This window comes from Cryptomeria japonica, chromosome 9 (genome assembly GCF_030272615.1).
Source record: "Cryptomeria japonica chromosome 9, Sugi_1.0, whole genome shotgun sequence".
In the NCBI taxonomy this organism is placed as follows: domain Eukaryota; kingdom Viridiplantae; phylum Streptophyta; class Pinopsida; order Cupressales; family Cupressaceae; genus Cryptomeria; species Cryptomeria japonica.
In genome coordinates this window covers 433,241,279-433,313,367 of record NC_081413.1, presented here as the reverse complement: position 1 = coordinate 433,313,367, position 72,089 = coordinate 433,241,279, and the positions used below count along the sequence as shown (strand labels likewise).

The 72,089-nt window shown below is 36.0% G+C and overlaps 1 pseudogene; it reads right to left on the bottom strand.

Moving 5' to 3' along the window:
* Positions 1–28,779: 28,779 nt before the first annotated feature.
* LOC131077836 (clathrin heavy chain 2-like) lies at positions 28,780–69,021 on the bottom strand (annotated as a pseudogene).
* Between the last annotated feature and the right edge of the window lie 3,068 nt (positions 69,022–72,089).

The window sequence follows — 72,089 nt, the reverse complement described above, 5'->3', positions numbered from 1 at the left end:
ACAAAATTACATCACACGATACATAAATTCATAACCAGACTAGTACAATGTTGTCAAGGACATAGCATGGACCCAAATCAAATCCTCAAACACACAATACCACCAAGAAATTTGCCAAGATCATTGACAACATGCTAGACCATCGAATATGTCGTATAACATGAAGAATACCACCAAACCAATAAAATATTCAATAACATGCACCATGATCAATGCAGACCACCAAAACGCATAGCATATGATTAGAGAACATCAACAAGCAATGTGAATTCCATCACAATCACCGTAACAACCTGGCTAACAAGAATCATCATTATTCCATCACTGGAGCTCAAGAATACCAACTGACAAATTGAAAGATATGCTTGAAAAGTTCCAAATCATTAACCACCCAATTAGAGGACACACAAAAATTTCCCAAACACTCTCCAAAATATGCAACTCAAGATATAATCATTCCGGAGCAATATGGATTATATACCACAAATCTATAACACTGCACCAACAGAAAAACTAGTCCACATACCAGACCTCATAACTCGACCAAATCACCACATAGAATCATTAAACTCATAATGAATCAACTAGAGATAAGTATATCAAAACCCAATAAGCCGCATCAACACATCTATACTAGATCACCCAAACCAACTCTCTGCAACAAACCGTTTCTCTACAACACAAGAATATGTTGACATCAATGACAACAACACATTTCAAAAATTCTAATATCCAAAAAAGTCCCTAGTATTGGTTTCACACCACCCAATCATGTGGTACATATAGGTTCACCCAATCCCAGATGGACATTCAACAAATTAACACCAAAAAAATAAGTAAGGCTTACACAAACCATACAAAATGCATATAAAATAAGAATGATTACATAACAACCAAGGTTCCAACCAATCAAAAACATTACTAAAGATTATTATGATTTAAATTACAACTTTCAATAGTTGTAAGGATGAGGATCCTAGAAGAAGGTAAGAAGCATCCTTGCAATAGCATAGGGGGAGGGCTTTGTGTACCCAAGTATGTATACCTAATGCAAGGGGAATACCAAGGTGACATCCACCTCCCTAACCCAAGTGTATCATGTCCTTGGTAGGTCACATCAAACATGGGAAAATGATATAAGTATGCCAGTGACTAAATTTTAGCTATTTTATAACTCTAGGCCCATTTTATCCTCAAAATCACTTCTAGATTTAAAATAATGTCTAGAGCTACGCCTTCTTTCCCATATACCTCAATCTTAAGTTTCTCATGAGCTCCAAAAATTTATTTTGGCATTACACAAGGAGATAACGAACAACCCACTTGTTCCTCCATTAATGAAAGCTTAAAACTTCACTTCTTCATAACGAATGTTTCCCACAACTACACCTACGCTTTTAGCTCACACATGCACATCAACATTTCATAGTAATGAATTTCACATTCTTGCTTTCTTTGATTTTATCATCTCATAAAATGATCATTTTCAAAATTCCAACAATACAATTTTAATTGAAAACTAATGCAATAAAAATATTCAATAATCGAATGAAGAAGAACAATACCTAGAGCCTTATCAGGCTGAAATTTATTGCAACAATCAAGAAAAATTTAAACACAATCAATTGACATTATAAAAATATTTCAAGCTTTTATTGAATATGACAACCTATTTCTTTAAAATTTCTATGATAAGCTTCAATTCATAATGACCAAATTTCCTTTAGGTTCATCCTTCATTCACAAGCTTGATTCATTTTTCTCTGGTGAATCTATAATTTATCTTTAACTCTTCTTTACATTACACTGCTTGGTTCTTTTCTTATCCTTCGTTGCAAAAAAATTAATTCACCTATTTTGAGTCCTACACAATTGTCAATGTTTGAAATCTTGTTTCTTTTACTCACTTTCCTATGCACTCCTCAACCACAATCTAGTTTTCACTCACAAACCAATCACTATTGTATTCATATCTTCCTACAAAACTATCCTCTATTCCAACCATAGCATCTGCCTAACACACCATAAATTTTGTGGTTCTACATTTCATTTCCCTCTGTGCATTACCAAGTCCAATTAATAAACTTTATCCTTAAACTTACAACCCCTAAATTGTTTGTGGTTATATACGTACACTGTTGCAAATCAAAACCCAAGTCTCTCTTTTACCCTTAGGATCTCCTCCTACGCATTTCCCTCTATCTTATTTTTTACTCTTCTACCTAGCTACTTTTTCCTTTCTACATCGACATGTGTCCCTTTCCCCTTGAATTTAATTCTGGTGCCTATCTATATTCACACAAGCAATTTTGTCCTTAATATTCTTGGTCCTTTCCTATATAACTGTGCATTCTTCTTTATATGAGTTTTATTTATCTAGATAGTAGAGACCTTTAAATTGCAAATGTGAGTAATAACTTTGGCTTTGAAATTAGGACAAAGTTTCCTAACATCCCAACTAATATATGACAACACAAAAATGAGGTAAAAATCAAACCAAAACACTTGGACTTAAACAACTGGAGAGCTCATATAGATTTATTTGGATGGTGCAAATTGCCTTTGTGCTTGAGTGTTTTGGCATCAAACACAATGGGTACAGAGAAATATTCCATGAGTGTTCAACTCATGAACATTTTGACAATCTTGGAACTGAAATCCCAAACTATGCCAAAACTAATGCACTAACCCAAGAAGCCTCATCTATTGCACGATTCTTCCAGTAAACCTAATATTCTTAATATTCCTTTATCCTTTTTTCTTGTCTATTATTGAATCAATGACTTTATCAATTCTTTAAAACTCCTCTAATAATTGGTGTACCCATTCTAGTGTATCTAATAAATCTAAAGGTAAAACAAAAAGAAAATTAATGCTAACTGAAGAAGATCTTAACTAATACAACACTTCCTCCTTTTAAAGAAATTCAGAGGATATGGATAGTTACTTCTTCCAACTAATCCTAAATAGATGTCGCATCTCCCTAACACTGAGGCAACTTATTAATTAAGGAAAAATAGAAATAACTAGATACAAAGTTTTGTTCTGAAATGAACTCCTTTATTCCTTAGTAGCACAGAATTAGGGATGTGGTTCACTACACTAAATCTAATTTAACGAGGCATAACGACCTCCTCATTCTCCAAAATGTTGGAGATCCTCCATGTTTTCTTGAAGAGACATAGTCAACAAAGACTCCAACATGACCACAACTCTGTATCATTTCTTGATTGTTTCCACTCAGACTAACATAATATGTCTCCTTTGGCTATAGGTGGCTTTTGTTTCCCTTTAATCTACATTTTAGTTCTTTACAAGAAATAATAATTCACACAAATTATAACCCATAAAATTGAACATATCAATCATTAAATCACATAAACAATTATATATCAACATGTCATTTATATATTATAATTGGATGACAATATAGCCAGGAGGATGATTAAAACATATAATAAGTTTGATAATGGTCTAATTAAGAAGCAAAAATCAAGTAAAACTAGATAGATTTCTAGGACTCATCACACCCCCCAACTTTACCCTTTGCTTGAACTTAAGCAAACCAATTCTTAATATTATATCCTAGGATGTTTAATATGTAATCTTATGGTTTGGGTTACTCCTAAAATTTGATTTGAATAGAAGCCTCTATCATCAATGACCTTGTCCCAACTTTCCCTTTATCTCTCTACATTAATCATTTGATGTCTTGTCTAGTATGGTACCAGGTAGAGGAATGGAGAATGGAATTTGAGTGACAACCATGCTATCTCTTTATCTTCTATAGCTTTCATATAAATTTTGGTTCATAGTTCTAGGGCAATGAAGTTATATATGGAATGTAGTTCCCTTTTTTTGAGTTCATGGGTTAATTCTATCCATTTGTGTTGACAATGTTCCACAATGATTTCTTTTGCAGTTTCATGCACAAAGGTTTTTAATCTCCACTAATTATGTCTCCCAAGTTCATAGAGTTTTTCTATAAGCAGTGGCTTGTTAGCCATTCTAAACCACTCCACTACAATCTAGTTTGGCTGCTCACACTCAACCCTAATCTTTAGTGGATGTGATTTCTCTTTTTCTTGATAGAATTGGTACAATTCTCCCCATTCTTGCTCATTCCTCAGATAGGATGTGATTATTTGTAACTACCCCACATAAAATAAGGGATTCCATGTAGTATATAGGGGACCGTTAGATTGTGAATATAGAACTCACACATTTGGTCTTGTATGTCCAAAGTAGCCTTAGAATAAGCAATTAAAAATGACCTTGGTGATAAAATAGAAATGAGTGAATTACTCAACAATTGGCTAATTTGGAAACATAAATTTTTTTCTTGCAGCTAAAGAGAATATACTTGAGTAGGAGGATGACAACCGTGAATTTGATTGGCTAAATCAACCATTTTCTGCAAATTGACAGTCAATTTCTTGACTTCTATACTCTTTTCTTATAATTTTTCCTCATAATTTCCCTAAAGTGCTTGTTTTTTTTTCTCCTGCTATTTTTAATGCCATTCAAACTTTAGATGTTGTTTCCATAATTCCATACCAAGAGTAATTGTAGTTAGTGGTACTAATGCATCCTTGCTCTTAATAATGAGATACTCTTTTCTCTATGATTATATGATAGAAAAAATGGATAATCTCTATAGTGTGCCTCCTTATTACTATTGAAAGTTTAGTTGTGTTTGTAATTCTTGCATGTTTACTTTTAAACCTATTTTTGTTTCCTTGTAATCAACCAGCTATTGCTCCAACTCCTTTATCTTATCTAGAGATACTTGCAAATTTTCTTTTTCTCCTCCCTCTAAAATATATTAAGGGCTTATAAATTTCTTAGGACTAATCACGGGTTCATTACTAGGCCTATATTGTTCCATGGGGGGGATTATTGATAAACTTATAAAGAATGAAGAGGGGGGGGGGAGGTGAATCAGTGAGAACAAAAACAATACCACTTTAAACACCGACTGATAAAGATAGTTAACCAGCTTACTAAATACTATGCATGCAATCCAAAATGATATTAAAGCATCCACAACAAGTAAAACATCCACCATAACACAAGAGTTTAAATGTGGAGAACCCAACTAGGAAAAACCACGGTGAGATGGGACTCACAAGTTAACTATCTGTAGTAATAGGTAACTGATCAGTTAAGGTCTAAAAAAGTACTCTGCTAGGAGTGAATCCTGTTAAAGATCCCAAAGCTCTGTCCTATTAGGAGTAACCTCGGTAGAGGATTTCAAACCCAAACTAGTAGATCACCTTGTTAGAGGATTTGTACAATGAAGCTTGTTAGAGCTTACCTGGCTAGGGGATTTGACTGTTGTAGTGATTAGAAAACAACAAGTGGTGTGATCTAGAAGTAGCACAACTTGCTTGAATAGATCCTCTTCTGCTCACTCAAAAATTTATAACCAACATACTCTGCAATGCCTTCATTAAATCGCAACAACTTAACACTTCTATCTCACATCATGAAAAATATTTCATCATAATGTCATTATATAGACATTAGATTTCACATCGGCTCAAGAATCATATCAAATTTCCTAGGTGTAGTGTATTTGGACAGTCTAACATAACACATCACAATTGACACCAAATCTATCGATTAGGGATAACTCATCATGACCGGTGATAACTCATTGCAAAATTAGTGAAATAGATTAGAACACTGATATTGGTTAAGGGTTAACCTCTTCCAACTTATAGATTGATTGTCCTCCATTTGCTTCCTTGCAGATCTTCGCTGAATCTCCAAGTTGGTGCCATGCCATTCTTGCACATACCGATTGTCTACATATACTGATTAGACACCCTCAAAATCGATTGAAGTTCACTATACATATAATACCAGTTTTGGAATACAAAGATAGAAATAATATCAGTTTGTCTTAACTAAGATGACTAAGATAATGTGAACATATGTGTGTGCACATGTGCCATCAATGACAACACATGAAGTCATCCATTGCAGTCATCATCAAGCCAACAATATCCCCCTTTGGCATTGATGGCAATACTTAGAAAATTTTACAACTTTACAACTAAGTGTGCTTTACAAAATTTGTACAAACATATTTACTCCCCTTTAACAATACATACAAAATTTTCACAACACATACATATTTCTACTCCCACTTTGACAACAATGCCAAATTGAAAAGTAAAATACATATATATTTTGGCATTGTGTTGTCATTGATGTCAACCAGTATGGGATGACTATCGATAGAAGAGATGGTTGTGCAACACTGCTATGGAGGAGTACATGATGTGATATCTTTGATATCACCTTGCGATGCAGAACACCGGTATAATAAGAAAGAGTGATAACTGGTGACATCGATACATAAGTTAGTGCCTATCTTGTGTGGATGGAATGGTAAGGTTACATATACTAGTATAGTTTATCCCCGACAAGGAAATTATGTTAACTAGCAAATGGAGTGTTGACATTGAGCAAGGTGTTTGGATGGTGTTTGTGATAAAGATGCAGTCATCATGAGAAGCTATGACTCACAGTGAATGTGTTCACATCAAGTCTCATGTGCCTATTTTAAGAGATACTGCACAAATAGGGAAGCCACTTGAGTACATTGCAGGATGCAAAAGATAAGGTGTCAGTCCACCGGTAAGTGGAGATTATCTCCTATTATACACTGTGTGCATAAGTGTGAAGAGGTAAAAGAAATTACTTGAAGGCTCACATCGGATCCACCAGTGAATTGAGGGAATGCCTTAAGTACATGAGATTGGGACTCATAGAGAAGGCATGTTGAGATACCAGTTTAGAGGAAGTGATAAGTGTTTGTCAGCTTGACAAAGTGGTAGAGGAATGAACAAAATTGATCAGGGAAAAGGTAAGGCTAAGCAGATGTAGTCAGAAATAGATTGACCTGATTAAAGATGGAGTCTTGTGAAGGTTGATGACATGGTGTCATCAAGAGTGGTAACCGACATGTGAGTCCATCGTTAATATGGACAAGGTGTAGATACTTGATGGGAATGTGAATGCAAAGGTTTGTCATGTCTGAAGACCGGTTTGAGGGTTACATCGACAAATTAAGAAATGTCATGACAAGAAGGACAACTGGCAAGGTGTCATATGCCAGTAGGGTTTGTTTATCGGTAGATGGAACTGGTTGTTTGAATGTTTGGTGACTGGGCATGAATCAACAAAATAGTGTGATGAGGTGGATACCGACAATGATGCCATGAGAGGATGGAATGGCAAACGTGCATGAGGTGGTGAGCCTGCATCAGATAAAGATCAAATGTACATCGACGGGGTAGGTGTAGAGTCTGTCGACATTAATAGAAGGTCCCACAAATCACGGGACATGTTGCAGATTGTTGCAAGGGTTTGTGGCTCGAGGTATAGAGGACAACTATGAGCCAGCTAAGAGCGATTGAGGAGATCAAGGCAATGAAGGAAATAACACGATGGATCTTGTGTGTTTTGACCAAGAGATCTATTGTTAGGATAAAAAGTAGATCACCAGAGATGAAAGGCGTGATCCAGGAGGTACGTAAATTGGCAGAGTTGTGCAGATTGGCTATTTGAAAGATAAGATCAGACAAGATCGGATTGGATTTGTTTTTGCCTTGAGGGTGGTGAAGAAACCCTAACCACCTGATTTTTGAAATTATCTTTTGGTGGGAAACCAGTCTATAAAGATGAAGGAAAAAGACATTGTAAGGAGCTGCTGTAGAATAAAAGAAAATCGTGCTACTGTGAAGTGTGATACTTTTGCAAGTAAGAGAAAATCAGCTAAGTGCTCAATGAGCATCTGACAAGTGAGTGCGAGTGAGGGTGAACCTGGTTGAAATGTTCAACCGGTAGGAGAAGGAGAACTGGTAGTGGTTCTACAAGAAGAACAAGAGGAAAGAGAGTTGCAGAGAAGGCAGATCGTGGACCGGTAGAGTTGAGCACTAGTAAAATGCAGAGTAGTGAGGAGGAGATCATGCAAAGAAAGAAGAGTAGAAGAGGTGTACTGGTAGGGCTTACTGGTAGAGAAGCAACATGTGAAGAGCAACATAGAAGTGAGTCGGTGAAGTAGAAAAGGTATCTCACTAACAGAGTAAGATATATGTAATGGTTGAAAGATTCACTTGTAACAAGATAACTACTTCTTGTATTTGATGTTTATATTGTGAACACTGAGTTGTAGCTCGGTACAGAGGTTGTAGCTCCTTGGGTTGGTGCCCTAAAGTCAGAGGTTAGTGCTCCTTTGGTTTGTAGCCCATAAATCAGGTAGGGGTTGGTGCTCCTTGGGTTGGAACCCTAAAGTCAGGGGTTGATGCTCCTTGGGTTGGTGCCCTAAACTTTATATCTATGTTTTCATTGTGAGGCTGGATTGGAGCAGTAGACTCTAGCAGCATTGCTCACCGAGGTTTTTCCCATCTTGGGTTTTCCTTGTATATGCTAGTGTTATGTGATGTGTCCCTTGTGAGTGTTTGCATTTGAGTTTGTCTCCTCACTAACCAGTAAGTCTGCATTGAGTTAGATCTATTAACCAGAATGCTCACATAGGTTTACTAAAGGGAAAATATTTGAGAACCACTTATTCACCCCCTCCCCCTCTTAGTTGTGCATTGTGTCTAACAATTGGTATCAGAGCCTAGGTTCCTAGTTAGATGAGCTTTCTCCAACTTGGGTAGATTTAGGCTTAAGGACACAATAGTTTGTTTAGTGTCAATCTCTACTCTTGTATTTGATGGTTCAAATTTTTCTATTTGGAGTTGCAGAATGGAATTTTTTTAATCCTCTTTAGGGTTTGATGTATGGATGTCAGTAATTGATGGTCTTCGTAGAAAGATCAGTCTTCCTACTAGAATTGTAGAAGAAAGAAGAAACCTATGCAATGAAGAGGCTATGAGGGATATATTCAGTGGACTCTTCCTTGATGTCTCTTCACAAGTGGACAAGTGTAAAACAACAAAGAGCTTATGGGAAAGATTGAAGAATACCTATGGTAATGAACCCTTAATTGTAGAACCAACAATTGAAGGAAATATGAGAAATACATCTCATATTTATCTGGATGATGAAGATAGATCTGCTAGTAGACATAGTAGTGATGAAGAAGGAATCCACCTCTTCATGGCTCAAGGATCAGAAGATGAAAGGCACACTTCTGAAAATGATCATGCAAAACACTCCTACAAACAAGATGTGTTTGGGAGTGATAGTGAAGGTAAAGAAGAAGAAGAAGAAGCTAAGGTTGATCTTGAAGGAGAGCTTGTAAATGCACTTGAAGAACTCAGTATAGTCAGAAGAGAATACACTCTATTCAAGAATGCTGCAATAGTAGAGCAGAACCGGTTGACAAAATGCCTTGAAGAATCTGAGAAATGCATCTTAGAGTTGAAGTCTCAGGAAGAGAACACCAAGCAGTGTTAGTGTGAAGATCTAGCAACTAGGCTATAAGTAAAGAATGAAGAATATCTGCAACTAGTTGGAGAAATGGAGATTCTCCGAATTGACCTTGAGAAGTGTAAGGATGAGCTGAAGGCAAGAACCCAGTTTGACGACAACAATGATGCTTTGAACAAGATGTTGAAGAAGCAGAAGCATGCCAAGAATACTGAAGGGTTAGGAAGTGGTGCCAGTGAATACTCCACCAACAAGAATGTCCCCCACAATGAATTTCGGTTTATCTCCTCAAATGGAGGAAACAAAGGCCAGACCTTCCCAGTTAGAAATGCTCCTCAAAAGAAGGTTGACCTCACCACAACTGGTGAGGACTTGCAAACAAGAGTGAAGACTAGTGCTGCAAAAAGGAAAAATCATGCAGATCCCAAAGGTAAAGGGAAAATGGGAGAAGATAACTTCACCAGAAGCAGGAAGATAAGGAAGCAGCAAAGAAGACCCTCTACAGGCAGAGGACAAAGAAATGCTACCACCCATAGGGGGAATCAAGTGTGGGAGAAAAAGAGATTAGAGCAGAGAGCTACACAAAATGGACAACCAAGGATCCATTCTCAAAGAAGAAGAAATGGAGATGCAAAACTGGTAAGATCTCCTCATGCATGGAAAAATAAATTTGTAAGTCACATGCAATCAGTTACTGGTTACTTCTTTGCATGTAATGCTTATGGCCATAGGGCATGAGAATTTAGAAAGAGATCTAGAAAGGATAATGTAGGATCTCTTAGAAATAAAAAATATGATTAAAATATATCTAGGAGTAGACACATGCATGTCCCCCCTCCTGATTATGCAAATGTTGTTTGTCTTAACTGCAATGTTTTTGGCCATAGAGAGTTTGAATGCAGGAAGAGGAATCTGTAGTCACATGGAGGCTGACATGAGAAATTTTCTCTCTAGATAAGTGGATACAGAGCATTTGGAAGTCATAGACTTGTATGGAACAAAAGGAGGAATGTCCTTGCATGAGTAAGAGGTCCACCGATTCCGGTTTCTAGTCAAAGAAACATGACCATGAGAAGATGGTCAAACAGGTATGTCAGGAGATTCCCCAATCATGAAGTTGAGATGGATGTTGTGTGCTACTATAGCACTACTTCCAGATGTGATGGAGAATCAAGAAATGGAAAGACACATTAGCAGAAGAAGGAAAGACCTACTCCCAAGCCTAAAAATGGGAAGAAGGATGAGACCAAGCAGGCATGGAGGAAGAAGACCATGAACCAACACTGTGCATCCAAGACACAGGTGATATCTCCTAAGGCCTAAAGGAGATGCAGGACCCCAGGGGGAGTGGGACATTGAATTTATCATTCAACCCCCTTAGCAAAGATGGCAACATGGAAAAACATGTTGTTTCCTATGCAAAGAGAAACGAGGAGGAGATAAGTGTGTGTAGAAGCTGCCTTGTCTATACATCTACAGATCAATGATGGATCACTACTACATGTGTCAATAAGTGGAGGTTAACAATTAGTACCAGATGTTAACTGATATGTGCAGGATGTTACCGACATGTATGGTAACAGGTACTTGCAGGTTATGTAAGATAATGAAGCTGGAAGTTCATTGCATCAGCCCCGATAGCATGGAATGAGGTGACTATGTCTCAGGTGGCATTGGAAAAGACCTAAAGGACATGATTGGCCTAGATGTTGATCTTGCAGGCTTGCATGTTTTTGGGCTAACCGGTTTAATTCTTGGCATAATGATAACATTGCCTGGTATTATGTAGATCCAAGATCATGTCATAGGTTGTGGTGGATACAATGGAGTTGAAAGATTATCAGATGATCACATATGTATAGCTAAACTGGTATATGGAGGAGATTGGAGTCCCTGTATTGTTCCTGATGAGAGATAAGAACCTGAGTTATATGACTTAGGGAGAGTTCAAATGATCTTGATAAAGAGAAGGCATGCTTGAACTCACAAGGATACTGTTTGACCAAACTGCAGGAGATGGAAATTGCAGAGGTGTTACAGGTTGACCGATAGATGAGTAGTATTCACTGACACATCAGCAATTGGTATCAGTCTCTTTGCAAATTGAGTTCAAATTGCATCGGACTTGCATGCTCAATTGGTGTTAGCTGATGGTTAAGTTCCCATCTCAAGTGCTATGACTTGAGAAGACGTAACAAACGCTGACAAATATAATGAGTGGTATCAACAGAAGTGTTACATCCAATGAAGATAAAGGGGGAGAAAAAATTCTGTCAATGACCGGTAAACATAGGGAGGAATGATAGTCTAATAGTACCCTTTGTCATTGTTGTCAAAGGGGGACAAGGATTCTATAGTATACTGCATACTACATGTGTGTGAATCCATGGATCACAGTAAAGGGGGAGAAAGACTATGTAGTATGTCGGATACTACATGTGTTGACATCAATGCCAAAGGAGTAGATTGTTGGCATTGTGTTGTCATTGATGTCAACCGATATGGGATGACTACCGATAGAAGAGATGGTTGTGCAACGCTGCTATGGAGGAGTACATGATGTGATATCTTTGATGTCACCTTGCGCTGTAGAACACCTATATAATAAGAAAGAGTGATCACTGGTGACACCAGTACATAAGTTAGTGCATGTCTTGTGTGGATGGAATCGTAAGGTTATAGATACCGGTATAGTGTATCCCTAGCAAGAAAAGTATGCCAACTAGAAAATAGAGTGTTGACAATGAGCAAGGTTTTTGGATGGTGTTTGTGATAAAGATGCAGTCATCATGAGAAGCTATGACTGACAGTGAATGTGATCACATTAGATATCATGTGCCTATTTGAAGAGATGCTGCACAAATAGGGAAGCCACTTGAGTACATTGCAGTATGCAAAAGATAAGGTGTCAGTCCGCCGGTAAGTGGAGATTATCTCCTATTATGCACTATGTGCATAAGTGTGAAGAGGTAAAAGAAAGTAATTGAAGGCTCACATCGGATCCACTGGTGAATTGAGGGAATGCCTTAAGTACATGAGATCAGGACCGACAGAGAAGGCATGTTGAGATACCAGTTCAGAGGAAGTGAGAATTGTTTGTGACCTTGACAAACTGATAGAGGAATGCACATAATGGATCAGGGAAAAGGTAAGGCTAAGCAGATGCAGTCAAAAATAGATTGACCTAATTAAAGATGGAGTCTTGTGAAGGTTGATGACATGGTGTCATCAAGAGTGGTAACCGGTATGTAAGTCCATCATTAATATGGACAAGGTGTAGATACTTGATGGGAATATGCATGGATAGGCCAGTCATGTTCGAAGACTAGTTTGAGGGTTACACCAAAAAATTAAGAAAGATCATGACAAGAATGACAACTGGCAAGGTGTCATATGCCAGTAGGGTTTGTTTATCAGTAGATGGAACTGGTCGTTTGAATGTTCAGTGACTAGGCATGAACTGACAGAATAGTGTGATGAGGTGGATACCGACAGTGATGGCATAAGAGGATGAAATGACAAACGTGAATGAGGTGGCGAACTTGCATCAGATAAAGATGGAATGTACATTGATGGGGTAGGTGTAGAGTTAGTCGACATTAATAGAAGGTCCCACAAATCATGGGACATGTTGTAGATTGTTGCAGGGGTTTGTGGCTCAAGGTCTGAAGGACAGCTACGAGCCAGCTAAGAAAGATTGAGGAGATCAAGGAAATGAAGGAAACAACATGACAGATCTTGTGTGTTTTGACCAAGAGATCTACTGTTAGGATAAAAAGTAGATCACCAGAGATGAAAGGCGTGATCCAAGAGGTACGTAAATTGGTGGAGTTGTGAAAACTGGCTGTCTGAAAGATCAAACTGGACATGATTGGATTGGATTTGTTTTTGCCTCAAGGGTGGTGAAGACACGCTAACCACCCAATTTTTGAAATTGTCTTTTGGCGAGAAACCAGTCTATAAAGATGAAGGCAAAAGACATTGCAAGAAGCTGCTGCAGAATAGAAGAAAATTGTGCTACTGCAAAGTGTGATACTTTTGTAAGTAAGAGAAAATCAGCTAAGTTCTTAATGAGCATCTGACAAGTGAGTGCGAGTGAGGGTGAAGCTGGTTGAAATGTTCAACTGGTAGGAGAACCAGAACTGGTAGTGGTTGTACAAGCAGGACAAGAGGAAAGAGAGTTGTAGAGAAGGTAGATCGTGGACCGGTAGAGTTGAGCACTATTAAAGTGCAGAGCAGTGAGGAGGAGATCCTACAGAGAAGAAGACTAGAAGAGGTGTACAGGTAGGGCTTATCAGTAGAGAAGAAATAGGTGAAGAGCAGCATAGAAGTGAGTCGGTGAAGCAGAGAAGGTATCTCACCAACAGAGTAAGATATATGTAATCGGTGCAAGTTTCACCTATAACAAGTTAACTACTTGTATTTGATGTTTATATTGTGAACACTGAGTTGTAGCTCAGTACAGGGGTTGTAGCTCCTTGGGTTGGTGCCCTAAAGTCGGGGGTTGGTGCTCCTTTGGTTTGTAGCCCATAAATCAGGTAGGGGTTGGTGCTCCTTGGGTTGGAACCCTAAAGTCAGGGGTTGATTCTCCTTGGGTTGGTGCCCTAAACTTTGTATTTGTGTTTTCATTATGAGGCTGGATTGGAGCAGTAGACTCTAGCAACATTTCTCACCAAGGTTTTTCCCATCTTGGGTTTTCCTCGTATATGCTAGTGTTATGTGATGTTCCCTTGTGAGTGTTTGCATTTGAGTTTGTCTCCTCACTAACCGGTAAGTCTGCATTGAGTTAGATCTATTAACCAAAATGCTCACATAGGTTTGCTAAAGGGAAAAGATTTTAGAACCACAGATTCACCCCCTCCCCCTCTCAGTGGTGCATTGTGTCTAACAATATATTATATCAAAATTTGCATCAAAACTACATATACAAAAATATAAGAGTCTGTTCAAGAAGTGTTTACTGCAATTTGCAAGAAAATGTCATTGAAAGTGATCTTCATCTATGTAAAATAATTTTCCCATGTTTCCAATAATGTTTGAATGATCTCAAAGGTTGTCATAACTTGTACAACAAATTCTTCCATTGCATCCACTTCTGCATCCTTGTATGCCCATTGTAAGATGTCCACTTTTGGTCTTAACTGGTTCTTGAGTTCTTTCAAGGATTAGAGTCTCTTAGTCTGTTCATAATCTTAGACATCTAACCAATTTTGAAAATCATCAACTGATTGTCCAAATGCTAAGGTTGAATCCTGTAAAGGTATGTAGGAAGTACGTATCCTTTCCAGTTCCCATTCTGTCTCTTCTCTCCTCTTCTTGAAATTAGTATAGAAAAATAAAACATTAGATGTATAGGCCAGTATCCTCCCTCTAGTTTCAATAGAAGTCTTCAAAAGATCTTTATTCAGGGATAAAGAAACATTCCCTGTATCAATATCTTTCATTATTTGATCTCCTCTCTTCTTTCTGTAATTATTCTCAGCTAAAGACTAAGAAGCTTCTTCAAGAGACTTCAGTTGGTCAGAAGCATCAACAAACAACTGGCCAAGCTTGCCAATAGGAGTTGACAAATGTCCAATGTCAGTCTTCGATAGAAGATTTGACAAAATTTCAATGACGGTTTGAATTGTTTTTGCATCCTTCCTCTACTCTTTCAATATTTTCTTTTGAGCTCTAGATTACATCACTGTTGCAATCTCCATGAGTTCAGATGCACTCATATTATCTACATCTACAGGCCCTTTCACGCCTATTGAGTGATCCTCATCATCAATTTGCTTCTTTATCTTTTCTTTTTCCTTTTCAACTATTTTCTCTGCTATCTTCTCCTCTGTTTTCTCTTTCACTTCCTCCCTTTTTTGTTTAGTTTCCTTCAATTCAACCTCTTTCTTAGGTTCCTCTTTCTCTATTTTTGCCTTTTTTTGTTTCTCCTGTGTATCTATTGTAACCGGTGGCAATTGATTTTCCACTTGGCATTCTTTTTCAGGTGGTAGTTGAATATCCATACTAAGTTGAATTATCGGTGCTTTAGTTGCTTCCTTTGTAACCTTAATGACCGATTGCTGTAAGGTTCCATAACTGGTGCAATGATATTACTAGTTGTATCAATTGTGTCCTGGATTTCATCAGTATCATCTACAAAGATAACCGGTAGAGAAGTAGTGTCATGCTTATGCTTAATAGGATAGACAATATCTGGTGGAATAATCTCTTCTTCATCTAGCTTTGGCCGATCTCCAGTCTATGTTTGGTCATCATTATGAGACTTCATTTGCTCATGCATCCTTTGAATGTTTTGAGCTATTTGATGAGTTTCAAGTTCAACAGATTGAACCTTTCCATTCAATAACTTCAATCTTCTTGCCTTAGAATGAAACTATCATTTGAAATTATCAAGCACTGCTAATAATTCATCTCTAGATAATTCAGGAAAATATTGAATGAAAACACTATCAATAATTTCTTGATCGTGGTCAACAACCATTTTCCACTTATTTGCAAGACAAGAATACAAAGAATCAGAAATATCCTTTTTAATATCCCGAGGCAACTGATTGTATTGACACAAGTGCTTGATTATCTCTTGAACAATTTGTTGCTTCTGATCATTACCAAATTGTGGGATGCAACAAATTGTTCATTTTAAGTGGGATGCAACAAATCTATTGTAAGTAATATTATCTTATTGGCCAGTGAGTGAATATTGTGGGTCACAAATCCCACCGAGGTTTTTCCCACATCGAGTTTCCTCGTTAAACATCTTGTGTTATGGTGTACTTTTCATGTGGATGTTCTTGATTCTATTTATTGCATTATTTCTTGCATATCGGTACACTGTTATATTATGTTTTGCATGTTTTAACTTAAGAAATTTCTATCACCGATTAGATACTGATTCACCCCCCCTCTCAGTATCTATGGGACCCCTAACAATTGGTATCAAAGCTTGGTCCTCTATTTTCATAAGCCTATCAGCTTGAGGAAGATCTTGACACCGGTAAAGATGGAAAATCTGATGAAGCAACTTAAAGGAGCTCTTACAGACTATGATGCAGAGAAATTGAAAAATATCAAATTAGAAGAGGATTTAAGGGCAGCTCAGGATATCATTCAGGCACTTCAATAAAATTTTACTGTTGCAAGAAATAAGAGAAGAGAACTTTGTGAAAAATTGCAAAATGAGAATGATGAAAAGGAATCACTTAATGATATGATAAGCAAGTTGAAACAAGAGATCATGACTACAAAAAATGAAATGCAAGATATGACTATGAGATTTTGCAAAGAGATTGAGGATAGGAAGAAGAATGAAGAAGAATTGACCAGAAGACTAAGTGATGCAGCAAATGAGAACACAAGACTTAGCTATGAAAATGACATGTTGAAGATAGATCTGATGCACACTCAGAATGACTCAAATGAACTGATGAGACAAAAAGAAATCTTGGAAAGAGAACTGGAAACTGCAAATCAACACAAAGAAAAATTCAAGAAAAGCTCAGATGAACTTGGTACCTTGCTGAAGAATCAAAAACCTAAAGGTGACACTTCTGGAATTGGCTTTGAAGTTGGTGAAAGCTCCGGTACTGCAAATACTCAGGATCACAACAAACCGGTAAGACAACCTAATGCTTATAAATTCAATGGAAAATGCTTTAACTGTAATAAGTATGGTCATAGAGAAAATGAATGCAGATCTAGGAATTATCAGAATATCAAAACACCCACTGGTCAATGTTCAAAATGCAACAAAGTTGGTCACAACTCTGAAAACTGCAGAATGAAAGTGAGATGTTATGTTTGTGGAAGATTTGGACATTTATCAAATCAATGCAGAACACAAACTGGAATAGGTTATGGGAAAGCTATTCAGAAGACTAATGTAACTTGTTATCCATGTAACAAGATTGGGCATATTGCTAAATTTTGTAGAAGTAAAGGAACACCGGTAGACAACAAAAGTGCTAGCTTGAAAGGTAAAGAAAAAGTTGAAGAGGTTAAGCAATAATTCTCAAAACAATGGATTAGAAAAGCTAATCTAAATATAAAGAATACTTCTCCACCAGTAGAACCAACCAATGCTTCACCAGTAGGACAAAGTGATACTTCACTAGTAGGATAGAGCAGTGCTCCACTGGCAGGAAGTTCTTCATCTAATTGAAGAAAATTTCCTTGAGGGTTTGGCAATCAAATGACACATGTGCTAATTATTCCCTCGGTTAGAGATAAGAAGTTGAAAATTACTTATTACCGGTAGACAATGTTAAGTGAATATTTAATTGACATGCAATTAATGTGGTAGATGGCGAAAAGACATTATAAAAGTAAGGTTTTGGTTCCATTTCATTTCACCATGATTTCAAATTTTCAGAGAGCACAAAGATTTCGAGCTAAAGGCATTTCGAGCAAGAAGCAAGCACACTCCAAGAAATCATCCATCCAAGGCAGTAAAAGGTATTTAATCATGGCATCCACCTCTGCAATTGAATACATAGCAAACCCTACTATTGTTGAAGTAATAAAAAGACCTAGGCTCGTATTTCAGTTAGTTCCCAAGACAACAAAGAAGGATGATACCTTAGGTGCTTTTTCTCAAATCCCTAAGGGAGTTGTGTATGCTGAAGACCCTAGAATGTACATCCACTGCAATATTGAAGAATTAGGAGATGAGGAAATCAAAACCATGTATAAAACCATGAGATGTGATGATACCAACAATGTTAAAGACGAACACAAGATTATTGAAACCCTAGGATTTACAAAAATCCTTAGCATTCCTGAATTTCCTAAGGATGTGATTAGGATAGTCTTAAGCAGAGTACATGGAGAATTTTTCTGGTTAGATGCAATCCACAAGATCACCAAGGAAGTTGTGAAAGCTGTCACAGGGTTACCAACCACCGGTAAGAGACCAGATATAAACAAGAAGGTTCCAAATGACCTAGTTATAGACCTAACTGGTGCAACATTCAACAAGAGGTCTCTAAGGGTTAATGATGTAAAAGATATCAATGTGAGATTCATTAGTATGATATTAGGTTATAAAGCCACTCATGCTAATAGACTTAATTCAGTTTCAAGTTTATGCATTAAGAGTGCTTATGATATGGTAACAGACAATGCAAAAGTTGACATATGTGAATGGTTAAAGGATGAACTAATTGACAACCTTGGAAAGATCAAGAAGGACAATATAGGAACTTTCAGATTTGGAAATCTATTAGTATGCCTAATCCTACACATAACAAAATAGGTTCCCAGTATAGGTTATAAAGAACTTGGATATGACATACCAGTAGGAAAACAATTGACTAAACTGCTCAATAACATGGGTGAGAACAAGGGAAACAATATTCATGACTTTTTCCAAGCATTAAAGACCAAAATGAAGAAAAGAATAAGGTTATCTCAGAAAATAGTAGACAAATACAAAGATGATATATTCTTTGTCATTAAGAAAGATGAAATTTGGATGGAAGCGGTCATCCCAAGGACAATTTGGGTAACTGAGATGGGCTATGAAATAGATGACCACATAGTTGAAACATATGCTAAAGCACTTCTGGAAGCCCCAAATGAACCTAAGAAAGAAATATTTGGTAGTGCTGAGACCATAGAAAGCCAAATACAATCAAAGAAAAGAGTAAAGAAGGTTGAGGCATTTTTAAGGAAAGGGTCCAGACAAGCAAAAGCCATTAAGGAAGATGTATTGAAGAAAACTGACATAACAGAGGATGAGTTGGCAGCTCCACAACCTGAAACTCACCTATCACCGGTAGGTACTTCTTTGAAAGGTGACATGCCAACAACTTTTAAAAGAGTTGTAAGAAAAAGAGATCCTTCATCGGCAACCACACCTTCACCTAGAAGAACAAGGCAAAAGCAACAAGCAGTGAGATCTCTAGTTAGAAAGGCCACACCAAAGAAGAAGCTGACACCTAAGAAGAAGAAAAGGACAAATAGTGACTTGGCCCCTCTTGATATACTACTAAATGAAATCACAGAGGAATGAAAACTGAAGAAAGAGCAAGTTGAGAACAGTGTTATACTACATATGGACATGTACAAGAAATTTTTGATGGAAGTAGCAAATGAAATTCCTGATGATTTATTCAAAAGACTTGAGGCTAGAAGGCAAGCAGTGATAGAATTAGATAAGAAAATAAAAATTGAGAAGCTACTTGCTATATATTCGGTAAACTCTCCAAAAGAAATTGATGATTTGATTGCTCAAGCAAACCGGTCAGTATTCTCTACTGCACACCGACATATTTCACTAATGGCAGGAAGAGTTAATGAAGTGACAGAGGAAATAGAAGATGGATGGGATATATTCCTGGTTGACAAAGAAAAACAAGAAGAGTACAGGAACCCTAAACCTATAAAGGTATATCAGAAAGATAGAGACAAGGGGAAAGACAAAGTTGGTGGACCACCAAGCATCAAAGTTAAAGACAACCTACCTCCACCAGTGAAAATAACAACTACTGAAGATCAACCAACAGTAGAAAGTATGGATGTAGAGGATAACAATCCTAATTCTGAAGTCCTATATACTGTGAATGTTGATACTCAGAAGATCAACATAATAGTAGACAAAGATACAACTAATAAGTCAGATATGGCTAATGAGCCTTGGGTAGCAGGGGAAATAGAGAAACCGACAGAAGCTATAGAGAAAAAGGTAGAGACCGAGTCACAGACAGAGACAACACAACATACAGAGAAACCAACAGAGCTAAAGGCTCTGGAACAACATCAATCGGAATAGGTACATAAGGGAACAGTGCCACCGGTAACTAGTGAAGTAGGAAAACCAGTGCTTAAAGAAATGTAGACACAAACTGACCTACCAGAGGTCAATACAAGCATGGTTACTTCCACCGGTACTTAGATTGTTGGATCATCATCAACATTCAAATCAACAAATGTGACTGAGGTATTACTTGATTCTATCAAGAAAATAAATGACTGCAGCTCACAGGCTTATAAAGCAATTGATGACTCTATACCAATTTTGAAGGTAATAGCTCCCAACCGTAATATAGATAATAAAGATTCTTTAGGACAATTGGATACATTGTGTAAATATATCTCAGAAAACATTGAGAAAATAAAGGAAGAGTCAGTGAAGGATAAGGTAGAAATTAAGAAACAAAAATTCTTTGATGAGGAAATAAAGAAGTGTAACAGAGATTTTGACACACTTCTACCGGAACTATGTAATTTGTTGAAAGAATACAAAAATCTGTATAAAGATACATGTAAAACAAACTTTTTGACTATAGATATTGACAAGAAAATAAGCAAGGCACAGGATGAGATAAATAAACTTGCAGACAACTTTGTCAACTCACCTGGTACACTATCAGTTTTTGAAGAGAAGATAGCAAATTTTGAGGAAGAACTACTCAAATTGGAAAGAGAGAAAGAAAGAATAATAAATAAGGCAAAACATTTGAGATCTAAACTAAGTCCAAGATTGGACTATTTAGGATCTCTACAGAAGGAAATTTCTGAAGCACTAACACAGGGAAGCAAAACACCGACAAAGCATTTGCAGCATCTCACCGGTATAGTGAAGAGAACTGAGACAACAATAAAGGATAGTAAGAAGTTTATGGATAGTCTAAACTTAATTTTGGGAGATATTTTTCAGATAATAACTACCCAGCTACAAGGTTGAGTTTATGGATAGTTAAACCTACAAACTCTACTGACATCTTAACAACCTTTGTCATTAATGAAAAAGGGGGAGTAGTGGGATGAGAAAATTCAAAACATAGGAATCATATGCTCAGGGGGAGCTCTCACATTTTTGGTAAAATTTTTGGACCACACATTTTGAATACTTTTTGAAATTTCTCATGAGTGTTGCCATCAATACCAAAGGGGGATTGTTGGCATATGCACACTCCAATGAGACATTGTATGTGATTGAAGGTTTTGTCATTGACGGCAACCTTGCAATCCTATGGCACCAGCAAGACATTATACTGGCAAAGCATTACACAGGCAAGATAGTGCACCGGCATCAACAGATCATACTCTACACCGACACTCAGGACACTGGCACCAGCACAGAAGAAAACAAGTATACCGGCACAAAGGCCGACAGGATGTTTGTTATACAATATTTTGTTTATTATTATAAGACGACTTGGCAAATTGTAAAATGACTCTTATATATAAAGGAGATCATTGTAGACATTTGTAGGAGTGATGTAGGAGCATTAAGGAAAATATTAGGTAGACCTAATGTGAGAAATATAGGTCAAGGGTATATGTAAAGAACAGAGTAGGAACCGGTACTAAATCTGGCATTGAAGATGCTATTGTAAAGCAGTACAAGTAATTGGATTAGTATAATCCTTATTGTAAGTCAGTGTGACTTCCCATTGAGCAGTGAGCTCTAGGCAGTTGGCCTTCTTGCATGTGCAGGCCCCTATTGTAAGTAATATTCTCTTATTGGCCAATGAGTGAATATTGTGGGTCACAAATCCCACCGAGGTTTTTCCCACACCGAGTTTCCTTGATAAACATCTTGTGTTATGGTGTACTTTTCATGTGGATGTTCTTGATTCTATTTATTGCATTATTTCTTGCATACCGGTACACTGTTATATTATGTTCTACATGTTTTAACTTAAGAAATTCCTATCACTGGTTAGATACTGATTCACCCCCCCTCTCAGTATCTGTGGGACCCCTAACATAGACCAATCAATAGTTGACCATATTTGAACCTTTGACTGTTGTCTTTCTTAATTGATTGTAGGTTCTACATCAATTGGCTCCTTATTGCCTCACATAGGTCATAATCTGCATTCTCAGCAATCATCTGGTAAGCTGCATGCACAACTACAGATGGCACACTATTCATCCCGCTAGAATAAAATATCCTATAACCAATGACCATAGTTGCAAGTCTAACTGTTGGGTCTTTAATGTTGTTGACTGAAAATTCACAACCGTCAGAGGTAGTCTGAGTTAGTGAAATCATAGTCTGTTTTGAAGTTTTCCTTTGCTTTGGAACTTCACTGATTTGCCAAAAACTAGTCACTGCATGATTGCTTGCTTTGTGATTGTGTGCGACCCGTCAAGATACATATTTTCTCCATGCACATGACTAAGAATTATCCTAACATGTTCTTCTTCAAATTATTCAAGAAAATATGCCGCATTGTGAAAACCCTTTTTATAAACCCTAATGAACTTCGATTTTATTTTCCCGCATTTATCACACAAGGATTTCAGTTGAGAATAAATTGATAATGATCCTAAATCCTCAATTTTACACAATGTAATTGGATAAATCATCTTTTATCATAACACCATCAGGAACTTGAGACAGTGCATTGTATGATACTATTTTGTCTGATGCCATGGACTCCATAGGTTTAGCAGTGATCATAAGTCTCTCTACTTGCTTAGATGTCGATGCCATTCTGGATAAAATTGATTTAAGAGATATTAACAAAAGAATACCTTAATTCCGTTGCACTGCCAAGGTTTCTGGTTGATCTCTTGAATGTACACCCATTTGGCCTTTGCTAATATTTGAATTCGATTCAATCCTTCGATCCGCAACACAAATCCTTCTACAATCAGCTAGCAATTCTCTTTTTTGCTCTGCAGGTGCTCAATAACTCTTATTTGAATGCAATTAGGGTAAAAATAACATAGTAAAACTCAATTTTATAAACTTACCCATTGCATTAATTACTCAATCGATAGGGTAACAAACCCTAATATAACGCTTAACAAAACTTCCCAATAATGATAGGTATATAACCAGTTGATAATCTTTTGAAAAACTGATAGACAATGATATCAATAATTCTCACAAAACAACTCAAAATGCAAAACTCTCTTACCACACATTCTTCAAGGGGTCCAGAAGTAGATTTACCACTATGTTCTCCTTAGGCCCATTGAAAGGCTTAATTCACCAGTGCATAATTCTCCACACTAAGTGAAGGGTTAGATTCTTCTGTAGGCTTGTCCTCACTCTTCTTTTTCTAGATTATGTTCATCTTCTCTCTGGCTTCCTCAACATTGACCTTCTGCTTACCTTTCTGATCTTTAGAATGGTTAACCAGTTTGTTCTTCCTGGTTCTACAAAATTTTTCCATGTGTCCTGGTTTGTGATAATGATAGCAAGCCATCCCAGATGCTCTCCAAGATCCTGCATTACCTCTTCTAGTTATCCTTATGTAGTTCATAGCCACATGTCCATAATTATTACAAATGGTGCAAATCACATTAGTTACCTTTTCCATTTCAAATGGACTAAACTGGTTGACATAGGGTTTCTGCCAGTTCATGTTTCCTCGATTGTCATAGGTTCTTCTCCAATCACCATTAGGTCTTGGGTTCATGTGAGGTGCCAGATTGTTTGTTCCATATCCGCATTCAACTAATCTATGTCCATACATGTTGCATGTAAAATAGTGACCTTCAAATCTTACATACCTAGCATTTGCATTATAGCCTCTATTCACATTAGGTTTGCTTCTAGACACATTTGCAGTATGTCCAAGTTTGTGACAGATAAAGAAAATGGGTTTAAAAGATTTCTTACCAGTAGTCTTGTTAGCCTTAGGAACAATTTTACCTTTGTGTATGTTTCTCTTTGTACCGAAAGATTCTCCTTTCTTAGATATATTGAAACCTAGTCCAAATGTGTTACCTTTCATCCTTTGAGATTGGATCTTCTCATCCAGAATAGAAGAACTCTTATTGAACTTTTCAAGCTTTCCATTAGCCTCAGTGAGCTCTCTAGTAAGATTTTCATTGTGTTTTGTCAGAGTCTCTCTTAGAGATGTTGCCATTTCAAGATCTATCTGCAAAGCCTCCTTCTCTTCCTTCTCTTCATACTAATTCTCATGCAAAGTTGCATTCTCTTATTTTATCTTAGCAATCTCATGATCTCTTTCTTTGATTAGGTCTTCAGCTGCCCTTCTTGCTTCAAGCTCTTGGCTCATGCGGATTTTAGGGCTTCTAACTCTCTCCTTAGATTTAGCTTTTCACCATTCAGTTTTTTAACTTCTTCAGCCAATGAATCAATGTTAGCCTCATCTGAAGAACTATTATCATATATCTCCAATAGTTGCTCAGTTAGCTCTCTCATTTTGACTTGTGAAGCTTTAAATATGACCCTTCGGGTTTCAAGGTCTTCCTTGGTTGCATCAAGAACTCTAGCCATCTCTAAATAACTCATATCCTCCATGGAGGCTTTAGGGTTTCCTTCCAAACAATTAAGCCTTAAGTAAGTTTGGCTCTGATACTAATTGATAGACTTATAAAGCACTGGGGGGGGGGGTGAATCAATGATAGCAAAAACAATACCATTTTAAACACTGACTGGTAAAGACTGTTAACCAACTTACTAAATACTATGCATGCAATCCAAAATGATATTAAAGCATCCACAACAAGTAAAATATCTACCATAACACAAGAGTTTATACGTGGAAAACCCAACTAGGAAAAACCACAATGAGATGAGACTCACAAGTTAACTATTTGCAGTAATAGGTAACTGACCGATTAAGGTCTACAAAAGTGCTCTGCTAGGAGCGAATCTCGTTAAAGATACCAAAGCTTTGTTAGGAGCTCTACCTTGTTAAAGGTAGTACCCTATTAGGAGTAACCTCGGTAGAGGATTTCAAACCCAAACTAATGGATCACCTTGTTAGAGGATTTGTATAATGAAGCTTGTTAGAGCTTACCCGGTTAGGGGATTTGACTATTATAGTGATTAGAAAACAATAGGTGGTGTGATCTAGAAGTAGCACAACTTTCTTGAATAGATCCTCTTCTGCTCACTCAAAACTGTATCACCGACATACTCTGCAACGCCTTCAGTAAATTGTGATAACTTAACACTTCTATCTCACATCATGAAAAATAGTTTATCATAATATCATTATATAGACATTAGATTTCATGTTGGCTCAGGAATCATATCACAATTTCCTAGGTGCAGTGTATCTGGACAATCTAACATAACACATCACATATTTCCACCAAATCTGTCGGTTAGAGATAACTCATCACGACCGGTGATAACTCATTACACAATTAGTGGAATTGGTTTGAACACCGATACCGGTTAAGAGTTAACCTCTTCCAAATTATAGATTGATTGTCCTCCATTTGATTCCTTATAGATCTTTGTTGAATCTCCAAGCTAGTGTCATGCCATTCCTATATATATCAGTTGTCTACATATACCAATTAGACACCCTCAAAACCGATTGAACTTCACTATACATACAATACTAGTTTTGCAATACAAAAACTTAGGAGTAATACCAGTTTTCCTTAACTAAGATGGCTAAGACAATGTGAACATATGTGTATGTATACATGTGCCATCAATGACAACACATGAATTCATCCATTACAATAATCATCAAGCCAACAATGATCCCCCAATATTCTATGTTATATGGCTTGGTATGAACTTTTCTTGGGTCAAAGGGGTCTTCTTCTCTTGTCCCACAATTAGAATTGTATTGATTAGGTTCCTCTCTTATATCTTCTCTTACATTTTCTACTTCCAGTTCTCTTGCTTCTTTTTCCTCAATCTCCATGTCTCTAAACATGTCTCCCATCTCAAAATTTGTGTCTTCCACATGTACAAGTTCTTATATAGAGGTCTCCTTTTTGTGGTTTCTTTTTCTTATCCACATGTAAAAGCTTTGTTTTTCTTGAGTCTCTTTTTTGTGGTTTCTTTTGCTTATCCTATTTAACATTTTTTGGGCTTTCTAGTTTTTTCTTTAGGCTTTTTATTTTCTATCCCCTATTTGGAAGCTTTCTTGGATTCTTCTATAACCTTTTGTCTTTTTGTCATAGGTTTCTCACTCTCAGTCTTTATCCTAACCTTCTTTTGTTTTGAAGTCGACGAAGAAACAAATTCTTTCATATTTCTTGTAGAAGACCTCAGGCCATGTTTTGATGATGAAGGAATTTTTATAGAGTCTGCATGTGTTTCTAGTGATGTTGTGGGTGAAGCTATAGGTTCACCATCACTAACATTCACATGTTTTAATTTTTTTCCTTTATATTTCCTATGGTTTTTTGAAGGTGAAGAGAAAGTATCCACATTTTCCTCATTAATCCTAGAGGCTTCCCCTACAAGGGTTTCAACTCTTCTAAACCCTTCTACTCTATCCTCTGTTTGTTCTAGAACATGTCTTAGTAGCCTATCATAGATATTATCCCCACTTTTGAATTCTTCCCAGGTAACATTTGGAAGTTGCTGAGATAATATTCTTTTAATAAATAAAATAAATAAACAATGGTGAGACAAGGAAGATGGTTTCCTCTTCTTCCTATATTCTACAACCATTGTGGTTAATATGTGATGCAAAATTTTTGGCACATTAACTAGTCTTCTATGATGAAGATGACTCAATAGTTTCAAATGAGCAATATAAAGCATAAAATATCTGCCATCACAAGTAAAATACCTTATGAATGGTATAGCCACTATTCGCTAGAGTGGAGGAAGAGATACCCAGTGAGAGCCCTAAGAGGATGAGTCAAACTTCTCATTTGGGAAAGAAAATTCTACCCTCACTATCATTGCATCCAATGAGGTTGGAAAGTCTTTACCTATTCTGGGAAGATTAAAAACTTCACAAATGGCAGTCTTTGATGCATCCACCCTTAACCCTTTAATAATTTCTTCATTATTCCTGAATGTGGTTGTAAATTCTTCTATCAATTCATCATTAAATTTTGTCAATTTAGACAATAATGCACCCACCTTGCTCTCTGTAAGAATGGCATAGTGTCTACATAAGTAAGCAACAAAGTGTGGTCTATAGTCTCCCTTCTAATGGGATCACCACCCATTTTACTTCTTTTATTTCTAACCTTGTCCTTTTTCACTACAAATTGAGCTATAATTTCCTTTCTTTCAACTCAAAAATGTTTAATTTTACCCAAATGCGGCTCAAATATAACTCAAATCTACTTACTTTTACTCAAACATTCACTGTAATAAGTTTCCTTAAAAATTCTTCCATTTTTAGTATGTAGGTGAGCTATGTTTGACCAACTGTGGCACCAAGACTGGTGTTTGATTTTAGCAAAGGTTTAAACTTGTCAAAATTTACTAGGCTTTACCAAATAGATAAATTTTGACAAACGCCACCAATATAAATAGTTACATCAAATACCCACATCTGGATAATAATGACAACAATACCTTTTCAAAAACAAATATAATGATGACTACATCACCCGCAAACTATAGTATTTTGTCTTCAAACTGAAACAAGGGAGGTAGGGTACACATGTGAATTGAAAATTATTAATATTACTAACTATGTCATAAATGAGATTTGATGCGGATCATTCATGTTGTTATCATATGCAATGATTTGAAGTACAACTGAGGAGTTGGTATAAGATGATGTGAAAGATATGAGATGTGATTTATGTGACACAAAAGGATTTGATGATGATAAAAGTGCAATGTTGTGGTAACTCCACATGAATATTTGAAAAGTGGTGGCAAAATTAATGTGCATGCAAATGAAAAGTGTGTTTATTGTGATGAGAATGAATGGCTACATGCCAAGGCTTTCCTATTGTTGTTGTGTGTAAATTTGATAATAGCATGCTCAACATAAAAAAATGGAAGTTCTAATTAATACATTGAGTCATGTCCTAGTTGAGAAATATTGCATCAGGTCCCACTAGTACATTTGGGGCTCAATTCCGATGGTAGTTTGTCAGAATTCAGACTATAATTCGTCGGACTACCAATAAGCAACGCTGCCAAAAATTTGTAGTTGGACATTTTTACGATGCTCAAGAATGTCGTAATTCCAATGCCATCAAAGAATATTTTGATATCAACCATGACTGCGCTTAGCCATTGGTAAAACTCTATATGTCATCAGAATTCTGACGACATCCATGTAATGTTTCGACGGTGAACATGACCACCCATCTGGCGAGAATGTCATCAAATATAGAACATCCTCGTCGGATGTTTCATGGGGGTCCATTGGAATTCTGACAATGTCCAATGGAAACTAGGGCATTTGCACCGATGAGGATGTTGTATGTGCGATGGTTCAGGCGTCAGTATAAATTGGGTGGGCGTTGGAATTTTGATGGAACCGTTACTGCTTATCCGACAAGGATGTTGTAAGACATACAACATCCTCATTGGATGCGTGGTGGATGAAAATATTTAAACTGATTGACCAATACAATAATACTAAAGATTCATTATTCTATATCAGCCAACCAAATGACAATAAATACAATTTGACAATCTAATCTTTCCACTCAAAGACCAGCCTCAGAAAACCATGTATGATTGAAGAATTGTGTCCCACATTAAGTTCTTCAATCCCATCAATAGCCACCCATAGGTGGCATACCATAAGCTGGCATGGGAGCCATTCCCATTCCACCCATACTTGGCTGAAAGAAACCTCCCATGCCCACTCCCATGCTAGGTATTGGAGGTGTTGGCAAAGAAAGGGGAATAAGTTGAGCATACATATTCTGTAAGCAAAATAGGTACATATTTATTAGAATTTTTAAAAACTGTCAGTAGAGTAGAACAAGTGCTCCTTGAGGCTCAATTAAGAAAAATGTATACCTATTGAGCAACAAGATACTTCTCTTATTTCCCCTTATATTTATCTTCTTGGACAACCTCTAACTTGTCCTTAACAAGCTCATCAACTTTTGTCGTTTATTCTCGAATGAACTTTGAAAAAGAATTTTTTTGAATATTAGCTATTTAATTCTGCAGAAGATTTAAAATGTTTATTAAAGATAAACTTACAATATTCATAGAATCATTAGATTATATCAAGAACCTGAAGTAGGTATGGAAACACAAAGTCAATCATATTATTCATCCAGGCAAGTTCCAAAGCTACATCTAGTTTGATCAAGTCATAGAATATGAACAAGCATGAAGCAAAGCATTCTCTCTTGCCCTATAGTTCCAAATGCAAAAGTAAGCCCTATTTCAATGCCCCAATCCAAAATGAAAATTCAAAATATACTTTAGCCTATGAGAGAGAACAACAAACTATATGTTTTACCAATTATATACCTATTCCACAAAATACACCAGCAATTCCTTTGCAAGTTCACAATCATTTGATTGAGAACTAGTTTCCATTGCATCCTTGTAAAGATTATCCTTTTTAGATAGTGCAACATGTTAGCACATAATTTTTCAAATTAATTATGCTCTTAAAAATTCTATTTTTGTATAATTTTCTTTTATATATTGAGCACTTTTTCCATTAGAATAGTTACTGTTGGGTTTTATGTGTAGGTGCAATTTTGTAGTGACAATCTCCATCCATTTGTGACTTCTCTCCAAAGATTCAACCATCAGGTGGGCATATTGAGGGTGGCATTAAGACAAGATGAAGCACTCTGGGTTTCCTTTTGAGGTGAGGAGGCCTGGGAAACAGGTTCTTGGGATTGATCAAAGTGCACAAGTAATTATCAGAAAGGGTAAAGCTCCCATGCAAAACATAGCTTTTGTTCAGATTGTATTAAATCCATTATCAATTTTTGTATCTTAAAGGAGTTGAAAATGATTGAAATTTCACATTATTGGTATGAGTTATACCGATGAGGGCACTTAAACTAACAAAGACCAATTTTGCATCAGAATACCATATATTGATGAGAGAGCATAGCAAGACAGAGTTGTACTCATCGGTAGAAGTTATACCGATCAAGGAGAAAAGTTGAGGAGAATTGATGCATCGGCAAAAACTATACCGATATGACCCATCGACATAGTAAACACTAGTGGCAACAGTGAAGAATTATCTTGCCAATAGTTGATGTGTCTATCGGTAAGACTTATACTGATAAGAGTGGTGAAAAGAAGAGTCCATCGGTATAACCAAAGCGATCGGTATGTGTTACTTTGAGCCACCCTGATGCCCGAAGAAATCATCGTTGAAAAAAATACCAATGGAATATACTCTATTGGGAAGACTTTGCTTATCAGTATGTTTCATTTCGGATTACCCCGATACCTGATGAAGGAGCAGAATAATTAAGCAGAGCGAAGACACTATCAGGAAGACTCATGGCAATGAAGCTAGTTGCAATAGGAAGAGCTATGTCGATGGTGAAGCCCATCGAGGAAACAATGCCTATCACGATAACGCTAAATGAGCTAACCCGATGCCCGATGAGAATATTGGTTTGAGATATATTGATGAGGAGGAAAATGATTCATCGACTTAGGGTATCCTGATAAGAGAAAGTAAGATGTCAAATGAGATAAAGGGTCGTTCAAAGAGCTCCAAAAGAGAATATTCATTAGGGAGACATATGTCGATGAGCCATTGTCATATCAAAATTCAAAATAGAAATTTTTAAAAATCCTTTATTTAATACTTGCAGTAGATACATCTATGGTTCGCATGAGGCAAATTTTATGAGAAGTTCATTAATGCGAAAGAATACAACAGAGCTAGAAATTGCCTTGTCTAAATACTGCATTGGTGAAAGAAGAATACACAGATAGAACACATTGCATCTTTGAAAAATAGAGCAGAGGATTGTAATTAAAGAAATAGAAGCTTTGAGTTGAACAAGAAAGAAGAGGGCGGCCAAGAGCCCTAAGTCTAAGGCAAAGAAAGAAAAAACTAAAGAGGTGCCTCCAGTCATGAGGTTAAACCAAGACATGATAGACCAAATGTAGGCACTCAGCCCTAAATCCAGCAGGTTGAAGTAGCACCTACCACGGAGAGACCAATTAGAAGACAAGTACAGAGAGGTTGGAGATGTCTGGACCAAGGTAAGGGGACATGAACTATTTATGTTCCACTATTTGAGGAGGAACAAGGAGATGCCGCTCTGCAATCCTTGGATGACAAATTTAGGTAAGCTAATATTCCCTAATGTTTTTTGTAAATATAAGATTGCTAGAGGTTTTGGTGAGGAATTATAATTTGGTGAAGAGGTGCATTCAACTCCCAAATGGGGAAGCATTTATTAGATTTTTTGCGGGTACCATAAATGAGCTTTTCAATTTAGACCCCAGCCCTGATAAGCCCTTGTCCTTTGGGGAGTTGGAGGAAGAATACCTCAGAATGGACATTACATATACTAGCTAGAAAATTACTATTCACAAGAGGTACGTAGGAAAATTAACAGAGGAAGACAGGCAACCATTCAACATTGATTTGTTCAGACACTACTTGTAGTACACATATATGTCGTGTGGGAAAGTAGGAGGGGTGGAGGTGCCTGATCTGGCAAGCACTGGGCCGCTAGTGTTAGCCTCTGATATAAAAATGTATGAACCTAGGCCTTTTGACTATGCAACATATCTAGTGGAGAGGTTGCATGAAGGTTTTTTAAACCTTAGGGATGATACTCATCCCAATTTCAAATTTTATTCACTATTGATGCATCTAGTGTTATTTTATGGATATGTAAAGGGTTTTTGGCCTGAGGGCCTAAAATTAAATACCAAGAACAAGGAAGGTGAGGAGCAACCCGTCCAATTGTGGACATCTCTTTGGGATTCTTGATATATGAGGTCTAACTATATTAATTTTGAAGAGATTATTGTGATGCCATTGTATCGAATGTATGGGATTTCATGTGAAGGGTCTATCTCTGACAAGGTCAAGAGGTTCCTAAGACCCAGGGATTATGATGAAAGACACATTGTTGATCATAACTGGGGGGACTAGTTTGTGAATACAAATTTTACATGTTTTAGAGTATATGGATTTGAGGGGAACCCCTACATGTTGCCAAAACTAGTACCAGACAAAATAGCTTATCTAGATATTGTGAGGCAATTGAGTGTGTCCATTACTAAACATTTTGTAGATATGCGCAAGCAAGCCTTCCTACTTGGGACACTGAGTTTTGGTGTTTCACCATAGTGTCAACCAAAGCTTATGAAATAATTGGTAAGAAGCTGATAGAAGAATACAATTTGTTTGAGCATTATGCCAGAAAAAACTATGATCATGAAGGATACATTCACTCTTGCAAGAAGAGGTAGAACCTGGGAGGTTATCTGCATATTAGTATTGAGGCTGAAGATATCTTCAGGAACATGGAGGATGTAGAGTCCCAAGAGGTAATTGATCAATTGAATAATGAACTGGCAGAAAAGAGACAGAGACTCTAGGAAATTGAAACCGAGGAGGAGGCAGAAAGTGAATCTGATGAGAATGCAATTGTCTCTAGATGCCAAGTGCCAGAGAAGGAAGAAGAGCCAAAAATGCAGGGCCAAATAGAGACAACATTAGAAGTTCATGCTGACTCTCAGTTAGAGGAGTTTTCTATTTTTGTTGCTGATGATGTTTTTATTCATTACAAATAATTTAACTCATTCTTGTACAATTTTAAAGGGAAGAAATTGAGGGACTTTATTCCCAACATAACACCTTATAATGAGGCTGAGTTGTTAAAGAAATTAAAAGAGGGAATTGATTCAGAGATAACCACAATGACCCCTCAAAAGGGGAGGCAACTACTTACAGAAGCTGGGGTGATTTTGTTTCTCGGATGGGACCTCAGTGCTTCTTTTATCTTTGGCAGTTTATTGCATTCAAAAAACAAGGAATTCAAATTGGATATACAAGGTGTAAATGATGTATTTATTGTTTCAAGATTTTATCAGGATGAGGAAGCTTTGTTGTTATGGGCTTTGTACCCTCCCAACAAGAGACCAAAGATCATTGATGTTGACAAGGCCTTTGGCCATATGATGAAACTAAAAGTTGGTGAAATTGATCCAATTGTTTCTATTGATATCGAAGTGGATATTTCAAAATTCAATAAAGCACATATGGTCAGAGTAGTGAGGGAGAGGAACCAGTACAAGGAATTGTATGGAGAAACGCTAAGGAGAAGTGGGACAAAGGTGCCAATGGTTCTTACTCTGGATAGCTCTCAATGGAAGAAAAAATGCGAGGAGTTGCAACAAGAAAATGAAAGGATATTAAAACAAATGCAAAGTGTGAGGGCAAATACTGCTGCTGTATTACTAACAAAAAGATTTGAGGTTTTACAAGGCTTTCTGAAAGAATTCTTGACATTATTTCAAAAGAACATGGACAATGCAGTTTCACACAACAAAATTTCAAACAGATTGGGAACAAGGTTGCATGATAAAATAATGGCCAAAGCGGAAACATAAGAAATTGCAAAAATAAAGAGGTTGATGGCTAAACACAATAAATTTGATGAACAATTACAATTTGAATATGATGAATGTAAACACATTGTTCAACATGGTTTCCCAGAGTTAATTGATCAGAAGGGTGAGATAAAGGATAAATATGTATGGATCTCATAATGTCGTAGTCTTCTCAATGCCGCCCTTGATATTGCCCAAATTGATGGAATTGAATTGAAGGGACTATGAAACAGATGGAAAACTTTGTCATGTTGGAAGTCATTGTCAAGGATATCATCCACAATGCAAACACATATACATCAGAGAAGTACTTGGAGCATATCCAGAAGTGTGGAAAGATGCTGGGAGACTAGACTTGATGTCTAAGTTGGAGCCCAGAGTCATGTTTTTCTATGTTTTTATAATATGTTCATATTGTAAAGACAATTTTTAGGAAGTTAGTTTTTAGTTAGTTTTAGTTAGTTTTTGTTTTAATGAAAGGGTATGCCCTTTCACTTTCAAACTGAAACCTCATCTATAAATGGAGGATCTTTTAGCACAAGTGGGGGAGATACCTCAAGTTTTATGATCTTATCAAGATAATTTTATACAACACTTGTGCAGTTTTTTTTCTGAAAATATCAAAGTTGATGGATGATACATATTGAAATCAACTAGTTTGATTATCTATTTTCAATATAAATTTCAAGTGTTCTTCATTCTGAATGGTATATGCTTTTCAATTGATTGATTAGTTCCATGTGATAAATCTATTTTATTAGATTGCGTCAATGTGCTATCTTATGCTATTGTGATTGAGACTAATTTCCAGTTTGAGCATCAATTTGAAAGGTTGGTTGGCAAGTTTCAAATTGTCTTATTGGTCTTTTAGAGCAAAGTTAAAATTTAATAAGACTAACTGCATTTTATATTTCAATTACAATCCATAGAGATGCTTTTTATGTCATGGTCTTGTTTTGAAAACAAGTTATTAAAGTTGTCTCCATGGTTATACGCAGGATCTTTCAATTTGAAATAGTATGAAATCAGTAAGAGATGAAGGCACTGGTCTATTGTTGATATGATATAATTAAATCAGGTATTTTCAGAAGCAATCTTCATCAAGGAATCATACTTTTAATTTATACAAGCACAACTTCATAAACATTTATAAGTAAGCATTTCATAATTTTCAGCAAGCAATAAATATAACTGGATAGAATTCAAGAATCATTTGCCTCCTCGAAGGGTCACTGGTTTTTTGAAAATTCACTATAGAAAAGCCTTTAACCGACAGATTGAGGTTTCAGGTATAGGTTCACCTGCCTTGGTTTAGCGAAGCTTGAAGTGCAGGGGAATTTCTGGCTATCATTCCCGTTTGTTGGCCAGAATTGATTTGAAACCACCAAGAGAAGTGGCAAAACTCTTTGGTTTCTAATCTATGGTTTTGGGAACCAACACAACAGACTACCTCCATCTTCCCACTTTCTTGTAAATGAAAGCAACAATACGACAAAATTCAAGAAGTTCAGGTTTCTCAACCTAATTGAAATTGAAGATCATTAGAAAACTATTCAAATGATAAATTGCATCCCACTTTAACTTAAATGAAAGAACCAATAGAGAAGTTCCTCTCACCCTCTGAGCAAGCCCTATCTAATCAAAGTTATCATGCATATCTATAGATTCTGGAAGCTTATCATAATCTTCCTCTTCTACATAAATTTCATTCAAAGACTCATTAACAGTAGCTACATTGTTTCTCTGTACTACAACCATGTACGACTTCACAAGATTGAGATATCTAGCATGGATAACAAATACAACAGAACAAAAGATACTCATGAAATTTTTCCAAACTAAATAGCTTCTAAAGAGAACATCTAGAAAAACTTAATACCCAAGTGAAAGACATCTCGGTAATCCTAAAAACACTAATATAATAAAAGAGTTGAGAGCCATACCTTACGCATGATGTCAACCACTCATGTGTGGTCTACCCTAAGGGCAAGGACATTCAAGAGGTCATTAATAAGATCTGGGTGTTCTTGCAAATAAAAGTGGACAACTTTGTAGTACAATTCAACATTGGCCACTTTAACTACAACATCTTTTAATTGCATATGATCCCATGCCTCTAGAGAATGGTTCATGATAGTAATGACAACATTATCATATTCATCATCTTGAATATATAAATATGTAAGTTCCTTCCAATGTTTCTTCTCATCACAAAGACGGATAACCCTGGGTATATTGAGCCATGTCAAAAATAATTTGATATGTTCCATAAGCTTGTCTAGGTGATATCTGGCATATAGGATGCCCAACTCTATAAATATGCCCATATGTGCAGGCTCCAACCCCAAACCACTTTCCATCAAAGATATGAGTTCATCAAAGCGACCCCTATTTTGATATTAATCACCGACCTCTTCCAAGTCATCCACCTGGAACAAAAAATAAGTGCCAGAACACAAAAAAAATCAATTTCTCACCTTCACAGTTACACATTACACTACAGATGAACCTTCCCAGATTATCATGAAAATAAAGAGGTGCCTTTGACTAAAATCATCAATATCCTAAATGTTTAGTCTTAATCTCACAATACTTATTTATAGAAAATAAAAAAACGAACACACATCAAAAACAACTTTTGTTGAAAAAAATAAAAAATAAAAAAATCTTAGCATATGCTTAGATAAGCTCACTATCAACCTTTGGATCTTTAATCTTTTTCCTTACCATCAGAGAATACTTAACTAGTTCATGATACACATTAGCTAGCTCTTCAGCCCTTATCACATCAAAAATAGATTTTGTTGAAAAAAACCAAAAAAACAAAACTTAAAAAACAAACCACTTACTTGTGGTGTTGTTCGTTTTGGCTCTATTGGACCCTGCAATTAAGATTCAATATACATTATTCAATAAGATTAACTATGCAACATAATAAAATATTGAAAAGTGTGTTATCTTATTGAGCTTATCTTGGTTTTAAGAATAGTTTAATATTCTCTACTTAACATGGCCAACCAGGTGAAGGTGGAAGCTCATTTGGCCCCTCCCCCCCTAACATCACTCTAAATTCCCCATTAACTTCTAACATTCATTCATTGTTTCATCCATTAATAAAATATAACATTCATTCATTATCACATAATGTTAAATAACACATAACATTCATTAACACTCATTAACATGCAACATTCATCAATACTAATTAACACATATCATTCATGAACATTCATTAGCACATAATTACATTCATTAACACATTAAAAATAGTCATTGTCAAATAATGTAGATTAAAATCATTTTTTTTTGAAGCTATATAAAGACTAAGTGGAGCATCATTTTCTTCATCATTTCCCCCCTCTTCAGTTGTTCTGCCCTCTGCTCGTGATCTCGATGTATGTCGAGTCCTCTTCTAAGGACGAGGACACCGATGCAAACGGGGGTCCTATGCAATAACAAAGAAATGGGTTAAATTCAAATCATTTTTTATTTTTGTTACAAGTATTTCATTAATTTAAAGAACATAACAGTGGCACTCTTTACCTGATGGGGCCACATCATCTTTGAAATCATTTTTTCTAGCCTCAACCTCAACATGATGAACACCCTTTAGATCCTCTGGAGTTGAAATACGAAATGTTACATTAATCAATACACCAATTACAATTAAATTTGTTTAAAGGAATAACAATGGTCCTCTTTACTTGACTGGGGGACATCACTTTCGTCGAGTATTCCTACATTTCCCTCACTCAAGGAAGACACATCTGACAAATACCTATTTGGTGGTACCCGCAATCCATCAAACGAGAGAGTTAGTTGGTAATGAGAGAGATATTTTGCAAATGAGGGTAATGTTGATGAAGAAGTCAATCTTGAAGTTGATGTTGAGATTAAAAATTGAATAAGTCCAATTGGGGCCTCAAGTGTTGATAATTGTATTAGATTTGCTGCTAATATCGAGGTTTGAAGAACTAAGGAAGTTTGTTTTCCTAGTAATTTTTAAAAAATAAACTATTTCTATAGGGTGTATTGACTTATACTATTGATCCACGAGACTGTGCAGGGGCCTCATCAAAGGGGTAAAGGTTCCTGCATATGTAATTAAATTATCTTATGCTAGCTAAAAATTACATGCTATGTATACTAAAAATTACATATTACACAACATGAACAATATGCAATCATCATAATCATTTTATATTTTTTTATTCCTTACCTTTAATTTATGTAGATTGTGCAGGATCCTCAACTAAAGGGTTGACGATGTCTATATGTAGTGCCCCTACCCTAGTCAGCTTTGTAAAACCGGTTTGACTTTGGTCGACTTTTTTATGTGGCATTCTTGAATGGTTGATTTACTAGTGATGTAATGTTGTAGTAAGATATTATGATTATTGTGTGCACCTGTTAATGTGCTTTCGCATCGATTCTTATGTAATTTTAATTGTTTCCATGATTCTTGTTATTGAGCTTGAGCTAACACCTTCATTAAATATATATATGTATGCTTGTGTGACTCTTGGTTGCAGGAGATTGCAGGTACAGTACTACTATGGTGCGAGGTTCGTCTTCACCTAGATTTGCAGGGTTGAGTATACCTCTTTCGCCCTTAGAATTTGGGTTAGGTGGTCGTAAAACCCTTATTTTACCCTAGTCATGCTCAAGTGAGCGTCACTTGTGGTCCCTTAGTTTCCCTTTTCGTTTGGGTTTCCGGATCGTGTATTTGGCTGGCTTTCTTGGGTTGCGTGCCTTACGTGTGGTAAAAAAATTTGAGTATTTTATCCTAAGTATTTAATTTGATTTAATGTGTTCATTTACGCATTAGTAATTGAGGAATTAAAACAAATAGGTTTCTTTTATGTGATTAATCATTAATTAAAAAGATAGCTCTATTTATGTTTTTAGCAAGTTTAATTTAAGGGTTAATTTAAAATCGTGAATTTATTTAGTTTATGCATTTTGAAAAGGGAAGATTTAAAGTTATTCGAAATAGAAATAATTTAATCCCTTTTTGCTTTTTGGAATAGAAAGGTTAATTTTAATTATTTAAGAAAATCAATTTTTATTAGAAAAGCAAGTTTAATTTATATATATATTTGATATAGTGTGAAAGATTGATTTTGGGAATTTAATTTAATTATAAATATTTTACCCTCATTAATATTGTGAAATATAAATGTTAGCTTTGTTAATATTGAGAAAATTAAAATTAAATGAGAGAGAAGCATTTTAATTTTAATTAGAAAAGCAAGTTAGATTATTTGAATAGTTGAAAAGAATGATTTTTTATTTTTTTTATTTAAAAAGTGTTTAAATTCGAAAATAGGAGATTAGGTCAAATTTTATTCCATTTAACCTAGGTTGGAAAATATTTTTGGGGTTGTTGATTTTTTTTGGGGGAAAATATTTTTGGATGGAGAAAATTGGGGATTTTGGAGAAAATGAAGGTTTTCTTGAGTTGCAGGTTGGGCTCTCCATCGGATCTTGCGAGGAATGCGAAGAGAGGTAGGATTCTTATTTTGTTTCCTTTGTTGAAAGGAAAAAAAAAGAAAAAAAGAAAATGAAAATAAAATTTCTGGTTGTTTTCCTTTGAAGAAATTTCTTGATTGAAATGGGGTTTGGGTTTTAAATCTATGCATTTTAGTTTAAAGTTTGGGAATTGGGTGGATTCATTGTTTGAGAAATGATCTCCATTATGCTCAAGATTTGCTTGTTTGGTTTGGTGATTCAACAAAGTATGTGTTTTGGAAAACCAATATTATTCTGGAAAAATCTTCAAAATGGTGTTATTAGACATTTTGGAAAATTTTATAGAGACTGTGAACAAAAGAAATTTGGGGGTTTTAGTTTATTTTTGTTTTTATTTGATGGGGGTTGTTGATTTTATTTTAAAATCAAACTTGTTTTAATTGAAAACCGAAATTATTTGGGGGGGTTAGGGTTTGGTAGGCAGGGACCTACACCCGCGGCAGCCGTAGGGGACTCTGCGCCCATTGTGGTGGCCGCAGGTGACCCCGCACTCACTATGTGGACCTCGAGGGACTTGTGTCCACCACAGCGGCCGCAATCCCACGACTGCCCTCCCCTCTCTTTTTTTTTACTATTTTCTTTTAGTTTTTTAAATATATATATATATATATATATATATATATATATGGTTTTTAATTAGAAATTAAATATTATTAATATATATGTTATTAATGAAGATTAATATTTACTTGTGTAATATTTTTTTTTTTGATCGATAAAAGGCCGAGGCCAAAGAATTTTATTAATTTAAAAATAGATAGATTTACATTTACACCTGCATTTGGTGTGGGCACCAGTAGGAAAGAATGGAGGGAAGAAAACCTCCGGTCTAGCCGAGATCCCTCAAGGATCAGAAAAAAATTAAGAATGCGATAAAAAATGGAGATACAAGATCAGAAAGGGAACTTGTCCAAAATAATGAAGATTATATGTAGAAATCCTCTGTGTAAAGTTGAGCAGTAGATTGCCCATCTCTTAGGGTGATGCTGCCATTTGTGGGCGATAGTTCTTGCTATTCCTGAAACACAGGGTTAAGCTTTCTCTTCTCCTTATGCTGCACAAAATCTTGAGAAAATCTCTCATCAGAATGTTAGGAAAAGGAAAACCGAATAGGTCAACTTATACAATATATCATACCTGCCTGGATGGTCACCCTGTTAGGATACACAACTCAAAATATTAGTCTCAAAAAATCTCCAGAAACATAATACGAGAGTGGTTACCCATCGAAGAGCATAAAATTAATAAATATTAACGAGGAAAATTCCATAAATATTCCTGCAAAGAGATCGTAGGGAGCTACCATCTTAAAGAATATGGTTCGAGAGCCTTCTAGGCCCTAATTGAGTGTCATTGGAAAGCTTTAAGTGAGATAAAATTTTATCAGGTTGACCCTTAATCTAATAATATGATGCTGGAGATTACTGGGAAGAAAGAGGAAAATTGACATATGCATCTGAGACTGATTTAACTTAAAACTAAGAGAACAGGCTGGAAAATAGGAAATTGTATATGAATATGAATATATAGATGTGAGTCTGAACAAAATCCTAATATATAATGTGAATGATGATAAATATATATAGAAATATAAATACAAATATTATGAAGCTAAGTTAAAGCAACCTAGAGACATTGAAGCCTAAAAGATTATTAAGAAGAAAACAAGAGACAAATAATCAAGAATATAGGGGACCGAAAAGGTAAAATAGAGATGAGGATAGCTAGGTAAGTGTTAGTCCTAAAAGAAGGCAATATCTACATAAATAATAATACCTATATATCCATGATCACATATATCTGGGAGCAAGATATACCAGCACGTTTATATACCTATGCTCATTAATGTGAGTTATTGCCTCCTTCTAGTCTTAAAGCTTATCCTAGCAGAGCGGCAAGACTAAAAAAGCTAAATTTAGGAGTTTAAAGGAAAATAAGTGATGCCACCTATTGAGCATCAAATTTGAATGATTATCTGTGGAGTTAAATTATAAAAGCCCCCTATGTTAAAATAAATCATCATTTTCATTAATACCATGGCAGCCCACAAGTCATCAAGTGGGTGTAATAGCAACCTATTAAGATATTGGGGTTCAGATAATATCGATGAGACCCAATGATGTCTCATCGATATAGAAGGGCCATCGAAGAAAGGAAGTACCGGTGAACTTCAGAAAAGAATCATCAAAGATAGTAATTCCATCAACAAAAGATATCGAGGAAAGCAGAGATGGTTTTCATCGACGGGAAAAGGTCTTCGAGGAGATAATACCATCGGTGCAACATAAAAAGGACTCACTGAAAGGAATGATCTCATTGAAAGAATAATGTCGATCAGACAAAAGGAAGCTACATCGATAAAAGATATCAATGAGGAAATAGGTTTTGAGGAAGCTAAAAGGCTTGCCTCTGATACACATGGTTTCACCAATGCGACTTTATCGGTGGAGATGATAAGGGAGGATAAAGAAAGGCTTTGGTGAGACAATAGAACCATTCATCGATAGCGCATGATGAATTTGATGGAAGAAGTGTTTCGGTGGAAAAATAAAGGAGGTCATCGAAGCTCAAGGTTTCTTCGACATAAAAACCTAATGGATATCAGATAGGTATCAGTGAGGAAACAACCATAGTGACCGAATACAGTAATTCCATCGACAAAAGATATCGAGGAAAGTTGAGATGGTATTCATCGATGGGAAAAGGTCTTCGAGGAGATAATACCATCGATGCAACATAACTCACCAAAAGGAATGTTCTCATCGAAAGAATAATGTCGATCAGACAAAAGGAATCTACATCGATAAAGGATATCAATGAGGAAAAAGGTTCTGAGGAAGCTAAAAGGCATGCCACCGATACACATGGTTTCACTGATGTGACTTTATCGGTGGAAGATGATAAGGGAGGATAAAGAAAGGCTTCGGTGAGACAAAAGATCCATTCATCGACAAGGCATGATGATTTTGATGGAAGAAGTGTTTCGGTGGAAAAATAAAGGAGGTCACCAAAGCCCGAGGTTTCTTCAACATAAAAACCCAATGGATATTAGATAGGTATCAATGAGGAAACAGGCATAGTGACTGAAGACAGTAATTCCATCGAAAAAAGATATCGAGGAAAGCAGAGATGGTTTTGATTGATGGGAAAAGGTCTTTGAGGAGATAATACCATCGGTGCAACATAACTCACCGAAAGGAATGTTCTCATCAAAAGAAAAATGTCGATTAGACAAAAGGAAGCTACATCGTTAAAAGATATCGATGAGGAAATAGGTTTCAAGGAAGCTAAAAGGCATGCCTCCGATATGCATGGTTTCACCGATGCAACTTTATTGGTGGAAGATGATAAGGGAGGAAAAAGAAAGGTTTCAGTGAGACAATAGATCCATTCACTGACAGGGCATGATGATTTTGATGGAAGAAGTGTTTTGGTGGAAAAATAAAGGAGGTCACCGAAGCCCGAGGTTTCTTCGACATAAAAACCCAATGGATATCAGATAGGTATTGGTGAGGAAACAACCAAGCATCCTATTAAGATATACGGGTTCAAATAATATCGATGAGACCCAACTATTTCTCATCGATATAAAAGGGCCATCGAAGAAAGGAAGCACCGATGAACTTCAGAAAAGACTCATTAAAGATAGTAATTCCATCGACAAAAGATATCGAGGAAACTGGAGATGGTTTTCATCGACGGGAAAAGGTCTTCGAGGAGATAATACCATCGGTGAAACATAACTCACTGAAAGGAATGTTCTCATCGAAAGAATAATGTCGATCAAACAAAAAGAAGCTACATCGATAAAAGATATTGATGAGGAAATAGGTTTCGAGGAAGCTAAAAGGCATGCCTCTGATACGCATGGTTTCACCGATGCGACTTTATTGGTGGAAGATGGTAAGGGAGGATAAAGAAAGGCTTCAGTGAGACAATAGATCCATTCATCGATAGGGCATGATGATTTCGATGGAAGAAGTGGTTCGGTGGAAAAATAAAGGAGGTCATCGAGGCCTGAGGTTTCTTTGACATAAAAACCCAATGGATATCAGATAGGTATCGGTGAGGAAACAACCATAGTTAGGCTCAATCCGACCATGGATTGAGCCTAACTACCCGAGTTAAAGTCTGGGAGAATAGATATATGGGCATATTTAAACTAAATGTTTGTCTGAGTATCTATACGAAAATACAGGGGGCAGGAAGAGGAATAAATAAGGGGGTTAAAATAGAGTTTGGGCAAGAGAAACATAAGGGGATGAAAGGAGAAACATGCTAACAACCACTTAGGACACAAAAAAAAAAGAGGGGGTTGCCTTAAGGTGGCACTGACATGAGATTGATGCCATCGGCTCCCAAGTTGGCCAGCTCATCCACTCTTTTATTGCCTTCCCTATAAATATGATTGACTGTGAACCTATCAAAATCTCTGCATAAGTCAAGAGCTTTTGATAGCAAAGTATTTAGTCTCCAATTAGGCATACTACCTTTCCTCAGAGCATTGACAATTATAGCTGAATCTCCTTCAATTTCCAAGTTCTTAACTCCTAGTTTCCTACATAAATACAGACCCTCCACCAGGGCCATAAGTTCCACCCAATTGTTGGTGTTGATGCCACCCGGAGAGGCAAGGGTTGCTAGTTCCTTGCCTTCTCAATTATGAACAACACAACCTATCCCTGCTTGCCCTGGGTTGCCACGGGATGCCCCATCAAAGTTTAGCTTCACCTAACCTTCGCCTGGGGGCTGCCATCTACATGCATCCCTTGATCGAAGAATTGCAATAGGACCATCTCATACAAAGGGAGGAAAGGATAATCCTTCCTAATGTTTTATCATTTTTTCATCCCAATAAGTGTTAGAGGCATTCTTCAATGTGCCTGATGACAGTTGGTTGTCCATGAGCTCAGTGATAGCTGTCTCTATCCTATTAATGATTCTGGGAACCTCTAGTTTTTCATTCTTAAAGAGATGTCTATTTCTCTCCTTCCATAGTTCCCACATAATGGAAGAAGGAAGAGTTGTCCATAAACCTTGAAAGAGACAGCCATACCTAAGGAGAGGCCATGCCTTGAGCATTCCAAAGATGGTGTGGGGGAAGGATGCAGACCATTCAAGTTTGTTGGTGAACCGGATCCAACATTTGTGAGTAAAGGGGCAGTTAAGGAGGATATGATTGGTATCTTCCTCGTCTGCCTCACAAAGAGGACATCTACTAGGTCCCTCATACCCCATTCTTTTGAATTTGTCCACAGTTAGGAGCTTGTTCTGAATCGCAAGCCAGGAGAAGATACCTACCTTAGGCAGATAGTATTTATCCTAGTAAAGTTTCAAGGGAAGCTCAGTCATAGGTCTTAAAAATGATTTGGAGATGAGAGATTACCCATCCTTGGAGTTGTATTCTCCACTTAGGGAGCCATCCCAGATGAGCTTGTCCTCATTTTGACCTAGGCAATGTTCCTTGATTTAAGAATTGCCATAAGTTTTTGTTTATCCCTTTCTAGGATATCCTCATCTTCCTTCTCGATCCACTGCCAACCAGCCCCATCCTCTGAGGGGGAGATATAGTTGTTTAATAGGGGACCTCTATGAGAATCAAGAAGGATACGAGTAGCACCAAAGTCATGGATATTATCAATAACCTTATATCCACCCCATGAATCCGACCAAAAAAGAGCTTTATCCCTGGACCCCAGGTTCCAAGTAAGTATGTCAGAGATAATCCTCCTACAGTCTAACATAAAATTCCATAGGTAGGACCCTCTCGGAGGGTTGGTTTCTCTGAAGATTTGGATAGGATTCCCTCCATTAAGGTATTTGTGGTGTAGCAAACGAGCCCATTTGAGGTGGGGGGTTCTGAACATCCTCCAGACCAACTTGGCACCCAAGGCTTTGCCCTGATTAGGAAGGTTTTTAATGCCAACTCCTCCTTCTTCTTTAGGTTTGCATATCTTGTCGCAGGATATGAGTGATATTTTACGATTGTCATTAGCACTTTGCCAAAAGAAAGTCCTAAGATGATTGTTGATCTCTGCAAGTTTAGAAGAAGATAAATGTTGACAGGAGAGCTGGTAAATGGGCATAGCTGACAAGACCGATCTAACCAAGGTTTCTCTACCTGTAGATGAGAGCCATTTTCCTTTCCAAGTGTTAATCCTAGACTTGATTTTATCCACCAAGTTGTCCCATAATTTTGAGGGTCTTCTACCCTTGTCAAGGGGAATGCCTAGGTATTTGCAAGGAAGAGTTCCTTCACTAATCTCCAGGACATTGCTGATCACTTTTCCTAAGGAGGGGTTTATGTTGAACAAGAAAACTGCAGACTTGGCCAGATTCACCTCTTGACCCGAGGCTAGCATATAGGAATTAAGGATGCCTTTGAAGGCACTTGCTTCCCTTACACTTCCTTGCCCAAAAAGCATTGTGTTGTCGACAAATTGCTGGTGGGTAAATGGAGGGAGGCCGCTAGTAATGGGGATTCCTTGGATCCCACCTTCCTCTTTGGCCTTAGAGATGGATCTACCTAGGGCTTCAGCCATGATGATGAAGAGGAAGGGGGACATAGGATCTCCTTCCCTAAGCCCTCTTGAGCTGCTAAAAAAACCTTCTGGGGAACCATTAACCAAGACCGAGAATTTGGGGGTGGATATACATTCAAAGATTAGGTTGATCCAGGATTTGGAAAATCCAAAGGCCTTCAAGAATTTGCATAGGAAGCTCCAATAAACTTTGTCGTAAGCTTTGCTTATGTCTAATTTGACTAGCATACTTGGGGCCCTATTGAGCTGGATCAAATGAATGGCCTCTTGGGCTATAATAACCCCATCATAGATTGATCTATCTGCTATGAAGCTGGTTTGTTCTTCACTAATGATAATGGGGAGAAGTTTCTGGAGTTTGGCTGCTAGGGTTTTGGTTAAGAGTTTGTACAGAGTGTTGCAAAGGGCTATTGGTTTGAAGTCATTAAAGCTTTCAGGATTCTTTTATTTGGGGATGAGAGCTAAGAAGGTATTGTTGATTTCTTTGAGAATCTTACCAGAGTTCCTAATACCTTCTAAGGTGTCTGTGATCTCTATCCCCATAAAACCCCAACATTTTTGGAAAAAGCTACTGTGGAAGCCATTCGGGCTCGGGGCCTTGTTGGGATTCATCTTCATAAGGACAAATTTAACCTCCTCCTCAAAGAATTTCTTTGACAGGATTTTTTTGTGGTCATTGTTAATGAGTTTTGGAAGATTCTTGATAATATTGAGTTGGCCTCTGAGGTTGGAGCCTTGAATATTGTTTAAGATTTTATCAAAAAACCTTGTTGCCTGAGAGGCAACATCATCTAGTTCAAACAGGATGGAACCTTGGCAATTCTTAATTTTAGAAATTCGATTGAACCATCACCTTTGCTTAGTACTATTGTGAAAAAATTTAGTATTTCGGTCCCCATCACTCAACCAAGTTTCCCTCGATTTTTGTTTCCAAAAGATCTCTTCATTTGAGAGTGTCTTTTCATACTTAGAGAGTAGAGCCTTTTCTTTGAGGAAGAGATGTTCATCCATCCCCTTCTCGAGAACCTCAATGTTAACATTCTTAAGATCATTTTCTATTAGGAGTTTTTTATCGAAAATATTTCCAAAATTAGTCCTGTTCCATTCTAAGAGATTCCTTTTGATAAGCTTTAACTTGCTTGTGATAATAAACATCTTTGAACCAGAGAAAACAAAGCTTCTCCACCAGTTCTCAATTAAGTTTAAAAAGTTATCATCTTTGAACCACATGCTCTCAAATTTGAAGGGACATTTTTTAGGGGAGTGGCCAGATAATAAGATTAGTTGGAGTGGGAAATGGTCAGATTCTGCTAAAGGGAGGGGTTATACATTTAGGGTAAGGTTAAGCTCTGAGAGCCCCCCATGATTAAAGAACCTATCTAGTTTCTTAGCAATGTTACGAAAACCAAGCCTTCTGTTGTTCCAGGTGAAGGCATTTTCTGCCGTCTGGATTTCCAACAGGGAGTTTCTATTGATCCAATGATTGAAATCTACAGCCATTGGAGGAAGTTTGTTGCTACCTCCTCTTTTATCTGCTACCTTAGTGATAGCATTGAAATCTCCCCCAATGATGCATACATCATTTGGGAAACTTCTGCGGAAAGACTCTAGTTCCACCCACACCCTATCCTTATCCCTATTTTGGATAGGACCGTAAACGTGAATAAATTTGAATCTTAGGTTATTTTTATAACTTACTACTTCTCCTCCCATCCAATTTTGCTTAATCTCTAAAGGTGTAAACAAGATGAATCTAGAGTCCCAAATGATGGCTAAGCCCCCTGAGGCCCTTGTAGCAGGGGAGTGCTTTAGCTGTCTAAGGCCTAGTTTTTTCTGAAAAAGGACTATCTCAAAGGAGTTCATTTTGGTTTCTTGGATTAACATTATATCTGGTTTAGAATTAGAGATGCAACGCTTTAAGATGCGTAGTTTGTTAGGGGCATTCAGACCCCTAACATTCCATGTTATGATTTTCATGGCTCTTTGGAGAGGAACTTCCCCTCCCTTGCATTAAAATGAGTAGATATTTTAGCTTGACCCTTGGCATCTCCATCCTTTGATCTTAGTTCAGCAAGGGATCTCCTACCTCTTTTCTTATTGTGTTTAGCATAGTCAGGAGAGTCTTTGCTTCTATCAGAGCTGAGAATGCCTAGAGTATTTGGGTTATCATTTTCTAAGTTATCTAATGCTATAAATAGTTCATCTGTTTCTAAGTTGACTTTGAAAACATCCACTAGATTTTTGACTAAGAAATCCCTTTGTCTTTCCAACTCCTCATCATCACAAATTTCATCCACCAATTGATCCATGAGGTCATTTAATACTTCTTCCCCTACAAAATTGGCAATGATGTTAACTTCCCTAGCCTTCAGAGGTGGAGAGTGAGCCTTTGCCTCCTCAAAGCCCTCCAATCTTGAGGCTAGAGAGATTGGTTGATCCTGCAAGGATGCCAATCCTGGATCTATGGAAAGCCTATCCATCATTGCTAATTTCTCAGAGGTAATTAGTTCCATTAAAGGGGGAGACCCTAAGGGACTTAGATTCTCTATTGGAATGAGAGAGCTAGATGATGACATATTTGTCAGACCGAGCTACTCTTTCTGAGGGATAACCTCATTGATTTCACCATCTTCTAGATCTCTATCCCTGAGAAGAGGGTCAGCTATAGGTGAATTTATAGTTAGCAGTGGAGGAAGAGGGGGATGAGAGGGATTAATAGGGGAGCTATGAGGGAGTAGGTCTGAGGAGAGATTAGGGTTATTATCAATCTTATAGCCCTCTAGGGTGAAACCCCCTCCTTCCACAAATCTGAATGGTGCATCATTAGACATGAGTAATGATTCAGGGAAAGGTTTCTCAAAGGGGATCTTCCTTGGCATAGAATCTTCAAAAGAACCATTACAAAAGGGTAATTCTAGGGTTAAACAAGATTTATCGCATTTCAGAGTGATGGGTTCTAAATATTTAATGTTAATATTCATTTTAAGAATTAGGAGCTGGTTAAAGAAGCTTAGGGCTGATTTTTTGACTTCTACAAATTTACCTATTTTGTTGCCTATTATTCTTAAAAAGTCATTATTTTGCAATTCTACAGGAAATTTATCAAGTGAAATTGCTCTATTAACCATGCAGGAATTGAATTGAGATGTGAGAAAGAGAGGTTGCCATTCCCAACAATCAAACCATAGACCCTTAAATGTTAATATATCCTCATTTAACAATGAATTTCTCAGACTCTGATTACCACATTCAATAGCTAAGAAATTATCAGGAAGGATGTCAATTTTTACTTGGTTATTGAAGGAAGATGACACCCATTTGGCAATTTATTCAGATGGGATCCCCCAACCTTTCCACCGAGAAAAGATCATTCTGTCGCTGCAATGCATTTGATACCTAGCCTGGGTATGATTATCAATTTCAATGACCAACCCGTTAGGAGAAGCTGGGGAATTTGAAGGTAGATCTGAAATTGGGTGCTCGACTTCCTTAGAATTGTGACAACTAGGGGTTTCCATATCCTCTGATAATTTACCCGAAGATTTTCGTGAAGGAAAAATATGGCAAACAGAGGAACTCTTTGACTGGTTAGTTTTTACAAAACCCTCCTCCCGACAATGACTGGAATTCCATTTGGGGCCGTTTGGTTGCCCTAAAGCCCTGTTATTTTTGTGGCTCACCAAATGCCAATCCCGATCCTAGACCTTGTAAAGAGGGGGGGAGCCCTAACCGCATTAACCAAAGGGTATTTTGTTTTTACAAAGAAGGACTCTTGATTGTGGGTCTGTGATATGACCCTACCAAGATCCTCAGTCCCGGAGTTATTAGCCAGAACAATGAAATGATTTGTAGAGCCTCTGTAATTTCCCTGCGGCGGATAAGAACGCTAAAAAAAGGATGTCGATGCATTGCATCATTTTTTTGCACGCAGAGGCATTTTTGCATATCTTTTACTGTTCCTGAATAATATATACTTACTTGTGTAATATTAAATTATTATTAATATATACTTTATTAATGGAGATTAATATATATATATATATATATATATAAAATAATATTTAATTTAAAATTGTGTACTATTAAATTATTAATTGTTTATATTTAATTATCGAGGGGATTTTAAATATATATAATGATTAATATTTAATTTGGGTATCAGTCTTAATGAGGAAGTATCTTTCTGGGTTAGATAGAATAATATTTTTTATTGGAAATTCTTTTGGAAATAAATTATGTTTATTTATTTGGTGATTTTTAAATAATACATTATTCAAGAATATATTGTTTTTCGATTTGAATGATATAGGTCATCTGGGAACTTTAGAAATGGAATACTAAAATATATAAGTAATTGAAAAATGAAATGTTCATCATTGGATATTCTAAAAACTTAAATGATATGCTATTAGAATTATCAGAAATTTAATAATGCATCGATTGGAAAATTGGTAAGTTAATGATATCTTCATTTAGTAAAATAAATGGTTTGGCTATATTCTTCCTTGGTATTGTGAAATAGACAAATGGTAATATTGTAAGTTTAACTTTTGTATTCATTTTTGTTTAAGTAATGGCAAGGCCTTGATATGTTTGTTTGGACCCTGTCGTTTGTTTGATTTGGGGTACCTGTTATGTCTTCGATCTCTAGTTTGGTTGTTTGCTTGTGATGGTGTTATAACTGGTCTTGTCCTTTATGCGGGTGTCGAGAGTGATTTGTGTTTGACCATAGTTGGTTAGGTCTCTAGTTAGAGTATCGTCAGGGCAATGGACCTTTGTATTTTCTTTTAATATGTTCAATTGGATCCGTTTCTATGTAGGGATCATCTATGTATTTATTGACTGACGTGGTCATTTGTATATTGGTTATGTTCACCTTGGTGGCAGGATTGGAAATGACGTGAACCTTATGTACCCTTAACTTATTTAAATGATCAAAGGGGTCTTGTAGTTGAGCAGACCCAGAGATGTAGCCCTTTAGGGGTGAACTCCAATATCAATTTGGTGTTATGTGATGCTTTTGTCCTTATGTTTCATGTTTAGTGTTAGCATGTATGGATGGCATTTTGATAGGATGTATAAGTGGATTGGATGAGATTTATCATAAATGCATGTATGCAGTCGTCTCTTAAATGCAGTAAATTGGATCACGAAAGAATGAATTCTATTATCGTTAATGAGAATAAGTATGCTTGAAAGGGTCTCACTAGTTATGATAAGATTAAAGTGCATTTTGGAACAAGGTGCATGGCATGTGTTTAATGTAAAATAGAACGTAATGAATGGTTTAAAAGTTATTGGATGAACTTCATTTTGTTATCTACATTTTAACCTTAATAAATGAACTTCATCTTATTAACTATATTTTAATTATAATGGATGAACTCAATTGGTTATTTACATTTTAACCTTAATAAACGAACTTCATCATATTAGCTAAAATGGATGAACTTATTTGGTTATTTACATTTTAACCTTAATAAATGAACTTCATCATATTAGCTATATTTTAACTATAATGGACAAACTCATTTGGTTATTTACATTTTAACCTTAATAAATGAACTTCATCATATTAGCTATTTTGTATCTAAAATGGATGGACTCATCAAGTTAACTATATTTTAACCTTAATGGATGAATTCATATGTTACCTATGTTTTAACTTCTATGGGTAAATTTCCTCATGTTAGACTCATCTTCAACCATAATGGATGAGCGCATCCTATTATTTATTATTTTAATTCACTGAACACATTATATCCATGTTTTAAGTAATAACATGTAATTAAGATAACTTGCTTAATTGGATCAAATGTCGCGAGTTAAGTTAGGTGTTAAGTTACGTAATCATGTTGGGAAACTCCTTAGGTTTGTTTAGTCTTCCACTGTGTTATCAAAGCTTTAGATAACTCAATATATTGTGTTTTGAACTTAAAAAAAAACACTTGCACTCCATTCGTGTATTTTAGCTTTATCCCTTCGGGGTTTCCTGGCGGGGCATTACACTATAGTCAATTACCTATTTATACCAAGGGTGGTAGCATCACACAAAATATATACATGAAATCAACACCAACAATTGAGCATCATAAGTATTACATTTGTAATTTGATAAACAATAAATACATATGTATCATGAGCATCATAAGCATCACATACGTATTATCATATATGTAATTGAGCATCATAGGCATCATATATATATCATCATAAACATGTAATCTATCACATATGTATCATAAATCACCATCCATCACATAGCTAATAGACAGTCCACATTCCATAAATAAACACAAAGTTCAAAAAATTTCAAATTTATCATCATAAACATGTAATCCATCACATATGTATTTTAAATCACCATCCATCATATAGCTAATAAACAGTCCAAAATCCATAATAAACACAAAGTTCAAAAAATGTCATACATTTCATTCATGTCATTGATCTTCTTCTTCATCCAACTCATCATCATGACCATCATGATCATCATTGCCATCATGATCATGATCATGATCATGATCATCATCATCATCATCATCATCATCATCATCATCATCATCATCATCATCATCATCATTGTCATCATCATTAGCACCACCATCACCATCACCATCACCATCACTGTCACCATCACCATCACCATCACCATCACCATCACCATCACCATCACCATCACCATCACCAGCAACAGCAACAACAATAACAACAACAACAACATCATCATCATCATCATCATCATCATCATCATCATCATCATCATCATCATCATCATCATCATCACCATCACCATCACCATCACCAGCAACAGCAACAACAAGAACAACAACATCATCATCATCATCATCATCATCATCATCATCATCATCATTTACATCATCTTCTACTTCTTCGGTATCTTCTTCTTCCATCTCATTATACTTTATCGACCTTCCTCTTGGATCATGTCTAGCAACAAATGACCAACCCGATTTATGTGGAACCTTTGAGTAAAATACCTACTCACATTGGCTTGGAAGAACATAGGGCTCATCCCCAATTGGATCAAATGACCTTGTAGTAACCATTGTAAATCCATTATCATGTTCAATAATATTTCTATCAGGATCATTTTTATTCAGTCGTACCCTATACCATTTGACGACGAAAAAAACCAATTTGAAGGAATTAAAGTCACACTCAAGTATATCATCCAAAATGCCATAGTATCGATTTTCAGACTCTTGAGGATGTATGTCGTTTCTAGATGAAATATTGGTCACCTCAAAGACTGCAATTATCCCAAAATCACAAATTTTCTTCGTGTCATCCAACTTTTTGATGCAAAATTTATGACCATTGCAGCACATAGCCTTGTGGTGTTTCACCTACAATATGTCTAATATGTTAAAATTATTGCATCGTGAGTTGATAAACATATAGGTGATTAATAAAATTATACATACCTATTTATCTCTTAAACCATATGCTAAATCAATTTCCCTTTGCGTAACATTGGAATCTCCATTATGATGAGCTTCTTTAACCAATGAAGCCACACCGTCCCATGTTAATGTGTGACCAGAATGTTGACATCGTTCAATCCACACTATCATCCAATTAAGATTGTTTGCAATATACAAATATAGCACATTCCACTCCTGACCAACTATACAAATAAGTACTAGATGACTTACAACCGATTTATTTAGAAGATTATGAATTAATAAATTACAATAACATCTTATAATTACCTCTCACTTTCCTCACACTACCTTTTGTTGGCATTTCAATAAGGATATTAAGAAGGTTGTTGATGATTATGGATATAACTGATTAAGGATGTTTTACTATCTTAATGTTATTATTTTTTCATTGATGTCAAGAAATTGATTTTCTAATTCAGTATGATGTTGCCATATCTTGAGAAGTATGATTTGATGAGTATAAAGATGTCAGTAAAAGACACAAAAATAATATGATGAATAAGGGGAGGAATAAGTTATTCAATGGGAAACTATTACCGAGTTAGACAATGATGAGATCATGATGTTTAGATTGTTTTGATATCATACATATGTTATTGATTGAAAGGTTAATACTATACTATGTTACCGAGCAAAGAACCTAGTCGGTAAACCCTAAGGTTATCGCTATCGGTTAATGAAGGCAGAATGTCTACCGAGTGAAGTTTAGTATTTACTGAGTAATAACAGAATGCATTAAAAGATTACATGCATTATTTAATGAAGGAAGCTAATGAGCTGGCTATGATTAAATGATTGGTATGCCATGAATGAAGTTTGTTAAAGAATCTATGGCAAAGGAAAATTGACAGGAAGATCTACAGCTCAGATTGAACCACAATACCCTAGCACAAGTTCCAAGAAATGTATGAAAGTTCCAAGGCGGGGTAAAATGTTTTCAGATCGAAGGATGCATTGAACCTGGTCAAAGTTTGAAGATTTGATGGCTATGATTGATCATGGGAAATGTGATCAAGGAGATTAAGCGGTTAGCTATTGTTTATAAATAAGGAACTATTAATAAACAATATATGCGGGCAAGTGTATGCACAGGGATGCTACATAGTGATTACCGAGCACAGAAGCTTGAAGACCTATTTGAATAACAGAGTATAGAGCCCAACAGATGGATAAGATAAGTCCTAAATTGTATTGAGAAAATAAGAATCTACTTTAGCATTTTAGATGTGAAGTTGCAGATAGATTTTTATTATTGTTATTTTGTGAAGTGACAGAAAATCTCTTAACCGAGTGGACTTAACAGTCTTATTTGTAAAAACCTCTAGCAAGGTGACATTTTGATTGAGTGTTTGAAATCCTTTAACAAGGTCACTTCTAACAAGGTGAAGATCCTAACAAATCTGAGGGAAATCCCTTAACCGGGTGACATCTAGCAATGTGTTTATAATCTTTAACAGGATTTGCTTTTAACCGAGCATACTCTAGAAGAGTATATTTCTTAGTGGGTCTGAAATCCCACAGCGGTTTTTCCCTATTTGGGTTTCCACGTTAAATTTGGTGTTATGAGTATTATGATGTTTATATGCTTTTGAGTTTACATGTTTAGCAGTTTTGGTTATATTACTGAAGCATATGTTACCGAGGTTGAATCTGATGTTTTTATGGAAGATTAAGTTCTTATGATTCACCCCCCCTCTCATCTTATTAGCTTGGCATCTATACTTATCTTTAAGTATCAGAACTATCAATTGGTATTAGAGCTTTGGACTCTAGAAGAAAAAGTTTAAAGGTACTTCAGGCAAAGATCCAAAGATGTATAAGAGGGATGCACCGAAGCTGAACAAGTCCAGTTTCTCTACATGGCAGAAAAGGATGAAGCTGCACCTATCAGAAGTTGGAGAATATGTTGTATATTACCTGGAGAATGATTTCATTACATCGAGCACCTATCCATTGACAATGAAAGAGATAAAGGAAAAGCAAGAACATATCCAAGAGATGATTGAAATAACATTTGCATTGATTGATTCAGAGTTTAATGATCTTGAAGGCTGCAATGATGCAAAGGCAATGTGGGACAAGCTCATATCTGTGTATGGTGGAGATGAACATGTTCAAAGAGAAAAAGTGGATAGTCTAAGAGGACAAATTGAATCTATGAGTATGAATGAAGGTGAGACCATAACCCAGTACAGTACAAGACTAAAGGAGATTGTCAATCAAATCAAAGGAGCAGGTGGAACTATTGAAGAAAAGGATATAACAAGTAAGTTATTAAGAACCCTTCTACTAGCTTATGCAATCTGAGTCTCTGCAATCAATGAATTGAGGCCTGTACCTAATATGCTAGTTTCTTTAGATGCTACTATTGGTAAGCTACATGCATTTGAGTTAAGTAACTTTGATAACAGTGGGTCATCGGTAAATAAAGTTGAATCTGCATTTAGTTCTTTTCATCTTGATGAATCTAACAATTACAATGAAATAAAGTATAAGTACTCTAAAGGAGATCACAATGGAGCAAGTGAAAGATTTCGCAAGAACATGGAGGAAGTACACAAACTGTATGAGGAAATCAGAAAGCAAGAAGAGTTTGAAGCACTATTAGCCAGAAGGTTACCAAGAGGCAAAGGTAAGTATAAAGGAAAACTACTTTTGAAATGTTTCAATTGTGATAAGATAGGACATATGGCTTCTAACAATCCTGACAAAGATTCTACTGAAAAGAGAGATTACCGAGATGATAGATAGAAAGATAATCATTACAAAGGACACCGAGACTTCAGAAGAAGAGCTAGAAAGACATGCTTAATAGCCGATGAGAAATGCAATGATGATAAATCAGATGAAACTGATACAGAGAAGTAGTTTATGTGGCTATCAAAGATGGATCATATGAAGAAAGGTATGAAGAAAAAGCCCTAATATCTCACATAAATACTAATGATTCTTGGATCATAGATAGTGGATGCTCACATCACATGACATGTGATAAACACAAGTTTGTTATGTTAGAAGACTATGATGGAGGCTATGTAAGATTTGGTAATAATGCACCATGTCTGGTAAAAGGTAAAGTATCTATAACACTTCTTGATAATGCAAGATGCAATGATGTTTATTGGGTTGAAGGTTTGAAATACAATTTGTTGAGTGTAGCACAGCTAAACAATACAAGATACTGAATAAAATTTCAGAAAGGAATTGTCAAAGTTCATGACAAGAATGGAAAGTTAGCTGCTACCGGGACACAAACAAAAGGTAACACATTTCACCTTGACTCAACTCGGAATAAGTGTTTGTATGCAAAGATAGATGATACCTGGTTATGGCATAAAAGGTTTTGTCATGTAAATTTTGATAATCTGATCAAAATAAGCAAGAAGCACCAAGTAAGAGGTCTACCGAGTCTTGAAAAACTTGAGAATTCTATGTGCCAAGGATGCCAGATGGGCAAAATGACAAGATCAAGCTTTACAAGTAAGTCTTACACTTCTAAAGGAATTTTAGATCTTGTGCACACTGATCTTTGTGGTCCTATGAAAGTTCAAAGTTATTATTGTGATAAATATTTCATATTATTTGTGGATGATTACTCAAGAATGATGTCAGTAATGTTTTTAAAATAAAAATCAGAAGCTTTTCAAATGTTTAAATGGTACAAGGCAAGAGTTGAAAATGAAACAGGAAGACAACTGAAATGTCTTAGATCAGATAGAGGTGGAGAGTTCACATCTGATGAGTTCAACTTATTCTACAATGATCATGGTATAAAAAGACAAGTCTCTGCACTAAGAACTCCACAACAAAATGGAATAGCTGAGAGAAGAAACAGATCTATTGTGGATTGTGCCAGAACCCTGATGATTGAAAAGAAAGTGCCACAAACATTTTAGAGAGAAGCAATAAGCACAACAATTTACACCCTCAACCGAGTACAACTGAAGAAAGGTACTTTGAAGACACCTTATGAAATCTGGTATGATAAGAAACCTAATTTGAATTATTTTAAAATCTTTGGAAGTAGATGTTATTACACAAAGACGATAGAAATGGCAAGTTTGATCAGAAAAGTGAAGAAGGAACATTTCTTGGTTATTCTTCTAGAAGTAAAGCATTTAAATGTCTGATCAAATCATCTAACAAAATAGTAGAAAGTGCAAATATGAAAATTGATGAGTTTGCAGAAAGAAATGATGAATTTGTCTATGTTCAACTGACAAGTCCTACCAAGAAAACTATAGAAGGAAATGAAGAGAATATTCAGTTATTGAGTGATGAAGAAGATCATACAGAGCCTACCGAGCCTGTATTAGCCAATTATGTCAGAAGAAATCATGCACCAAGTCAGATTATAGGAGATAAGGATGATCCAGTGATGACAAGGAACAAACTGAGACAAAACACATGTCTGATATCTGAATTTGAACCGAGAATAGTGAAAGAGGCATTTAATAGTGAAGATTGGATAAATGTTGATCAAATCAAGAAGAATGACACATGGACACTAATCCCAAGACCGAAGGACAAAAATGTAATCAGTACAAAGTGGATTTTCAGAAACAAGCTGAATGAAAAAGGAGAGGTCTTTCAAAATAAAGCTAGACTACTTTGCAAAGGTTATACCCAAGAAGAAGGAATTGATTATGGTGAGACTTTTGCACCTGTGGCTAGACTAGAAGGAGTAAGAACATTGTTGGCATATACTGCTTAGAATAATTTCGAGGTATATCAAATGGATGTCAAATATGCATTTCTAAATGGTATATTAGAAGAAGAAGTTTTTATTGAACAACCTGAAGGATTTGTTGAAGACAAGAATAAAGATCAGGTATGTAAATTGAACAAAGCTTTATATGGTCTGAAACAAGAACCTAGAGCATGGTATGAATGATTGCACTCTTATTTAATCAAGATTGGTTTTATAAGAACAAGTGAAAACAACAATATGTACATGAAGAATGATGAAAATGGAATACTGATCTCAGCCATATTTGTTGATGACATTATATTTTGTGGAAAAGACTCTTTATGCAAGAACTTTGGAAATGAAATGAGCAAAGAATTTGAGATGTCATTAATCAGTGAGATAAAGTATTTTATAGGTTTACAGATACTACAAATGAAAGATGAGATTTTCATTACTCAATCCAAGTACATAAAGAAAATCTTGAAGAAATTTGAAATGGAGGATTCAAAACCAGTAAGTGTTCCTATGACTACCAATTGTAAACTATCAAAGAATGATGAATCTACATCTATTGATGAGACACTTTACCAATCCATGATTGGAAAGTTGCAATATGTTGTTCATAGTAGGCTAGACATAGTACATGCAGTAGGTATAGTTGCAAGATTCTCTGCAGATCCTAAGGAAACACACATGACAACAATCAAGAGAATTTTTATATACTTGAAAGGCACTAAAGATTATGGCTTAGTATATCAAAAAAGAAATGATTTTGATTTAAAAGTTTATACTGATGTTGATTGGGCAGGCAACATTGATGATAGGAAAAGCACAAGTGGAGGAGCTTTCTTTTTAGGAGAAAGACTAGTGAGTTGGCTTAGCAAGAAACAAGGACGTGTTTCATAGTCAACAACAGAAGCTGAATACGTTGCTACAACATTGAATTGTACCAACATAGCATGGATCAAACAACTGTTGGAAGGTATAAATGAGAAAGTTACCGAGCCAGTAACTATATTTTGTGACAATACTAGTGCCATTAACATTTCAAAGAATCTTGTTATGCACTCTAAAACAAAGCACATCTCTATCAAATATCATTATCTTAGAGAAGAAGCTCAAGAGAAGAAAGTGGTGCTGGAGTATGTTAGCACAAAGGAACAAATAGCAAATATCTTCACCAAGCCACTGCCAAGGGACACTTTTGAGTATCTCAGAAGTAAGTTAGGGGTCCTACCCCTATCTTCTACTCACTGACCGAGTTTGGTAAAAGCATCAATTCGATGACTCTACAGAATATCTTTTAAGAGTTGATGCTGATTTACACACTTTAGGAGGTTTTCTAAAGGTGTGCAAGAAACAATACATGGAACAAGAATTGAAGACATAAATGCTCTGACCGAAACTAAGTTGATACATAACAGCCGAAAATCACTTCACACAGGAAGAAATTATGTTTTAGTTCTTTACTTTTTGGCATTGTTGTCAAAGGGGGAGAAGACTGAGGAAAAAGCAAGACTGGAGAGAAGAAGAGGAGAAGACCAATGTATGGGGGAGAATTCTGATGACAAAAGGAGAGCATTTCAGCATTTCAGAATCTCACAGCAATCCGAATCAATCAGGTCAAATCAATTGGCTTTGTCATCAATGCCAAAGGGGGATATTGTTGGCATTTCAATAAGGATATTGAGAAGGTTGTTGATGATTATGGTGTGTGGGAGAAAAAGTGACACTAAGCAAACATGCCCTAATCTCACCTTCAATCACACATTTGTGGAATACGAAAGAGCCTAGAGGTATCACACAATTGGCTACTTCTTCTTGTGAAAGAGAGAGCCACGGGCTACCTATTAGGATTTCTATTCCTTTGTTGTAATAGAAAGATGAAATGATGCAAGTTCAATCCCTAACCCCAAAGTACAAGTATGAACTAATAACAAGATTGCAGAATTGAACTTAAACTATGGAAAGCTGTAAACACAAGGACAAGACAAGAATGCAAATGCGTACCCGGAGTTAAAATCTGAGTGAAAATGTTCAGGACGGGGGCGTGGGCGCCACTGTCCTGATTCTGCACCTGAAACTGCTCCGGAAACTGTTGTTTTGCACTCTGGAAAAAGCTGTCAAAAATGCTGAAAATGTTGTCTGTCAGGAGGACCAGGGCGCCCAGCGCCCCTGTCCCAGGGACCAGGGCACCCAGCGCCCCTGTCCTGGCAGGACCAGGGTGCCCCACGCCCCTGTCCTGCTCTTTTTCTCTGAAATTTGGTGTGAAGTTCCGTCTCAGTCTGCTTCTTCCGGATCTGCAACTTGCGGCGTCGTCTGAATTCCAAAACCTGCACTTATATCTGAAAAGGTGTTTGGGTGGCTATATAGGGTTTTGCCTTAGTCAAACCCCCACTTCGGTGATTTCCACCTCCACGAATATCCAAGTTGTATTGTAAAATGTATTGTGTGTGCAGACCTAGTGTGTGTGCAAGGTCCTTAAATGCAAGAAAGCAAACTAGAGCAACCTAGAAAGTAAACCCTAATTGCTTGTACATGATAATGTAAATGCTCTAAATCAAGATGCAAAATGATCTAAAGCATGAATAAAGAATATATTGAAGCTTATGCAAAGACATGAAAACAACATGAAATCATACCCAACCCTTAAGGGAGGAGTACAAGCCAATCTTCAGTCGGTAATCTCCTATTGTTCTTCAATGTCTCCCAAGCCCTAAATGAATGAAATTGATGAATGCTTGATGGATGGATGTTGAATGTTATTGAAGTCTTCAAAGATCTGCTCTTTCGCTGCATAGAAGGTCCTCCAAAACGAAAATCGGATCCTTTCAAATGAAGAAAGAGAGCTCTTATATATGAAACCCTAGGTCTTAATTTCGACTTTTGGCCGACCTAGAGATTGAATATCCCGCCAATTTCTTGGGGTTAAGCTTTATTTTATGATTGGATCGCGCTCCTAAAATTTCGGGAAAAATGTCCGAGACCATGTTGCACTCCGAGCGCCATGGTCCCGACAACTTTTCACCAAATTTTCAGGACTGTCGAATATGATGATTCTAGAGAGAATCCCGAAGTTACAGGTGATTTCGAGATGTTTTGACCCCCGAAATCAAGCCCCCAAGTTCAAAATAGGACCTAATTAGGGTTTTTGATTAAATGATGTATTGGAAGAATAAAATGAAAGGGGCACACTTTGATGAAAAGGGCCCAATTTTATGATATAGAAGATGATAAAATAGAACCTTAGACCTAATTAATTTAATTAATTAAGTGCTAAAGGGGAAATGCAATGCAAAATGCAAAATGCGCCAAGGCGGGTGCTAAACTAGGTGTGAAATTGTACCACCCTAGCAAGTGCGTACAATTTACGACGCTACATATGGATATAACTGATTAAGGATGTTTTACTGTCTTAATATTATTATTTTGTCATTTATGTCAAGAAATTGATTTTCTAATTCAGTATGATGTTGCCATATCTTGAGAAGTATGATTTGATGAGTATAAAGATGTCGGTAAAAGACATAGAAAGAATATGATGAATAAGGGGAGGAATAAGTTATTCAATGGGCAACTATTATCGAGTTAGACAATGATGAGATCATGATGTTTAGATTGTTTTGATATCATACATATGTTATTGATTGAAAGGTTAATACTATACTATGTTACCAAGCAAAGAACCTAGTCAGTAAACCCTAAGGTTATCACGATCAGTTAATGAAGGCAGAATGTCTACCGAGTGAAGTTTAGTATTTACCGAGTTGCAACCGAGTAATAACAGAATGCATTAAATGATTATATGCATTATTTCATGAAGGAAGCTGATGAGCTAGCTATGATTAAATGATTGGTATGCTATGAATGAAGTTTTTTAAAGAATCTATGGCAAAGGAAAATCGGCAAGAAGATCTACAACTCAGATTGAACCGCAATACCCTAGCACAAGTTCCAAGAAATGTATGCAAGTTCCAAGGCGGGGTAAAATGTTTTCAAATTGAAGGATACATTGAACTTGGTCAAAGTTTGAAGATCTGATGGCTATGATTGATCATGGGAAATGTGATCAAGGAGATTAAGCAGTTAGCTATTGTTTATAAATAAGGAACTATTGATAAACAATATATGTGGGCAAGTGTATGCATAGGGATGATACATAGTGATTATCGAGCACAAAAGCTTGAAGACCTGTTTAAATAATAGAGTATAGAGCCCAGCAGATGGACAAGATAAGTCCTAAATTGTATTGAGCAAATAAGAATCTGCTTTAGCATTTTAGATGTGAAGTTGCAGATAGATTTTTATTACTGTTATTTTGTGAAGTGACAGAAAATCTCTTAACTAAGTGGACTTAACAGTCTTATTTGTAAAACCCTCTAGCAATGTGACATTTTGATTGAGTGTTTGAAATCCTTTAACAAGGTCACTTCTAACAAGGTGAAGATCCTAACAGATCTGAGGGAAATCCCTTAACCGGGTCACATCTAGCAATGTGTTTATAATCTTTAATAGGATTTGCTTTTAACCGAGCATACTCTAGAAGAGTGTATTTCTTAGTGGGTCTAAAATCCCATAGTGGTTTTTCCCTATTTGGGTTTCCACGTTAAATCTGGTGTTATGAGTATTATGATGTTTATATGCTTTTGAGTTTACATGTTTAGCAGTTTTGGTTATATTACTGAAGCATATGTTACCAAGGTTGAATCTGATGTTTTTATGGAAGATTAAGTTCTTATGATTCACCCCCCCCTCTCATCTTATTAGCTTGGCATATGTACTTATCTTTAAGTATCAGAACTATCACCTTTCCCCATCAAGTACTCCCCTTCGAATTTTCTAATGGGGTTGGGATCTCAAATGTGATCTATGTGGATCTCCACTGCAAACTTAGGAAGATATTCAACAATTTACACCATAGTCTGGTATACCATATATCCCTCCACCATAGAACCCTCGGGATGTGCTCTTTTTCAAACCAAAGCCTTCAAAAATTTCAAGTGCCTCTCAACTATCCACATTGACCTAGTGCGTATAGGTCCACACAATTCAATCTCTTCAACTTGGTGTATGAGGTAGTGTTCTTGTGTATTGAAAAAAGTAGAAGGTAGACACTTTTTCATTTCACACATTAAATGAGAAATTTTTCTCTTTCAATATTTTATATCTTCTTTATGGATTTCTTTAGATGACAACCACCTAGAAGAGATTCAAGGTGCAAAAATATATAAACGAGACTTTACAAAATAATATACAATATATTACATAATAAGTAAAAAAAATCACAAATATATTATCTATACAAAAAATTGAACAAATATCACTACTTACCTCATGTATTTTCCAAGATCATATGACTTGCTTGACATTACTGTCAAAGTTGTCTGGCAGAGATAGAGGTAGAACACACTGCAAAAATTATCAAATGATCTTTTCATTGTTTTTTAACATAATAAAATGAAAAGTACATGTGTAGTATACAAATATTTAGTAAATACACAAGAACATGAATTACCTTAATGAAGGTATGCCAATCATGTGTTTTCATCCCTGGCCCAAATTCACTTTTCTTTGATATGAGATTGTTTATATTTGTAGAAAATCTTGTGGGAAATCAATTTTTTTGTATGACTTCTTTTATAGCATTTCTTTGTTGTTATGTTAATAACCAAGGAAGGGCACTTATATTAATTTGGTCTCCATTGCTATTTGATTGAATGACATTTTTCATTGCATGATTGGATTCCTGAATGTCATTATAAATTTTGACAATTTTTTCTTTGTCACGCCTTCCCTCCAATATTTTCCATAATGTCTCTATTATATTCTTTCCAATATGCATAGTATCAAACAAATGCACAATGTTTAGTTGCTCATAGTAGGGAAACCTTCTAAATTTTCCCAGATAACTTTTTAGTCCCTTTAGAAAGTGGTCATTAATGCCTTGACAACCTTCACAATCATCAATTACATCATCAGTAAACAAAACACAATAGACAAATACAAATTCCAAACATAAACCATTAGATGAAATGACATTACCTTGACGATTAATTCTATTATATTCCAACTTTCATAGGCAAGGTGTCATTCTTCGTGGCTTTGATGTAGTCTCTTCTTTCCCATTGAAAAGATATTTGTCAGTATTTTGATACTTATGATTTCTGTGGAGGAAGTGCCTATACTCATCAAACACATGCTTTACTAAACTTTTTGAATGATGAGATTTCATCTTTGGACCACAAACTGGACATGCAAATTTTCCCTTTGTTTGAAGACCTACAATATAATATATAATTGGATTAAATATGTTAATTTTTATAATTATAATTATAATGCGCAACTTGAACACTATAACATACCACAAAAATGTGTTAGCCCTGGCGCATAATGTATTGTCCATACAAGCATTGCATGGAATTGAAATTGTCTTTGTCCTATTGGTCTAGAGACATCATACATAGTGATACCATTCCATAACTCCAACAACTCGTCGATAAGAGGCTCAATATATACATTAATCTCTTTAACTTGGTACTTACCTAGTTGAATGAACAAAAACATTACATAATTATTATGACCATTTTACTGCAATATATATAATAAAATGTAGAAGACTATTAAATGATAAAATACCTGGAACAATCATCACAAACATTATGTGCTCCCTCTTTATTGACATCCATGGAGAAATTTTATTGTTGATAAAAAAACTGGCCACACCGAGTAAACAAATCTCATCTCTCTAAATGGATTAACACTGTCTGCTACCAATGAAAGCCTGAGATTATGAGGTTCTTCTTTAATGTGTGGCCACTTTTCCTCTATGTCCATAAATGCTGAACCATCTGCAGGCATTCAAATAATGTCATCTCGACTTCTATTGCGTGCATGGTAATCCATAAATTGTGCCAAGCTAGCGCACCTGAATAATCATTGCATACATGGAATAATAGGAATATAACAAAGAACCTTGCGAGGTACCTTTTTTGTTATTTGATCTGTTCAATATCTACTAATATGAAATTCAAGGCATTCTATTGCAAATTCATGTTTTTTATGATATATAATATGATCATTGGGACAATCATCTATTGCTTGATACTCCATTCCAATATCTTTCAGAATTGAAGATAATTCTCGGTATGAGCGAGGTAGAATATTTGATGGTGGTAACAAAAACTCACCTATCAATCCATAGAATATTAATTTGTTAATATAAAGAATATTAATGGTACACGCTTCACCCTTTATTAATTATAATGATATATACGACATACCTTAACATACGTGAGATTGTTATGTTGGATAAACCATTCATAACCTTGAAGTTCACCAAAAACAATACAATGGAGAGAAGAGTTGTTTGGGAGCCTTCATAAAGGGGCGTGTATGCCTTCTCAAGTACAGGTAAATCATGAACAACATCAAAGTCATCTTGATCATCATGATCAGGTGCGCCAGTACTAAATGTGTCATGGGTCAATGTCTTTGTACTATCATCTTCAATTGTATTTTCTGGTGCATGATCATCATCTTCCATGGGATCATTATCTTCAGCTTTGATATTCACACCTCCATGTTCCTCCACTTTGAAAAACATATTCTCTAGGTTGTGTTGGTCCATATCATGTGCCCTAGGGAGCTCGACCTATATAAAAATGATTACATAAATAAACCATGATCATGATCTCATCATGAAGTGATTTATTATGTATATAAATTTTTAAAATGATATAATGAACAACTTACCAATGGATGATAATCATGTCCCCCTTCAATATTTCTTAGTTGTTTTGATTAGAAGTCTTCTAGTCCTTAAGCTCTTACAAATTTTGCAGGGACAATAACATTTTCCATCACCTTTTATTTTAATGTTAGACCACAATCTAGCAATTGTCTCCTTATTTTGTCTTCGTTGATATTTTCTGACATGGTCTTTCTTCATACGCAAAAAAATTGGGCTATCGAAACTTCGGTGCATAACCTTCACAAACTACGCAAAAGGATATCACAACTACGTAAGTCTTCTTAGAACTAGTTATATAGAAGTTGAAATGTTACTTAAACTTAGACTCTCTTCAATTATGAATACTATTTTATTTAGATAGTTTTCTTGTCTAAAAAGGAAGCTTGATTTTGGCAAGTTGATGAAAAATATTTGAGTTTGAAAAAAAGAGAAAACTTTTTATTCTATGATCTAATAGAATTAGCTTAGGAATGATGAATTTATGAAGAAGTCAATCAAGTCATTCATAATATATTATGGTTTTAATTTGAGAATTTTAAGGTTTTATCATTCATAATGTGGTTTTGAGTCAATGGCATTTAGGCCCATTCCATATTTAGCCTGCTAGGGCATAAGATTTCTTATAATTTATACAACCAATCAACATGAAACCAACTTCATATGAAAAAGAATTGAATTGAATATTAGAATCCAAAATCTGAAGAAACTTAAGCGGTTACATTAAGAGTTATAATCAATTCTTTTGTTGCAACCTTGTCAACAAGGGTTTTATGACAGTTTTGACAAAAACCATTAGAACTTTCTTTATAATACATGGTTGACCTTCAAATCTATCTTGAATTAAAGATAACTCTTCATTATACAACCTCAAATAGGTTATTAGGGGCAGAAGAGAATTGAGTATTGGGACAAAGAGACAAAACTCCAGTTGTTCGTTAAAACCCCACAAAAGGAGGAAATCAAAATAGATGAAGAGAAGAAAAACCCAATATACTTAGCAGAGCTTCCACATGGGACTGACAGCTGGAACTGGATATTAGACAATTAGAATAAGTCCAATAGTCAACAAAAAGTGTGCAACTCCACAAAAAGTGAGAAAAATGACCAAAACCTTCCTAGACAGAAATTTTTTTGGGCTTTTGCAACTTTCAACATATGATAATAGTAGGTGGAATGAAGAGGAACGACACCTAGAAAAATTTGACTGAGGGAGATCCATTTAAATATTTCTCAAATCTGTTATATATGATGGGCAAAATAAGGCTAAATGCACAAGGGGGCATTCAAGCAAAAATTCCAACTGTTAGATTGAATCCCAACACACTCTACAACTGGTGCCAAATTGAACTATGGAAGATTCAAATTCTTATCACCTTATTTGATTTTAAAATATTTTTCTATGGATTTGACAAAACTTGGAAGTTGAAGTCTATTTTGTAACACCACTTAGATAAATATGTGGACACCACTGCTGCTTATGTCCTGATTCTGGTATAGTAAATAGGGTTTACCTTTTTTTTAAATTTTTATACAATACTTTTAGCCTTTATCTAACATAATTGATAATTGGAAGACTTTTCAATAACTAGGAACTGCAACATTAGGAAAGTAAAGAAAAGCAGATAAATGAGAACATACCGGTAGGATGACAAGATCAAATTTTTGAGACACATACTCTAAAATGAACTTGTCTGCAACCAACTTTACATGATTCAAACACACAACCTGCAAGTCCACATGAATTTACAGGCATGCAAAAATTTACAGGAATTTTGCCATCTCCAATAGTTCGATACCCTCCAAACTAGCTACTCAATCCTTTGATATCACTTGCTAGACAACCCAATTTTAAACCAGACCAGGAAAAGATAACAATATGGTTGATATAAATCTACTGTTGTTAATTAGGAAGTTGAGAGTTAAATGGAGAAGGACACATCAAACCCGATTCGTAGAGAGGCAAAGAAAGAAAGGAATTGGCAAAGGCAAAGGAATTGTTAACTCAATCCATCGCATGTGGTTTTCAAATGAACCCGCACTTTTTTTTTTAATAATGCTTGTGGTCGTTGGAATTCTGACTAACACAGGCTTCATCGGAAAACGTTGTCGGCATTTCGACGTTATCAAGCATTTAAAAAAAAAATCAAATTTGATCACAAAATGCCTTGTCCATCAAAAACCTCCATCAAAATTTGAGGCCAAATGTATTAGTGTCCCAACTAGACATTATGTTGTGGTACTAAAAAGAAAAGAAAAATAACATGATATAAATAAGTGCAATGCATGCATGTGACTTTTGGTGGTTCTGATATGCGAAGGTAGTGGCTGCAGGTGAACTAGATGGTTCATCTGCAAGAGTTATGGAATCCTCTACTATGATTGGTGGTGGTGGTGGAATGGGTTTGGTATATAAGATGGATGGAGTGGAAGGTAATGGAAATTCAAGTGGAGTGGATCAAAATGGTAATGTGAATTGTTTATGAAGGTGGAGTAGAAAATATTCTTTATTCATAGGTTTCTTATACAATTTTAACCTATGCTCATTAACCATTAACTTGAATTTGACTAGGTCAATTCTAGTGAGTTAAATAGATCCATTTGAAAACACTTGTTGAATCTCATAGGGCCCTAACCATTGTGTCTAAAATTTGCCTTTATCTTCTTGATATTTGGAATCATATAGAAAAGCCCAATCCCCTTCTTTGAATTCATTTTAATATACTAATCATGTCATTTACTCTTTTACTTTTGGACAAGTTTAGTATGTTGAATTTCATTTGTGCATGTTTCATCCAATGCATTCAATTGGTGTAATCAATCCGTTTGATCTTGATCAAGATCAATATCCAGGTCCAATGTCATTCTCAATGTATTGTATTCAAACTCATTAGGAAAAATTGCCTATGTCCCATTAACAAACTCATATGGTGTGAACCCTATGGTTGTCTTCCATGAGGTTTTGTATGCTCAAACTCCTTAAGGTAGTCTTGCAACCCAATCTCTCCTATGAACTTATACTATCTTAGTCAGAATAGTCTCCAATTCTCTGTTTGTTACTTCTACCTAACAATTTGATTGTGGATGGTAGGGTGTTGATTTCTTATGCCTTATTTAAAATTCTTTTACCAATTGTTCTATTAATTTGTAACATTTTCCATTCACTTTAAACTTTGTTTGAAAAAAATTTCCTCTTTGCATTGGCTCTAGTTTCTCCCTTTTTTAATTCAACAAAACTCTTCGCAACATGAAGGATTCTCCATCTTCAAGGTCTTCTCCATGCTTTTTTGTGGTCTCTTTTTTATTTTTAGCTTGTGCTACATGCACTCTTGCCTCCTTTCCTCTACCTCCATCATGTTGTACCTGTGAATATTCAAATGCCCGATGCCCCACTTCCCCACATTAGAAACATGTACCACTGAAACTTCTTCCTCTACCTCTTCCAAATGAACCTCTTCCATGAGACTAATCTCCTCTTCCTCTAGGGAAGTTTCCTCTTTCTTTACCTTCTTGTGTGCTTTCACTTGATGTCCTCACTTCTTCTTGCTTGCCTTGATAGCCTCTACCACTATTTATTCATCTTCTTTTGTGCAAAAAAATGTCACTACCTTGAGAATTATTTTGTTGCTTCCTATTAGGTTTCTCTTCTACATTTAAGACATTTTGATATGCCTCCTCCACACTATGCATATTGATCAGACTTATCTCATCTTGGATGGATATGCACATGTCATTTAAGTATCGTGAAACTTTCTCGATATCATCTTCTACATGATTGACTCTTATGCTTAATTGGTAAAAATTTTCATTGTACTCCTCAACACGACTCTCCTTCTGCTTCAATTTTTTGAGTTTCCTGAACAAACTAATTTGATAGTTTGTTGGAAAAAACTTTGATTTAATTTTAATAACCATTCAATCCCATGATCTGATTTTATCCTTTCCTTTTTGCTTCCTACCTATTTGCAGGTGAGCCCACCATAGAGATGGACACCCCTTCATGCATATTTGACCTTTACTTTAGATCTTCTTTTGTGTTTTCATACTCAAAGTGTTTGTCCATTTCACTATTCCAATTCAAAAACTGTTTTGCATTTAAACCACGTTAGAATTTCTGAAGATAAAATTGGGGCTTTGATTTTATCTTGGTGATAGCCTTGATGAACATCTCCTCTCTTGGATCAAGCCCTGGTTGATTCACTTGCTCTCCTTCTTAAAAAAATCTCTCTTCCTCATCTTGATTGATATCCTCTATATTGGCTTCTCTTTTTTGAGTCATATCCATTATATCCATTCATGCTATAAGACCTCTAATTGCCTCTGCAAGTTGAACATACATGCCTTTGGGTCCCCTTCCTCTTTCACCCCATCCTTTGTATGCCACATTGACTACCTGTAGGTCTTTCTCTCAATAAAAACCAACCTGCTATGATACTAATGGTAAATAGGTGATTATTGATACACAAGAACATGTGATTGGACTAATATAGGTTGTTGGTAAGCAATGACATTTGGTTTTTGCATGATATATTGTTGTTGATACAAAGAATTTTGGGATGCATTGACTTGATGGGCACCACCCTGAAGATAATTTCCCCCAACATAGGTATGATGATATGCACTCACTTGTTTACTCTAAGATGGGGGATTTAGATTAGCACCACCTAATAGTTGGTAAGTATTCATTGCAACATGAGAAGATGACGAGGCTTGCATGTAGTTGACTCATTGTTGCAAAAAAATAGGTTGCACAGATACAGGTGGTTGGTATTGCGACACATTATTACCTTGCGACATGGATTATGTAGGTGGAGGCACAAATAATATTGGTGTGATAAAGATCATGCCCCAAGTCATAGCTTGCATGATAAGCAATGGGGAATAGCCAAACATTCTAGTAGTCATGGCTTACGTTTGTGCTAAAGATATGTTTAGTGGTTGCATGGCTAGATTGACAAACAAAGTGACTTTGATCATGCTAGAATTCATGGGAATTTGAGTCATCATAGGGATCAACATGATAAGTTTATTTGACAATGTGATTGACTAGGTAATTCCTCCTAAGAATACAGGTGGTGCTACTGTTCTCAAATTCTGATTCCCCCTAAAATCCCTTATAATAAAATAATAAACTCTCTCTATAAAAGAGAAATCAAGGAGAAGGAAACTTCAGAGCAACATATGACAAGGTTTGATGAACCTTCTACACTTCAAACTTATCCAAAGTTCAGGCAGGTATACCTTATGTGAATTGACTTCACACTTTTAAAAGACAGATCCACAGTAAACCAGTCCTAAAACCAATGAATCTTATCACCTCAAAACTAACTGAAACAAAGAAAGAAAGCTTATGCTCATGTTCAGTATCGACCTACAAGATATGTAAAAGATAACCACAATAGATACCAGTGCCTTATCCAGGCCATAGAGTCATCTAAGTTTAATCAATAATCTCATAATTAAACATCTCCATACATCCCATCACCTTGGCTTTTATAAACCCCACATATGCTTGACATACATAAGAATTTACCCTCATCAAACTAGACAACATTCCTCAAATTCAAAGTCTCCCACAATGAATTTACTGATAGAAATGATTCCTACATATTTAATTCCCCTCCTAAAGAGAAAAGCTAAGAAACACATCTATTTAAGATTGCCTTACAACCCATACTCAAATGAATAACCCTAGATTACTCAAATTGAAAAGAGTAAATATTTGCAAGCACACTTGAAGACAACACAGATTCTGGGCTCAAAGTTGATGGTCTGTATATTGATATTAATTCAAAAAATATTACAAAAACACTTGAATGTTCTCCATAAGACTTAGAAAAAGCTCAGATAAATTTTTGTAGCGTTTCCTTACAATTTCTTGTGATCTCCTTTTCCTACAGCCCTAGTATCCATTTCTAGCAACATGGATGCGTACAAAGCTTCGAACTTCCCTAGGAAAATTTTTGTTACAACTATACTTTGTTTCAAACAGCAATTACAAGTCTAGTTCTGTCTCAGCGGCCTTTTCAGTTGGTAACTCTTCTACAATATCCTCAAACTGTCCTGGAGCATCTTCCAACTGTTCTGGAGAATTTTCTTCTTGCACTGCATATTTTTTGGACCACTCTTGAAAAACATCATCGGTAGGCCATGAGTAGCCAATAATCTTTTTCTTTAACTTTAATAGCCTTTTACAAGAGTTCCTTATTTTCCTCACTTCTGACTCCAAGAAACCATAATGTGATTTGATCTTTTCTATTTCCTCAATTGTTTTAACAAACAGTGAGGTGTTATCTTTATTGATTATTTAATTTACCCTTAGAGACAGATTAGCTCCTAACTCATCCAGCCATACCTGTTTGTCCTTTATCTGATTTTGGTTGACAAAACCTCTAGGAAACACTTCAAATTTATGCTCAGTATACTCTTTTTTATATAAATTAGCCTTCCTTTCCACATTGGCTTTCCCTTCTACCAGCTTTGTCAAACCTTTGGTTAATTCACATGTGGAATTAATAGTGGCATCGGA